We start from the raw sequence: 72,089 nt of genomic DNA on the forward strand, positions 1-72,089 counted from the left end.
TTCAACCTTTGATAGAATATAGTAGAGTCATTTCCTCCCCAAAAGAAAATAAAATCCAAGAGACTATCCTCTTCCAAAATAGAAAACAAAATAAAGCAGGGAGAAATTGGCTGCACTTTTATATGTACATATGAACCTATGTATTTGTATATCCATAATGTAGTCCTAAATGCTCTGTCTGCTCATTAGGTCACTGGTTTCGTGTAGCTACCATAACAGCTGCAATTCTTCAGGACACATTTAATTTTGAAGAGGCCTCTGGCTTTGCTGATCAGCTAACAAGGGCGTTTCATGCTAAAAGGTGGACTGGACAAAAGCATAGTTAGGATTATAGAAGAACAACATCAGCATATTAAGGCTGGCAATTATGTGGAAAAGGCACAAAAAAGACATGCTTATTTAATAGAGCACTTACCATATTGCTCATGTAGCTAATTGTGTTGTTTTGAAATTAAGCATTTTTGAACTTGCATGTTTGAAGAGTGAAGGATTTTTAGAATTTCTGAGGGGAAAAAAGGCTTTTGCTCTATTGCTGGACAACACACTGCATTCAAGTGAAATGGGATTTTAAATATCTAAGGTGTCTTTATATGCAAACATCTCCTATTGATTTAAAAATCCAGCCTGGCAAAATACGGAGTAGATATTTAAAATGTGCATAGTGCATGAAATTACCTCACATTACGGGTAATGCATGCCTTGTAGCAATTATGTCACTTATGCTTACACTAATTAAGTGTTGATGTATGAGCACTAAGTTGCAATGATGTTGTTAACTAATGTATGTAAATATTCCCTTTAAACTGTAATTGCACTTTGCCATAACTTAAAAGGAGATATGCTCATTTGGAAGTATACAGTTCTGTTACCTTAAGGAAGAGATTACAAACTTCAGACTGTCAATAAATACAATGCTTGAGTTCTGTATTTTAAGTTAAAGGGGAAAAAAAAATCCTTTTGTCAGAGATTATAATATGCAATCCTCTCAAGAACATTTACATATTACCCTTTTTAAAAGGACTGCAGTGATGTGCAGGGTAAAACAGTTCAGCCCACAGGGGCTGAATATCCCAAACCTGAAGGATGCAATGTGACTTAATCCACAATTTATCCCCAGTAGACATTAACTGCAACTGTAGTAGACTACACTGCATTTCTGTCAAAAGAACAGAGCTGATCCGGGGAAAATTTGTAGTGTTCTACCCATTTGCTGAACATGAGATTTATGATGGCCTAAAGTTAATGTGATTTTATTTTTAACACTAGAAGTCCAGTCTTTGTTTGTTCTCCTAAAACTCTGGCAAAGAAAGATTCAGAAGAGTATATGTTGCCCAGAATTCTCTTTTTAACAGGTGCAGTTGCAGTGCTATGAAACCACTGAGCAATGCTGTCCTAGGAGACGCATCTTAGTTCATTTTAAGCCTGATAATAACCGGTTTTGGAAAATGATTAAGTAATTTGTTAAAAATACACCTTTGTGAGCTAAGAACAAAAGGAGTACCAGTGTTCTTTATGGTGTCTACAACAACATATATTGACTCACACTAAGAGGAAAACGAGCAGAGAAAATAATACTCTTATAAGCAATGCTATCTGGGGTAACAACTGCTATCCAATAAACCTCAATTATACTGAGAAAACCAATCCTGCTTGGGAGAAAAAAAAAGATATTTGTATGTTAAGTGCTGAGAACTGTATGAAATTCAACCTCTGTCTTCAGTAAAAGATTGAGTTAGTCTGAATTCAGTTCAGGAAAGCATCTCTAGTTATGAAATGAGGTTTCCTAAGGCTAAGAATAAGTGTTTTCCTGCAATTGTGGTTTGTAGCCAACACCAAAATTCTGGTGAAACGTCACAGATTTTGGCTGAAGTTACAACAATAAATAAATTCAAGATGGACTTTCTGGAGAGAAAGATAGAAAGAGTGAGCACAGAACTTCTTCAATCTAAAAATGGCTATTTAACACAATGTGTTAAATATTCATGTCAACCTTCAAAAGATTTTTTTTATTCCAGTGCAGAAAAGGAGAAAAAAAAATGGAAACCTTGAAAGTTGTCATGAAATAGTATTGTTGTCCTCCAGCCAGCTCTAATAGAACATAAAAATAACATCAGCACTATTGCCTACCCTCCAAAACCAGAGAATATGAAATAAAATGACTCAGTCTAAAAAGACTCAAAAGCGGCTAACTGACATCATTGGTGCAGTTTAGAATGCAGTTTATACATAAAAATGTTGAATAGTTATATGATCAAATGTGTTAGTACAGATAGGTGTATCTGTAAGACAGATATGTTGATAGACTACAATATACGGACTCCATGAGCCTGCAAAGTTGTTATGTACACAGCAGATAAAAATAAAACATTGACGTCAAGATACAAGCCAGTGCAAATCTTAAATCCATCAGGGATATCATGTCCCTGGTGGCTTGTGGGAATATGTTTCAAAGCTCATAGTAGATGCATAACAACTAAAAGCCTGTTCTCCCAGGAATTTAAACCTACTGTAAGAGATGTTTGGAGGACCATAAAGAACAAAAAAATCTATTTTACCAGGAGAAGCAATGCTACCACATATACAGTAAGTAAATTACTTCAATGTATTATCATAATTTACAATAAGAAAATCTCAAAGGATTTGAAGATTCAGATAAGCAGACAGAACTTAAGATACTACTTCCGTTGCAAACTAAATTAACCAGGACTCTGTTTTAGTCTAGAAAATGAGCTTTAAACCTTGCTGAGTTTTTCAGGCTGGAATAACTTAGGTATGGTCTCCTTTATAGAATCTTCTTCATAATTTACCTCTAATATTTTTGTCAAAATTTAACATTGGACATATTTTAAAAACAAATGACAAACCTAAAAAGTTCACCTAACCTTTTCAACAAAGACTTTCTGCAGTCTAACTTCTGATGTATCATCACATTCGTTCCTGATTTATCTAAGTCGTTTCACCCATCTCTAACAGCAAATGTTTCTGTGATGAAAAAACTCAACTATGTCAATAGACTGCAAATATTTCTATTGACCTGAAAATGGATTAAGGCAAAATCTCCTTTTCTGATGGGGAGAGAGCTGCCAACATGGGACAGAGCGAATCTGGGAGTCCATGTGGAAGGAGCTTCATGGTGCATTGTCCTGCTGCTCCAAACAAGCAGCCTGAGCTTTGCATGACCTGCAGCTGACTGCAGCATTGACTGCAGAGGATATGAACACAGTAGGCTTCGCTGCCTGATGGTTGTATAATCCCTGTCACATGTTATTTGGGTCTGGTCTACTAATAATGGTGTTTTATTGCCGGGATGGAATTTGTCTTGGCTCTCGCTCCTGGGTATGCTCAGAAGATGGGGGAGAAGGCAGAAGGACCCTCGTCAAGCCTTTCTTGCAGAACATCCATGCATTGCCTGTCAGGATTTAGGCCTAGGTGTGAGCTGTGGAATAAGCAGAGTAAAAAAGGCTAGAATGAAAATGTTCAATGAGGAGAGGTTGCATCACCTCAGGAGCAGTCCAGAGAATGAATGATGATTTTAAGAGGCATAACTGCTCTACGGAGGAGAAGTAGGTTATAGGATTACTATTTGTGGGGTAATCTATTCATATCGTATTCACAGAACAACTTATTCTACCTCTTCTCTGATTGGAAAACAGCAGGGATGGAGCAATGGCTAAACCTGCCCTTTCCTCCCTCTCTGCTACTTTGTCCCACACTGAGCCACATCCAATCTGGGAAAAAGGCCTGTATGGGAAGAAGTGGTCAAATAAGGGCTATAACGATTTAGCCCTAATTTAGTCACCTCTCTGTAAAAGAAAATTCTTTTCAAAATAATCGTGCAAACACTTACTTCATTTTAAATAGACAGCCACTGAGCTGAATAAGATTATGGGTCAATTCATGCAATAGCAGAAGCTGCTCTAACTTAGCAGTCTAAGTTTGAAGCAATGCTTTCCAAGGCTTGTCTAGACATGACTATTTTACGTGTTTCTGTAGTATCATGCACCTGGTTTCCACTGTAATCCAATGTGAGTGCTAGAATTTCTGTTGTTGTTGCTGGTGTATCCAGTATCACAGCAAGTGTCACAAAAAAGATGACTCAAACAGCTGATGAAAGTATCCTTGCTGCTAACAAATGTATGATGTACAAATGGCAAAATGCCCAGCATTCTCTCTGCCCCTGCCAAATAATCTTGGCACAACAACATTTCTGTTCAGATTTTGTAATATCATGTCACCTGGACTGGCTGAATTGGGAGTATCCCTTTGAACTGTGTGTGCACTTGTCATGGACATTTGTGTCCTAAGGGACTTGCAGCCATTTATTAGGCTGCTTCACAAATCTTTTGGGGTCATCCTTCAGCTCTAGAGTCAGTGTAGCCCTAGAGCAAGGTAAGCCTTTTTGGCTTTTGGACTTGTCAGCTGGATCTGGAAGTCACAGCACCCACTCATGGCCTGTGGACACGTCTATGGCTGCAGGCAAGGACTTTCTCTTCACTGGATTCCAGCTCTAAAAGAAATGGGCACTCCTTGAAGAGTGAATGAGACTTCTTGAAGAAGTAGGTTGGTTTTACTGGACCCTGGGTATACAAGGTCTAATCCCTGGGCACTGTGAGCCTCAGCACATCCTCTGCAGAGCTCAATTTTCTCTCCGTCAGTCCGCAGATATCCTTCCAGTGTCCTGGCTCTCTCCTCCAGTTGTCTGTCCCAAATCATCCCCTCTGGGCTCTCCATGGGGCAGGAGGGCATCTTATGGCAGAGTCCCCGTTATCACCTATTCCTACTGAGCCTGGCTGGCTTTCCTAAACCTTTCTTCTGTTGCAAGACAATTCACGCTAAGGAAGGGAGTGCATAAGTATGCACCAAATATATTTGTAAAGTAAAGGGCTGTCATGTTGGGACAAGGTATTAAATAAGCCTCTGCAAACTCAGCAAGATCCAAGGTCACAAGGCATTTCCTCCAGAGAGGCATTTGTCATCATTAAAGAATTTAGTGGCAGCTGGTAAAAAACATCTGAGATGGTATGAGATGATTTTGAATGTCTAAGAGTTGTTGTCTTTGAAATTTTATAACTATCAGAAGTTTCAAAAATTAGAGAACAGTAAACAATTAAAGTGTCATAAAGCAGATCCTTGGCTGATTCCAGAAAAGCAACTGGCAAGGATCTTCATGATTACAGGAAAAGATGGCTTTTCTGATATGGCTACATGTGGGCCATTTGGGTATATATTGATTAAATATCTTTTTCTCTCTTTCAGAGGGAATTCACTTGCTCCTGAAAGCAAGTATCAAAAACTGCAGCCCAGAATATTTGAGGGGGGGGTTAAGAAAGAAAAATTATAGGTATACTTAGATCTGAAGGTTCTTCTTAGTCATATTGGCAGTGCTCGCAATTCTGTAACCTGCATTTTTTTCTGTTTCCTAGACAGACTTTATTATATAGGGAAATGGTTTGGTGGTTCCATTTTAGAGAATGTATATTTGTCATTTTTTTCTCTCTTCTTGTTCCCAAGGTGAGATACAGTAAACTAATCAGCACCATTGCAGCCTCTCAGTGTTGTTATTGGGCTCCTTCAGCAAAGGACTGAATGTTCTGGCCAGATCATACTGTGATTTCTGTTTTCTATTCTGTATGTGACACCTCTACTTTTTCTTCTGAGTGAGTGTATAATAACACTCTCTTTTCAGCTTGTCATGTTAGATTACAACAGGATGACAATGACAATACTCCTTTATGCAAATATTAAAACCGCTCAATCTACTGCATAACACTAACTTTGTTTTCTCTTAGTCTTCTCCTCACTTCTTTTCTTTCTTTGCTCAGAAAGGGAGTGGTTGAGTTTTGATGGGTCATAAAGGCAGATTCATGGAAGTCAATGAATTCATGAAGAGCCAACCCATACTTCTTAGCTCTTACCACGAACAAAAACATGACATCTGGAAAGGCTCACCATAGAGTACCAGAGGCTTGGTACTCCAGAAGTCTGAAAAATTACTATTTTGGGCAGAAAATCAAGTTAGCCACTTTCTGAAATGAAAATAAAATTTTACTTGGCCATTAAAAGCAACTTCAGACCACTTCCTAGCAAATGAGCAGAATTTTAAACACTTGACACTCAAAATCTGAGAAATCAATAGATATTTGAAGGGATAAAATACAAAGGACTCATCTCTCAAAGGTACAACAGGAGGATTTGAGCTGAACCTTCTGCTTGCTGGTTGTGGCAATAGGATTCAGTTTCTAAGGTCACTGAAGCCCTTGATTTACAAGGAATCAGAAATCCACTCCACTTCCTTGCAGGGATGAAGAACTACTTGTGAAATGCCAGCTTGCCTCTTCAGCTAGTCAATCACTTGGGCACTTTGGTGCTGCTCAATATTCTGTGGAAAAAGAGTCTGGGCCAAAGAAAAGATATGGCACTGGAGCTGGGTACAGTGTTTCATCTGTTTGTCATCTCCTTCCTTAAGGGACTGAGGTCTGTGAAAGCACAATAGCTACTGATTGGTGTTACCAACAATTCTGCTGCTGTGTTTCTCTTATTAAGAAATACAAAGTAAAGAAGTGATGAATTCTTTGCTGTACTTTTAGAAGAGACTATCTATGCCGTCTTTTTCTTTTGTTGTAGTCTTTGCTATCTTTTTCCCCTGAAGGTATTTATTTTAATATTCTGCTTTGTGGCTTTTATCATTCATTCTTTTTCACATAAAACTATGCTCAGCTGACACCAATGAGCTTATAAACTTTGTTCATGCTGTCACATTTTTCTGCTCCCATCAGAGAAAAGTGAGTAATCTCTTGTTAAATTTAGCCTCTTTTTCCTCTCAAACTACATGATTTCCTCAAATGCATCTATCATTAGACAGTGTGCCACAAACACCCTGTTTTTTATTTCATTTATTCAATATGAAGATTCAAAATCTGAGCTATTTAGTTTAGTTGTAAGAGGTTAGGAAAAGGACAACACAGTATTTTTCTTATTATTTTTCAAAAGCATCTGAGTGAGTTAAGAGCACCATTTGTTGCTGTGGTTGTTATGGGGAAGGGTGAAATTCAATTTCTTTTCTAGTGATCATTATTTATCTGCTCTTAATGTTCCTAAAGAAATTACTTTGATGACTTTTTTTCCATGATTGTCTTGAACTTAGTTGTTGCTGTGGCTTGCACATTTGAGCAAAGTCCATTCAAACCTCTTTGAGTTTCATACTTGTCCCTTTTTAGAAGACTAGTTTCTGTGATGTGATGTGTTCAGATTCAGGACATTTTCATATCAAGACTTAAATCAAAGCACCATAATCATGATTCTTTTATTGCAGTGTTGCAAGACTTCATCAAAAGCAAACACTAACTGAGAAAGCAACTCAGTACAGTGTGAGGAATCACATTTTTTAAAAATGTTATTTGACTGCTATTTTCTATCTCTGACAAACCATCCAATGATTTCATTTATTCAAAAATAAATGACCTGTTGGCAGGTCAGGTTTCAGGTTTTGTTTATTTCTTTATCTGTCTCAAGCAGTGACTACATGGAAAGACAAGACTTGAAGGAACTTTTTTCCCCAGCTGCTCAACTTGTTGGATTTGAAGGAACTGAGATCTAGGGTTTACAGTACCTGTTTGAAGAAATACAATAGTTCTCTCAGTCACTATACTTACTGAGTAAAATGAATGCTATGTTGGCAGAACTACTTGATCTATTCTGCACCAAACAATTGGAAACCATGTTCCTGCACTTTTCTCGCCTTTAATTACTGTAAGATTTACTGAAAGTAACAACATCAATAATTCTTCTTGACTTTCTCCCACTCGGGTGTAAGAACACTCCCCAGTTCATAGACAGTTGTTATTGTGAAGAAGGTCAAATATCTTCACTTTTGCTTTTCAACTTGTTTAACTTGTCAGGGAGGCAAAAAATTTTTTTTTTTTTGATAATATCACCTGAAGTTCCAAACCATCTCCAAAAGAACAGCAGAACAAATTATTCAGATGAAGTCTGATTTGAAATTTTGAGGTTAAGTGAAATATTTTAAAGTAATTTAATCAATTAAACTCAATACCTGGGACATGTCCCTGTTAAGCAAAGTCTGAGGTTGTAAGTCAATGCAAAACCAAATGCTATGAACTTCAGTTAGTTCTTTATTCATTGGTAAATGCCAACTCCCTGGAAATATATCAAGCATTTGAAATGTAATTTTAACAAATAAATCACTTGAAATGTGCTCTAGAGCTGAGGTCCGAAGTCTGTGAGGTAGGCTGCCTTTGGTACCCAAGGTGGTTTAGAGCTATGTTTGATGTCCCCAGATGAAATTACATCATCTTTTAGAATTTCTTTTTCAAGCACAAGCAACCAGAACTGAAACACAGTGAGTGCTCACCAGTATTTTGTACAATGATGCCAGTACTTTCTGTCTCTACTGGAAATATATTGACTAATACAGGTAGGAGCACATTTGCCTTTTTTCATGGCCACACAGTATTGACAGCATGGTGTCAGTTTGTGGTAAGTTCATAAATCCAGATATTTCTACTCTTTCCTATTGGAGTATTCCCATCTTATGGCAAAAATTATTGCTACAAATCACCTTGCACTTTTCACTGTTAATCTTTTTTCCTGTTTCTAGAACTTGCATGCAATGCTCTGCTGGGATATGCCTAGAGGACCACCAAGAAAGTATGCCCCAGGCTGGAGTGCCCTGTCTGCATGGGGGGACGCCCTGGTGTCCAAGATGGCGAGGCCAGCTCGGCGAAGGAGAGCTCAGCCGCCCTGCCTGTGCTGGGGAGCTAGTGGGGAGCTCCGATGGTTTTGTGGGTACCAGCCTCTAGTGAGGGGTGTCCCTGACTGCCCAAAGCTGGGAACGGGATTGGGGTCTCCAGTTGGGCAGCTCTCTTGGCGCCACTGCTGGAGGGGTTGGAGGTAAATAGCAAATGAGAACTTTTATTGTCAGTGAACAGAAGGAGGGAAGAGGAATTGCACCACCTCTGCCTCCGCTCGGACAACCAGGTAATTTCCAGCGTGTCCAGAAGGTAGCTCCATGCAGGAGAAAAAGTCATGGGCCCCTTGTCATCTCCTGTGAAAGGGCCTGCAAGAAATCTTTAATGCTATATCTTATGGAAATCTCAACACCACTCCTCTTTGGCAGCACAGATTGCTGTGACCTAATCCCTTTCCACCTGAAGAACTGACATTAATTTCAAATCTAGTCTGCTTAGAAGATGAGTTAAAAACAGTTTCTGCCACTACATTTTTTCTCAAATCCTCCAGGTACTTTACTTTTATTCTTTTATTTAATGTTTTAAACTATACTTTTCTCTTTTCTGCAGGTGCTTATCTATACAAAAAACATGAAGTTAGCTAAAATAAGGAAAAGCATGAAACTAACTGCAGAAGAAAGTACTTTCAAGTGTACAAAGTAAAGAAAATGGAAGCATAATTTTCTCTAATCTTGTTTGCTTCTAGCTACCTTTGGTGTTATTTGTAACAGTAGGAGTTGACAACTAGGTAGAAAAAGTGTGATCTTTAAGTTGATGGTGTCCCTTTAAGGGGTCTTGGATCTGACCAGGTATAAGATACAGGCAAAGAATATAGAAAGACAGTAGAAAACTTAAACAAAATTTAGAAAATAGGATGAGTCTCTGGAGGGCAGAGAAATAACTTATGCAACACCCCAATTATTTTTGAAAAGGATCTTAAAAGAATAGCAAGAAATCAGATCAGTCAGTTTGACATCAATTGTGTAAGTCTCAGAAGTGTTTTTAAAGGATCAAATGTGGATATATTTAAAAAGCACAGTTTGAGAACAGACAATTAGTGTGGCATAAGGATGGAGTTATGAGGTTTAAGTAATTTATGTATGTGAATGTATGTGTATATTTTAAAGATATTACTATGGGGATCAGTGGGAGTGCAATAAACAGTATAAACCAGGATGCAACTGCATGGCAAAAATCTCTCTTTGATTTAAGAGCTAAGGCATGAAGTCCTCAGGATAGAGGAAAATGTGGCAAGCACAACTGATGGTTGACTAAATTAGGCAAAAGATTAAATGTCCTATCTTTGGCCCTTGTCAGATTAGCTCAATTTCACAGGTCTGAGTCATCAGGAAGGACCGGAAAGCTTTGGCAAACACTCCATATAGCTTTAGAAGATCCTTATGATCGTGTGCAACAGATTTGCTCCTGTGTGTCAAAGGTGTTAAATGCAGAGTATCAGAAAAATGATGCTTTTTGTTTCAAAGGAGTGAGAAAAATATCCTACTACAGGAAAAACCCATTCATCTGAAACATTTTCCTGACATTAAAACCATTCAGATTAATGTGTGGGCTATGTGTATGGTTGGTGGGGTATGGCAAAGAGAACTGACAACTAGAAGCACTAGAGAAGTGAGTGCATAGGGAAAAAAGTGGATCTGGATGTGTGAATGATGCAATTATTTGGTATTTGCATGAAAAGAACATGTCGCCCTACAGAATTTTTGGAAGCCATATGCCCAGGTCTTAATAGGCATGGCTGAGAGCAGGGAAGAAGGGTGTGATCAGAGGAATCATTTCAGTGAAGTGTAAGACCCCCGTAGCAATTACAATGAGACACGTCTGATATAAAACTCATTCGCATATGCTGATAGCAATGAAGAAAAGGTTTGTCTGTTTTTCAGACGCTACTCAGTTAAAAGTCATAGGACCCTGTAGGAACATGAGAGAATAATTCTGTCACATATATAGATGGTAAGCTCTTCGGGTAAGGTACAAGCCACAAAACTGGGATGAGGATCTACATTTTAAACATCCCAAAGCTTCACTATGTAAGTAGAGACCACTTGTAAAAATTCATATTTCAGTTCAGATTTTGAAACTCAAGCAAGATGTTAGCTGTCTCTAATACCTGGGAAGCAACCTGAACCATAGTGATGAAAGATGCCATATACCAGTAAACATAAGTTGTTGTTGATGTTATTCCTTTGCAGCATTTGTCATCAGAACTACTAAATCAAGCTGCTTTGTCATGCTGCACATTGAATGTTAAAATAATCCCAGATATATTTGCAGATACTACCTTAAATTATTTAATAACCTGGCCTTGACATATGCATAAAAAAGAGCAGAGGGTAAATGCAGCCAAAATGTGACATTCTCTATGATACGATAGAGGTACGTACAAATTCCAACCAAGTGCTTGATGCAGTGTGACAGCTTTACATAACTCTCTTTTTTCTTTTTTTTTCTTTTTTTCTGAATACACCACTGAAAAGAATATTTCTCTCTGTTGGCTTCAACTGGTGGAGATGCTATTTGGCTCCCTCTGTCAATGAAAATGGCATTAGAACATGCCATTTTTTGTGTATTTGCAGGTGGCTCCAGTCCAAAACACCTGGAATCTTCTGTAATTGTTTTAGCTGCTCTGTGTTGGTGTTTGCCACTTATATAAGATGTGAAGAACTACACATTTAAGAGGCATCTGGCAAGAGCATCAGACTGACTGTTATGTTATGCAGAGAGAGGTTCATGTAATCTAGTGCTGCGCAGATACTGAAGGGAGCAGATGCTGCCACATATTTGAGTGATTTCTGAACAATTCCTGTGATGTTAGCAATTTATGCTAGACTTCTGCTAGTTGGAAGTAAGTGCCTCAGACAGTAGGTTCTATTGACCCCACCACTTGGACATGTTACTACTATGAAATTTGTGTCTAACATGGGTGGCAAAATAGAAGAAGGTGCAAATAGCCAAGTGCCATGTTTTAAACAGTTATAACTTAAAATCAGATAGTAGTCAGGCCTACCTGTGCCATGTTTTTCTTTATGGCTCTCCTAGTGGATTAAGGTGTGAATTGCCCCAATGAGTTGGGTTGTCCGTTAGTGACAAATTGGAATTTGTAGCTTTCCAGACTGAGGGTGGTTAGTGCTGTGTTTCTCCCTGAGCCCTTCCTACCAGTCTCTCTTTGCCTGCTGGCAGCTCTGGATTGACTCGAGCCCAAAGGCGAGGTCCACAGCTCTCCTGCCTCCAGCTTCCCCGTTGCTCCTGGCTTGCCTGGCCACTGCCACTGCCACTTCCTCAAGTGCCAGGTTACCTCCTGGGGCAGCATCTGCTCCCTCTTGGCCAGGGGCAGGGGAGGCTGCTGTACCACGGCAATGGATGACACACAAGTGGGAAGGGAGTTGATGGGAATGGTAATTCCCTGCATGGTGGATCTGTCACAGCCTATTGCTTTCATAACACCATGTCCAAAACAGAAGTGGAATCAAGGCCTCACAGATTTTGCAAATACTAGAGTAACAGACTGAATTAAGTCCACCAGTCTACTTAATTTTCTTGCCCAGTTGCCACTATTAGTTCTTTTGTTAGCATTTCTTCCTCAGCAGTGCATATTGTGACAGTCTGGCTGTTCCTTTACACACTATGTGGGGTCTGACATCTTCTTCATTTTTTCAGGTAACAACAGAAAGCCATTAAGTATATTACTATTTCTTAAGTTTGAATTATTTATTATTCTATCCTGCTGATCAGATCAACAAAAAAAAAATCTGACTATGGGTGAACAGCTGTTTGCCTTCCTGTGCATGAAGAAAAAAGAAGAGTGAATAGAAAGCAATCCATGAATTTTCTTTTATGTGCATATACTCATTTTGGGGGAAGGGTGAGAAGGAAGGTTTTAAAATTCATACGCTGCATCCATCATTTCCAAGACTGCTTCTTTACCACCTGGTCCCCTGCACTGTGATTTACCATTATATAAACTGAATTCTTAGCAATATTGGTTGCACCTCCCAGGCATGGGGACATGGGAGCCAGCAGGAGCCAGTCCTGGTGCAACAGGGTACAGCGTGCGTTGCGCTGAACCTGTGCCTGATATTGCTGACTGTAGCTGTTGCCCAAGAAGTGGCTGGCAGATGCGGTGTCAAGCACCATGGCACTGCATTCCTAAATTAGTTACAGAGGTCCTTGCTGAATTTCAGCCTGACCTCAAAGCTTGAGAGCGACCATATGGCTGACCTCCACAGCCGAGGTTACCACCTTTGCATCCAGTTGACTCTTCAGATTTGAGTAGTCTAATTAAATCTGCTGCTTATCCGCATAGATAATTATCAGTCTTTCTATTACTTATGTTACTGCACAACATCCCCTCTCAATGACTTTATTCATTTCGGGCAGGGACAGCAGATGCCAGATGGTGCTTAGAGGTTCACCTTGCTCCTGTGTGTTAGCCTGATGGGGATGATTGCTTCGGTCTGCTCTAATAAGCTTTGGAGCATGGGAAGTGATAGTGTGTCACTGCTTTGGAGGAGCAGTTTAAAGGCAATGAACACTGTTACTATCTATATAAAAATGGACTGGTTATAGCCTCTTAGACTTGTAAGGAAAAGAACAGATTTTATGTCTGCTCTTTTATGTATCAGCTTTCAAATTGAACAAGTATATTAAGTGCTCTTTAGGTTAGGCTACAATTTACTTAAAGAACTCTGACTCAGGGTTTAATTATATAGGCCACATTTTTTCCTTATAAGGAAATTCAACACAAATAGGCAGCATTCACTAGTTACTGATGATAGTAGCATCTGTATAGAAAGCTGCAGTGGCCACTAGAAGGTGCATTTTGCATTTACCTTCAGTACACTTTGCAGCTAAAGAGAATGGGTGGGGGTAAGTTTGTTTTCTTTCTGAAATTGTAAATTACATGAATAAATAAATAAATAAATAAATTGAAACATGAATATACAAAGACTTTGTTTATTTATTGCCAGGAGATACTCATTAGGATTCAGTGCTGTGTTTCCATGGCATCCCAGAGACATAAACAGAAAGCACAGGCTAATGCATTCAGTTAGACAGAAATTTTAAAGTCTAATGTGCAATCTAAATATATATCACATATGCCCACTATTTATTTATCTATTCTATACACTGCAGTGAGAAGGAGAACCAGCTAACTATTTCAGGGCTCTAATCCATTTACAAATGTGTCTCCTGCAAATGTTCAGTACTTGTGGGGAATATACGTAGGCAATATTATTTGGTTGCCTCTCAGTCTCCTCTCATTTCTCTCCCTTCCATGCTCTGTTTTGTTACTATCCTCATATCCATAAGTATTTTTGTAGCATTTCTGATTAGGACGCTCAAACCAAATTAAAAAAATCCAGCCCTCTGGGCCTGGATTCTGCTTAATCCTTTTTTTTAGTGGGTGATATACCCCTGCCTGTTTGTTGAGCCCTTCAGTTTATGGCTACAAATATTAAGGCTTGTGCCATTTCTCCCTCTTTGCTTTAAAAACATCCTTTCCAAAAAGGAACAAAAAGCTTTAAGCAGGTTTGTCCTCCCCTCCCTGCAGCCCATAGTTTACTTTCACTGCATAGCAATTATAGAAGTGCCTCTCACACCCAAAATGTTATAAATGCTGCCGAACTGACAGCACCTCCCTTGCTGTCAGATTTTCACCTGCTTATGGGAGGTGTGAGCGGAGCAGCATTTGGTAACACTGCAAGGAGGGCATGCCAGAGTGAAAGACTACCTTGGAGGGAGCATTTTAGGCTGTATTTCAAGAAACAGTTTCCAAGCGTGAGGTCTTTTTGATTGTGGAATGGCCTCCCAAGGGATGTGGCGTGGGCCCGATGTTTGAGTCATTTAAAACTGTAGTAGACAGAGCACTGGAGAATGATAAGGTACAGTCTGAGACTGGTCAAATAAATAAAAAGATCCTGTTGCACAGAAATGTTAGTGAATGGGACTTCTCACTCTGATAATTGCAGTGATTTATATTATTTGCAAGTGCACGCTGCGAATTGGTAAGTATATTTCAATGAAAAGGTGTTTACTAATCCCACAAGTTTAGAAAAAAAAAATATCTCTTTATGCCATTGTTCTGCTCCTTTGTAAAGTCTTGCAACTTCAACTTGGAGAGTCATGACTTGGGTAACCTGCAGACTGCATGGAAGGTCACAGAATCACAGAATGGTTGAGGTTGGAAGGGACCTCTGGAGATCATCTAGTCCAACCTCCCTGCTCAAGCAGGGTCCTCCAGAGCATATTGCCCAGGATTGCGTCCAGACGGGTTTTGAATATCTCCAGGGAAGGAGACTCCACTACCTCTCTGGGCAACCTGTGCCAAGGCTCAGTCACCCTCACAGTAAAGAAGTTTTCCTCATGTTCAGATGGACCTTCCTGTGCTTCAGTTTGTGCCCGTTGCCTCTTGTCAAAGCACAGCTTGTGAACAAGCCGTTGTCTAAACATCATTTCTCCAAACTAATAACTCCCCCTGCATCCTGGGGTCACAGTGATCTGCTATAGGTCTCTTATGGCATTTTGGGCTATCAGACTTGAGATTACCTGGGGAATTCAAGCATGTCGTGAGTTCCTGTTCTGGTCAAGGCTTTTCTCGGTCTTTGAGTTTGAAAGCTCTGGGGTCCCCAGCTCTGAGGCAACCTCATCTCCTGGAGCACAGGGTGATCCATAGGTGTCAGGTTAACTGGCAGGAGAACGGAGAGATTACTGATGGAAATCTGCCTGCGTTTGGGCGAGAGTTTGCCAAACATTAAGTTTTTGACCAAGCAGCAGCTTCTAATGAAAAGTCATTTTGTTGGAAATATCTTGACTACCATTAAGTCTTTTTTTTAATGATACCCTCCTTAAGCACTGAGTTGCTGTGCTGTGGAAAAGTTACCAAAAAGGAACTGGAGCTATTTTGCATGTAGATATTTTACTTTTCTGTTGGAATGGAAAATTTCAGTTCTCTGTGAAAAATGAAGTTTGGCTAGGAGAGGAAATAAGGCGTTTTCTCAGTTGGACTCTTTCTCATGAGATCAATACATTTGAGAAAGGTAGAGGAACAGATACTGGAGAAAGGTTACACTAAGGAGGGCAAAAAGAAAAAAAGAAAAGAGAGCTGGACACTCACAATGAAATATTAGTATAGTCCAGAGCATTTCTGTTTAAAATCTTGTCAGCAAAATGTCGAAGTAGATTTGTAGTTTTTAGGATTCTTTTACTTATATCAGAGAGAGAATTCAAAGGAAGAGCAAAGGGAAGATAAGAATGCAAGAATGTGTATGGGGGGAGGTGGGGGGGTAAGGAAAAAGAAAGAGCTATGTACAAGAAGTTTTGTGGAAAAGGTAAAGAGGAGCTGAAAGGAGTAAGCAGTATCCATACTCTTGAATAGACTTTGCAAATCTTCATCATCAGCTTTATTGTTTACATATAATAGTTTCAGAGTAGAAGCTGTTCTGACTGGAGGTGATCTGACCTGACAATCTTTATTTTAAAAACATTTATTATAAATAAATTAAGAATTGGTGTAAAATAAATTATGAATTGGTGTAAATAATTCAATATAATTAAATAAATATTCCATTATAAATATTATTTATGTATTTATAAAAGAAAAAGTATTTCTTTAGAGTTAGCAATATACTTTTTATATGTGCACAAGGACTTTTTTGTCCATCTGCGGGGTAGAACCCCCGGGAAAAGCACTGTGCAACCTAAAATACAGCTTACACATGAAAAAAACAATTGCTACTTCTGCAGTTTTTTTCTAGCTGTTCCAGAAAAAAAGTATGCTTGAGAAGTATTAGAATCCAGTTGCTAATCCAGGCTGACCTGTATCATAAGATACAAGCTGTCTCCTCCTTGGGCTAACAGGACTTTGCTTTGTTGGGCTCTTGCATAATCTACTGCTGGATCAAGTGTGCTCTCATAAACATCCAAGACAATCCTGCTGAAATCAATTCCACCTGTGCAACTTGTGTTGCAAGGTTAAAGTTGCACAGTAAAAATATCACAAAAGATGATCTTGTACAATGACTTCCAATGAGATTTATAACTGCACCGGAGAGCTGAGTTTAGTATCCTGTTTCCAGATAAGAGTTGTCAAAGGCAGCTCTGAGGAGAGGACAGGAACTTAAAACTAAGCCTACCGAGTTTTCTTGCAAAAGAAATGGAAGAGCTTCACAAACAATATTCAGAGGAGCAGCAAAGTTGCATGAGCATTTCTCTTCAGGCTGTCTGAAATCTAGTAAGGCCATGTACAGCACTGCTGAAAGCAGGAGCACCCTCACGGGCTGACCGGGATGTTTCCTGTTCCAGTATTTACTGCCAAGGCTCTGGAGTTGGAAGGCACTAACTAACCTGAGCTATGAAATACTGCTAACACAGCTACTGTCACTGCTACTAATGCTATTGATAATGAAAATACTTCTTTAATTTTTTAGATTTATAAAACATACCCTTTTCAGGTGAGCATTGGAGATCAGGTACTGCACTGAGGAAGGAAGGAAAAAAAAAAGCCCATGCTCACCCAGTATGCCATGAATTCCATTCTTTGAGAATGAAATAAGTCCTAGAAAAGTTTCTGTATAACAGCCAGGGAGGAATATCTAGGTCTGGAGAAAAATTTGGGCTGGACTAGGCTCAAGCAAAGAGGGCAGGTGGCTTGGGTAGGAGGCTGCTGGGGCTGCCAAAATATCTCTGTTGCTGCTTGGGTTTGAGGTGGCTGGTGCTAGTGACCATGAATCTCCTTGCTGTGCCCCTCATTTCACCTGTGGCACAGGGAAAATGGTTCTCCCAGGGTTCCCCTGTGTGTTTGGGTGCTGATTGTCTTTGCCCACCCCTTTGCCTGCCCATCCCTGCCTGACCAGAGAGACCCTGGCTCATTGTCCTCAAGGCAGGAAAGATTCAGTTCTTGTGCACGGTTGTGGGAACGTAAGCTGTACATTTGTGGGAGTTACGTGGGGTAACCCCCTTGTGGGAGTCCTTGAGCTGGTCTGGCTGCAAGGCTTGAATTTATTCTGATTCTAAAATATTTGAGAGACTGAGAAAGTCAATTTAATTCTGATTCACAAAATTGGAAAAGATATTCTCAAAAATGTTTACTTAAAGTTAGACTTCTAGATCCATACTTTGGCTCTATGGCCTGATTTCCAGCTTCAAATGTTTTGGTTCAGATCTCATCAAAAATGACCTGGACATTTTACACTTAAGGTATTTTAAAAATTTTTTTCAAAATGGAAGTCAAGATTTAAACCACTCTGAAATAAAATCAAGATACGAACATATCACACATTTGCACTACAAATCACAGTTGAGTATTTTTACTCAGTTAGAATGAAAAAACGTCAAAGTTTTTTGCCGCACATTTTATCAATATGTTTTTTATTACGCTGACAAACATTTCTGATTAATTTCCATGTATTCCTGCAGACAGCACCACTATAGTCCAAAGATACAGTTGGGGTAATGTTTCTGTAACTGCTTGACTTTGACTGTGCTATTGAAATACTTGGTTTATTCATTTATTATAGTACTAAGTCATTTTGAAAGATGCCCTGTAATATTCATTCCTCTGTCCTATAGCATAGATGTTTAAATGACCATACTGCAACTACTTAGTATTTAATATATTTGCCCCTCATAACAGCTCTATGAGGTAGGAAAATACAGTCCTTCTCATTTCACTGGATGAGGCAATGTGCATTGGGAGTTTGCTGAAATCTTGCAAAACGTAGGTTTTGTGTATAAAATTCTGAAGTGAGACAAGGCGAAATGCAGTTCCCACACATTTCTGCTGAGTCATTCAAGTCCAGGTGCAGAGAGAATTATGGAAAAGATGCAGATTAGAGTCTGCTGAATCTCAAACAAAATAAAACCTCCATGTTTAATACTCTGGTAAGTAAAGGGGTGTCAAACTGTTCTGGTTATCTTACTGGAGTGCCACTAGTTGGTATTTCCTGCAGAATGAAGTTAATCTTCAGCTGCTGTGAACTGGTGTAGCTTCATTGATGGCACTGGAACTACACTGATTCACATTTATAGAAAATTCAATACTCTGTGTATGACTCAGTGTAATACAGAGTTTGGCTTACTGAACATTTGCAGTGTTTTGGTTCCACTCAGTTTGGAGCGGAAACCTCCATTCAGAGGTCAGAAGGAAGGAAAAGAAGAGAGAGAACCAAATCAAAGTTTTAATGGGTGAAATAATCCATTTTTGTGCCTAATGTCACTTGCAAACTGTGGAATATTTCACCGATTCAATACTTGTTTGTTTACATAACATTGTTTTTTTTTTGGAATTGCACATTTATGCATTACATTAACATTTCATGTGCTGCATACTGCATTTCATGGTGACACTAAAATTAAATCCTACTAAATCCTACTACACTACGCTCTGTATCAGACAAAGAAAAGCATTAGAGAAGCATTCTTAAAACATTCCATCTTTAGGCAGCAACATGAAGAGCTCTTTTTCTTTGAAATCTGTTTATAAAATATTTCTCTCTTTCACTGTTTGCCACATGAATTTTGTATTCTAGATGAAAAATTTAAACCCAAACAAATATTTTAAAAAAATGACATTTGCTGAGTGCTTGAAAGGTGCCAGCTGACAGCATGCTGCTCATTTGTTGGATATGTAATAACACTGGCAGCAGCATTAGCTTATCAATCCTTTGGAATATGGAATTGGAGGAAGGTTGAGGCTGGAGGTGGGACTGCAGAAGAGGAAGTTGTTTCTTCAGGAAATGGCCATGATTGATGATGGTCTCTGTTCAGGTGGCTCATGTCCCACTCGTTACTCCAGACGTGATCTGCTACATCATCAACATGGGCTATGAGGAATGAAGGAGGAGTGAAGCAGCCCAGATTCAGCCCCAATGACCTCATTTGCACAGCGTGACATGGCAGGGATGGACCATGCTGTGCTGAGGCTTTGGGCACACTCCTCCTCATGCCTGGCCAACTCCACCTGGGGATGCCCACGACCTGGGCACTGTGAAGTCCCTCTGCCTCTTCCCGAGAGCCTGTTGTGCCATTTGTGTAGTGCAATGCGCCCTGCTGGTGTGAGGATGAGGAAGGCTGAGAAGATGCCGAGGAGGAGGCAGGAGGGACAAGGAGAGCCCCATGCTGCTGAGAGCTCGCTGCTGCTGCCCCACAGGCTCCTATGACGGTCAGTGGTGCAGCAGAAAGGGCTGCCAAGCCCCAGTGTGGCACCAGACAATAGGGGCAAAAGGTGTTTCCTGGCCAGGTACAACCCAGCCCTGAAACTTCCCAATGAAAGAAACGATCTGAACCTGAAACTCTGTGAGTTGGGTTCTCTCAGGTCCCTCCTGTCAGGATTGTGAAGAGCAGGCCCATTTGTTTGGCACCTGTGATTTGTGGCCTCATTTCTATCATCTCAGGTGAGTTAAAGCTCAGGGTTTCTAGTTTTAAAACTCAGTGATCTTTTCTAGGGGAATGATCCCACATGATCCCACGCCTATTTAATAACAGCATTTTTTGATACCTCAGTGAGATGGAATATGCTGAAGTGAAGGGTCCTTGCTACGGCTGTTATTTGTATGACAATTTTTTTTTAACCTAATAAAATGCATTACACTACTCTTCCCTTTAAAGAAGCACACTTTAAAAATAAATTTCAATGAGATTTTAAAACCTTACAATAATGGACAGGTATGAAGTAAGTTGCAAAAGGGTAAATAAGACTTTAATGCACTTCTGCATGGTGCTACACAGTGCTGGGAGGAGGTAATGAAGGAGCTCTGGAACCCAAAGTAGTCTAGCAGTATTTGCACTGGGTTAATTAGTTCTGCTGCTACTTATCTTTCTAATTAGCAATGCCGTCCTGCTTCTGGGTCTCTGGCAAATGCCTCTGAACAGCCCTTCACAGCGCTTTGTAGAAAGATGAGCTTGTTCAGAGGCAGTTTAGTATCTTTACACCACTTTACTGTGCCATTTGTAGAAGCCCCTGAACAGGCTTGGAGTTTGTTAACTAGAAGTCAAGGGGAGTTACATGCCTCATAAAATGGACAAGCGCGCTTCTAGATGGAGTTGTGGATGTACGCTGTTGTCGGGTTCCTGTAGCCTCGTCATCCAGATCACAAGTGACCCAGACTCACAAATTTGGAAATGCTTCAGAGTCCACCAATTAGGGCTTATTGGCATATCTAGCATCGTGATACTGTTGCAAATCTTGACCCAATGTGTCCAAATATTTTTTTGTAAAAAAAAAAAAATCTTTAAGATGCTTTGGTTGATTTTACCCTTGTGTTTGGAAAAAATCCCAAACCCAAATGTGTTCTTTGGCACCTATTCTTTTTCTACATAATTTTTCTGATCAAAAGTATGCCAAAATGGTTGATTAGGTGACTATTAGATACTTTTTATATGACTGGTAATAGTCATGTAAGTGCTGGGATTTTCCCTAGTGGTGAACTGCATGCTGCCAATATGCCTTAATTTGTTGTGTCTCTGTGTCCTACTTAAGTTATCGGTTTTACTTTTTATGTCTTAAAGGCTTTCTTTCTAGACATGCCATATAATAAATATTACATCACTTTAATTCACTGTTTTATCCATTAGATTTGCATTTGCCATTTTCTAATCTGCTCTCTATCTTGATGCAGAAATAATTTTTGGACATTCAGCAAATTAACAAAACATTGGATCGGCTCTATTTTTTTAAATTCTCATATATTATATATTTTTTAAATTTCTGTATGTACTTTGCTTGTTGAAATGGCAAAGTTCCCCTCTGCCTCCAGCACTGATTTAGGTTAATCATCTAGATTTATGCTTGTAAACAGGGCAATTTTACACAATGTATCCTTGACTTAACTTACTGTAGATAAGTAAAGGTTGACAAACCTACAGACTGCCATTTTATATCATTCTATCAGTAGAAAGTCTCCCCCCCCCAGTACTTATTCATGCATTTTATTAAAGGATTCACTTAAATGATACAGATGGGACTCCTCTGTGGCAATCATAAATTCTCTAATCTCATGTCAGAGAGATGAGGGAACATGGAAAATGAGATACTTTGCAAGTATGTGCACTGTGACTTGAATCTAGAATTGGAAAACTGACCCATTTGGATGTTTTCACTTTCCAATAAATGCCATTTTGTTTCCAAACACTGCAACATATCAGTGTCTCTGATTCTTACTGATACTTATTAAATTAAGGAAATCAAATTTAACAGTGGCAGTTTCTGAGGTTAGCAGACAGGTGCTGCTACGTTCCTGCTGCTTTGCAATCAGCTACATGCTACAATGTTAAATTCACATCTCTTAACACACAAGGCCTAATTCTGATCTCATTTGTCTTCGCTTCTCCTCTCCACTTTCCTGTTTTCTCATTTTCCTACACCTTTTACACAGCTTTTCTGCCACATTTTTCTCTTTGGCATGTGCATCCTGAACTGGTCTGCGAAGCTGCTCAATAAAATCTCCCCCGAATAACCATTTCTTCATTGCTGAGGAGAAGCTAGATGGCTACATGATCTATTTACATATTTATTTTTAGTATCCTGCTGTTCTGTTCATTTATAAGAGGAGAAGGAAGTTAAGTAGAAGGAGAGTGAGTTCAAGAGTTCAAACTGATAGCAAAATACAAGACAGCAAGCATGGGAACAGTACATGAGGTGTTGAATGGTTATAGGGAGGATGGAGAAGCGTAAGTAAGGGGTTTTAACTTATAAAATTATGAACAAAGACATTTGTATCAGCTGGCAGGTTAATCTTTCTGTATGGTGCTTGTAGCCCTTCCACCTTTTATATATCTTCATCTATTTTTTTAAAGCAGGGCTTTAGGAGATAGACTATCACCCTGATCGCATTTGACCATGAAGCCATCACAGCCCCTCCACCCATGAGCATAATCTGCTAAGAGAGCTTTTATGCTCTCTGTTTCCCAAAACAGAGCAATTTACCCCAATGCAATTCCACCTATTTTCCTTCTTGCCTCATCCAATGCCACCTCTCAGGTGAACACTACTGTTTGCACCCTGCTCTCTCCCATCTGTGAAGGTAATGTGCCTATGTTGCTAATGCAATCAAATACTCTTTGTGCCCACTCTAAGCATCTCTAAAACCTGGAAACGTTAGTTTTGTGCAGATCTACTTAGTTCTTGCATCTCAAGTAACTAGATTTGTACAAGTGCAAAGAAATGCCAGAAGGTGTGATGCAAAGCAAGTATAAGCTATGGTATACTTCTTGTGAGTTATCACCTGGCACACTTGGATAGTGCTGGGCATATGGTACATCTGTTTCTAGTGTGAGTTACGCATAACTCTACTACATAATATGTGCTTGAATTCAACCCAAATATTTGCCACTGAGTATTTCTTGATGTTTTATTTTTTATTAAATATGGGATTGAAACATTAACACCAACAAGAACAAAACTAATTCTTCTCAGCTTCCAATCAATCTTGATTTTAGAGATGCTTTTTTTTTTAAACAGAAAACCTTGAAAAGCCAGACATGAAAATGAGTATCTTCTTCACCAAACTAACAAATGTGTGAAATGTCATAAAAATCCATTCTCATACTTTCATTATGCAGAGGATTAATGTTTAATGCTGGCAGGCTGCAAGTCCACACCAATAAGAAAAGCTACAAAAGGCTATTTGTACAGGGGAAGAAAAATTCATCAAACATTCCAAGAACATCTAAAAGGTTTACAGAGTAAAAAGTTAGCTAGAAGATGTTCTATTTGTGTTCAAGCAATTTCCTTGATGTAAGATGAGATTTTAATCCTACTGTAGTTTCACAGTGCCCATATTGCTACTTTCTGTTGTCTTTCATCATCTCTGACCTTGATCACAAAGCTGTAAGAATTTGAATTTTCTTTGACCTGTTGTGTTACTGTATAACTCAAAAAGGCTTGGGTTTGTTTTCTACCTTTTTAGATTGAAATTAATTTCCAGTTTGCATTTATCAATGCTATCATATTGACTGAAACAGCAGGCAGTCAACAAAATATCACTGATGACTATAGCACTTGTTCTTTTTAAAATGAGAAAATATTCAGATTTCTATTACAGATCTGTTGCAGACATCTGCAAATATTCTTGTCTGGAAGTTTGCCACAATACTTGCAACAAACAAAACAAAACTAGAAGTCAGAAATTGAGTGGAAGCAGATTCTTTTAAAAACTTGAGCAAATATTTCTAGAAAATTGTTGCCGGTAATTTTTTTGTTAGAATGATTTTTGTGCCCTTAATTTTCTGCACAGCAGTATAAGCAACTGAGATGAGAAGCCTTGCGTATGGGGGGCGGTCATGTTGAGTTCAGTGTGTCCTGAATTTCACTTAAGTTGAACAGCTTCTTACTTAATGCTAACAAAATACTATATTCTTAGTTTAAACAAACAAAAAAAATCCCCTTCAAGGTATTGTATGGACAAAATTTGAACAATATAGCGTATATAAATATGAAAGAAAGCAATCTACTTTGTGTTTACAAGAAAAAATGCTCCAAAATGCAGTAACTTGAACAACAAAAAAAGCCCTTTTCAGAACTATTACTAAGAAGTTTTGCCAAAAGTCTATGCATCAACAAGCCCTGATGAAATCATCTAGATGTTTTTTCAGGTCTTTTTCAGTATTCTTAAAAGTTCCTCTATATATTTTTCAGGATATCTCAGAAAAGAAAAGCTTAACTGAGCGTTTCACCTCTGTAAAACTACAGGAATAGTTTTGTCAGGACAATCTCAGAAATGAGGTTTGCAATTTGCTGGCTACCTGCTCAGTGGCACCATCTTAGCTGGTTTTAGTACTAGTTTATAGACTGTAGTACGTACTTCCGGCACCTATTTTTTCTGTTGCACAGACACTCTCAGACAGAATGTTTGTAAAAAACTAGTTTATTGGGATCTTTTGCAAAGGGTCATGCTCACTAGGGAACTGAATCTCTCAAACAGGAAGGTCAGTCGCTGTCTGGATGGTGACAGGACTTTGCTGCACAGGTCCTTGCAACGGCATCTTCTGCTGGATCAGATGGGACTCCCCGAATGGCTGTGACGGGGTGAATTCTTGTGATCCACCTCACCACCAGCCCCTGGGAGCACTCCAGCCCATGCACGATCTGTAACTATTGATTATCTCAAACTAGTACAAAACATATCCTAACTATCTCAACTATGCAGAAAAGACTGTCCTACATGACCATTCCTGCATCTGCAAAAATGGTTTCTGCTGTTTACAAGTGTCTCACCTATATAAAATTTGGTCCATTTTGCAGCTGTCTGGGGACATTTCTGGGACGGCCAGGTTCTCCACCTGGGATGTCCTGTAACAATTAGTCAAATGCTTTGTGGCGAAGGTGGCTAGAAGTGGCGTTGGTCATCTTGTCTCAAGTCAGTGAGACTATGTGACTGAAATTGGCTGGGGGGGGTCCTGGGCCACCTGGGGAACTGCTGACTTGGTACGCTGGGTCTGCGCACAAGCCCAGACCTGATACCCAGCTATATCCCAACCGTGACTTGAATTTTCTCCTTACCTCACAACTATAACTTAAATTTCCTAGATTTTGCCACAGTACTTGCCAAAGGAAAATTTCAAGTTAATTTTAACAACCTTATTTCTTTGCTTACACGTAGTGACAAGTGAGGTATCAGAAGCTGTATTATTTGACTCCTATAAATTAAAGTTTTGGGAGTGTTGCACATGCACAACAAACTGTTCCCAAGATCTTCATATGTTTATGTACTGGGAGACAGTAAGAATGTAATTATACCTCTATTTAAGGTAAATCTGATAAAATGCCCAAACTCTTTGAGAAATGAAAGCAGCTTATACCACAAAGACTGCCACATGGCACCATCTTCAGCAAATATAGTTCCACAAAATCATTTGAATTGTATGTATGAATGGTTTCATTGTTCATCATGATTATTTTTAATTTGTAGTCAAGGTATGTTTATAAGAAAGAATAGGAAGAGAGAGAAGGAGAGCAAAGGAAATGTCACAGAAAAACAGAGGTAAGGAACAGAAAATCAAAACAAGTAGTAGCCTGAACTACTTCTGAGAGAGTGTCTAAGAAAAGCGTAATAGATGTTTTTGGACTCCATGCTGTCTGAAAGAGTTTGGACAGAGGAAAAAAAAATGCTCCAGCTTGCTGGATTTTTTGATTTTCCAAGAAACAGAACTTTGCTTTTTACTCCCAGTAATTAATTATCTGAATATGTACAGGCAGGCATTTTCCCAGATTTAGGACTTATTGATCTTGGTATTAGATATGACACAATAACCTGGATAGAACCAAATAGGGCCACAGTTGACAAAACAATGCAACATGCATCTGTGATAATTACTACTGTTACTTTAGGAATAACTGGAGTTACAAATGAACTTTAGGAAAAAAATTTGCCCTTTTAGATTTAATAAAAGGGCAACATCTCGCTCAGTAGCCATTTTGTTCTCACAGGACAGCAAAGATGGTCACCATCCAGCATTGCACCTTATGATTGATGGAGAAAATAAATGTTTCTATAGTGATGATGATCTGCTGTAAAAAAAATCCAGTGCCAGAGGCTAATAAAGAGACCTTCAGATTTTTCCATTTGTGGCTTTTTGAAATAAGTGCTAAAAAGCCCTTTACTTTGATTTCCCTCCTTTTCTTTAACTTGTGTATCTGGTGCACTGATTCAAAATCACTCTGTTTTCCTTGAATAGGTCCCTTCATAAAGGATGAAGCCTTTTTCAATTCAGGAAAATGCTTGAAAAAATGTTAAAAAAAAAGAAAAAGAGAGAGAGAGAGAGAGAGAGAGAACCCGGCTAGAATGCTTTAAAGCCATTCTTGACACTTTGACTATTTTCATACAAATACATTTCATTTTCTAAACAGCAGTTATCGTGCTTTTGTGAGCATAATGTGTGCACTGAAATCTCCATTAAAATACAATAAGGCTCTGATGCACACTACAGCAAAGACCACTTCAGAAACCATAGTAATGGGAAGTTAAAGTAAGCCAGGAAAGAGTTAACAGGATGATGATGTTAGCAGAGGGAGACAGGATGAGAAAACTGTTGTAGAAAAAATGTCACCAGCTAAAGTAGTTCCCATGTAGAAGAAGCCATCTGTGTGCCATTCAAGACCCAGCCAGTGTGCTATCTTTATTTCCTCATCCTGGGGCACCTTGGTGTTTACTACTCTGAGCATCTTTTGTGGTATTTTGTTGTATTTCTTCCCTTCCCCCAAACCCCAGTTCCTGTCCATTTGCAACTATAACAGGTTCAAAAGTGGTTGAAGGGAAAGGACAGACAAAAAGAATTTCCCTTAGGCTAAAAATTTGCGATAGTTTTAGAAAGTTGCATTGAGCTTGATAGTAATTTTAGTGCCTAACAACCTAGAAAAATCCTGCTTTCCTGCAGATGAATGTTTCCACTGTATCTGAAGAATGTGCAGACCTGGAAAGCTTAGAGGCAGTGGTAAGTTTGCTACAATTATCACGGATGCTGACATGCAAATATATGGATCACATCCCCCCAATAGGAATTTAAAGCTCTTATATTATCTTGACAATAGTTCTCCCCTGTAGGGCTTTTGGAGCTATTAAGTGTACACTATGAGAAATATTTATAATATACTGTAAAGTTTGACTACAGCTGAAAGTAGGGATGGGATAGCTGAAGATGCGAGACATAACATTCAATTATAAAGCATTATATAAAAAGAAAAGGCTGATAACCTTTCATTTGAAAACAAAAACTCTAGTGCTAAGTGCAATGTACTTTATGGATAAAATTTGTCACTATAGTTACAATACAAAGAAATGAAATTTACTACAGGTGAGAAGTGTTATCTTGCAAATTCTGAACTGGACGTAGAGCTCAGCTTGTTCAGTGCCTTGGAATAATTCACTAATGAATGCTCTTCACCTGCAGAAATCCCAGCCTGAATTTTCATGCCAAACCTAAATAGGTTCTATTTACCTCCTTGCGCTCTTTAAAAGTAGATAACAAAAATAATAAGAAGGGTAAAATGAACTGACAGAATCCTTCATAGGAAATGAAATCTCTCATCTGTAAAGCTATAAGATTATATTCTGTGCCTTGGGGCCAGGCGGGGGTGGTGGTGGTTAAAAACCTCTTTTTAACTGTTATATTTTATTTTAGAATCAATTGTGTGAGTTGTGTGTCAGAGTCTCAGGTGATGTGTGCTGCTGATCTGCGTTTCCAAATAAATATATATGATACCAACAGCACTACAGCAGTATTACAAAAAGGTCCTCATGAAAGAAATAGGAGCTGTTACACTCTAATGTACAAATTTATGTAGAACAACGTGTGCCAATTTATTCCAGCTGAAGTAGATTTAGCAACCATGAGCTATCAGAGACTGACATTGTGTGCTATATTTTATTCAGAGAATAGGTACGGGACAGACAATAAAAATTATCTCTAGAAATATAACCTGACCTTTAGCCTGGAATAATTACTTCTGACAGACAAAAGTATAACTAATTTTAAATAAAATTTGTATGCTTACCTTGTTGAGATTTACAGATTTGATGAAAAGGCTTTCATTTTTATTTTCAATATGGGCACTTGTCCATAGGACTCAACAATTCATTTCATAGCTCAGCAAATGTCTGTTCCACATAATGTTACTCAGTCATATACTGGATCAAGATATGATGCTCTCAGTTTTGAATAACTGGAATTTTCTTTGTTAAATTCATATTTACACAATTTTCCATTATTTCTTCTTTATAAAAGGCCTGATAATTCCTTGCAGTTCAGCCAATTTCATCTTGTATTTTTTTTAATGTGATTTGTTTCCCTTTCGGTTTATCCTTATGAAGTGTGAGCATCAGAAAATTTTTAGGAAATTAAAAAAAAAAATGTGTTTTTTGCTATCTTATTGAGGATTCACTTTACTGTTCTTTTCACTAAAATTTCTGGTATGGACAGAGCCCTAGGTACCCTCTGTAATGCTGAAATGAAAACATTACTCCAGACTACGTGAAGGGAAAAAAACAGCCCCAAAAAACCCACAATAGTGAGATTTTTTCTACTTTATTGGTATCTATGCATTTTTAGTTCTCATATAGCCCCAGGGTAGGAATGTTGATTGTAGGCAAAGGCCAGTGGAGTTTCTAGTGGGAATCTCTGAAGGTTGAGTTTTAGAATCGCTTAAGACAGGGATGAAAGTGGGACCTTCTAAATACACCAAGTACTCACAATAGCTTTATTACCACATTGCTACTTCACTCTGTAGGCCTGGAGACTAATTTCAGCAACAGCCACAATTTACTAGCTATAGTAGCCCTCAGATGAATAGTTTCTTGTAAAATCAGTGACAGCTTTATCCTACCAGAGCACAAATAAATCAGCTCTTATTATTCCACATTCATTTAATCCTGGGACATTAGTTAGCGAGACCTTTCTGCAGCCTAATAAACAGCAGCAGCAGCAGTTTTTCTTTATGAGAGTAGTTGTTCATCCTAATTTAGAGCCAGCATTAGGGGAAGGCAGAAACTTTCGCAGCATGATTTAAAGTGATATAATATGAGACTATGATAATGTATGAAAACTGCATCCGTGTATATAAATATAGCAGGATAATAATTTTGCTATATGTGGGTTACTTTAGAACATGTGGCTTATTTTAATCTATATAACTTGAAAGTGTGTATTTTGTTGTGGTGAGTAATATTCATGTTATCCTATTATTTCCCTGGATTTGGCTTCTAATGTTGCACCTTTTCTTCCTTAGGTACCTTGTACAAGGGCAATATGGGAAATGAAGACATCATTGATTCAAAAAGATTATTCAGTTGTACATTATCATTTCCATTTTACAACCCATAACCAAGAGAGCACATCTGAGTTCATATTTACAAACAATACTTCACTTTAAAATGGTGTTGTGTATGAAATGGACAATATCTGGGCTTTGGGACTGTGAGGTTTCCTCCTATTTACTGCAATATATTTTAAAAAAAAGACTGTTGTTCTTTTTAAACAACACCTTTATTTTCAGTTGTTTTGACAAATTCTCTTTTTGATGGATGTCAGTGTAGGTCTATCCTATAATTTCCAATATAGATAAAAAGAGGATAATGTTTAGAATGACACATGAAACTTCAGGAATTCAGTTTTCAGAAAAAGAGACCATTCGATTGAAAGCTTTACAAGGGCTCCCAACCTCTTGAAAGTTTGTGCCAGCACTTTTAAGGCTTTTCCTGGTTGAAAACTGCAGTTTCAGTTAAACTCTTTTGGGATTATGAATCTGCTTGAACGGTGATTTCAGACTGAAATTCTAGAGGGTGTGGAAATGAAATTCTGGTGGTGTGGCTCGGGTTCACACAGCTTGTGCTGAGTTGCTTTGAATTAAATCTTTTAACAAGTAGCTTTATCTAGTGTCTAATTTTTTTCTGGTGAGTATGCTGTATCCATACTGCTGCCACAGTATGTAAATGACTGTTATTGTTATTTATTGGATCAGACTAATAGTCCATTACTAAGAATCTCCCAGCTGAAAAATTAAGTTTCTTAAAGTACTTACTTTATGTTAGTTTGGATCCTTAAGTAGGAGAAATGGAGGATGAGTCTCTGATGGTTTGGTAGTGATTTATACATATCATAATTTCATTTGCTTTTACTTGATGCTTTTAAATTTCAGTATGGTATGAAGGTACTCTTATGCCTACATAAACATATATACACACATAGATGTGTGCACACATGAAAGTAGATGCATATACATGTATTAATTCCTATCATTTTATCATCAGCCATATCTAATATAGTCAGAAATATTTCAATATTGGAATTGATTTACTATTTCTTCATCGTCTCCATGTAATCCAGATATTTTCTTCTGTTTGTAAATGAATTTTGTCTGTAGCGCTTAACTTTTTTCATTTTGTTACATTATTGTAATCAAAAATAGAGACTGAACTGCTAAACTCTGTAGCCTATCTTGCCTTGTAGCCTTGTGCTGTTTGCTTTTTATTGTAAACATCTCTGCAGCATCTTCTCTCTGTGTGTACCACTGATATAGAATAAAAATTAAAATAAATATAACATGAGCACTGATTTATGGGTTAATTGTCTGTTTGTGACTGAGCGGCTCTAGGAATCATATAATCTCTGCCAAATATCTGGATGAGTCTTTTAATGAAAATTATAGCTTTCATGCTTGCCCACAGTGCCAGGAACACAGAGCAATTGAAGGAAAACCATAATTTAGTACTGTACTTCCACTCACTTCTACCAAATAGGGAGCACATATAATGCCTCTGTTTCTGTGCAGCTGACATACAGTATGGGAAGATGGTGATGCAAAATACCTGCTGCCCCAAATACTAGCAACTATCAGGCTATCACTGTAGTGCAGTTAATCTTCCTCAAGATCTTTTGTTTTCATTCCTTCTCATACTCCGTCAGCCTTGCAACAGTCCAGGAAAATAGATGATATTTTTCCTCATGAATAATCCTGATCCAGAGTGGGTCAAGGAAGAAATATTCACAAAAAAATTCTGAGTAAAAAGCATCTGCACCCCTTTTTTTGGTGCTTACATTCAGGATTCACTGTTCTTGCCTCTAAAATCTTTCGCTTCTTTTCTGACAGATGTCCCTTATAATGTCCTGCCTGCAGAATACATGTTTGGCTGGAAGTGCAGAAAGCACAAGAGAAAAGTGAGGGTTTCACCCCAAGAGCGCTGCTGCTACGTTCAGCAGAGGGGCTGCAGGCAGGACGCAGTGGCTTGTTGCTCTGTGGTACAGCCTGGAGTCAGGATTTTGGGCACTGGCCTGGCTGAATGTCGCCCACCATTCACCCGGCTGTGCCAGTAGCAAGGTGGCCCCCTCCATGGATCACACCTTGGACAACAGTGTACAGAAAGCAGGAGTGCTCACCTGGCCTTTTTGCAAACTGCAGCAACCTTTCAGCATCATTGAGGCTACCGCGGTCTGCAGCGAAGGCTGCATCTGGCCACATTTGACTCACAGACATGGGCTGTTTGTATGAACAGTACCCCTGAAATTGGAGGATTCAGTTTGAAATTAATGTGGCTAGGCACATGCACTCTCGTGTCCATACCTTCAATCTCCTCAATTGAATCATAAGCCTAAAGCATTTTGACTGCATCTCCTGGTAGATCACAACTCAGGCTGCTTAGTCACAAGTGAGCTGCGTGCCTGGAGGAGCTGCAGGAGAATAGCTGGTGCCTGTGTCCTGCCTGCTGTGGTAGGGAGGACCAAGAAACAGGTTAATAATCTAATGGAGAAGTCCTTAATATCTTGGTTTGCAATGCATGGTTGGATCGCAGAGACTGAGGCGTCTCCCTGCTTTCCTGGGAGAAGGTGCCATGAGGAATGTCTGAAAGAGCTGGTCCTGGTTTCTCTAACTTCAAAGCTATTAAGGCTCCAAAGCTGTTTTCTCTGCTGAGCTGCAAGACTGAGATTACAATCTGACATGGGTGAAGATTGCCCTTGACAGATCATTGGCACCTTGTCAAGCAGCAGGCAGTGCCCTCCCTTAGAGAAGGAAAAACGGGGCTGGGCAGACAGGCTGGCCTGAGCTGGGAGAAGGAGTTCAAGGTGCCAGGGCAAAGAGGGGAAAAGGAGGATGCTCTTATTTTTCTTTTTCTCCCCATCTCATTTTGATTCTATCTGTGGAGAAGAACTGTCTCTTATGACATCCGGGGTTAAATTTCCAGCATGATATGAGGATTTAGTTGTGTTCTCCTCCCCATATCAGTAATGAGTTGTTCAGCTCAGTGCCTGCATACTGTGCTGAACATTTACCCTCAGTGTCTCAAGTATCAGCGAGGAGGGAGGGCAAGAGCTTCTTCAGCTTGAGAGATCCCAGGACAGGAGAATGGAAAATGGCAATTATTGCATGTGGTAGAGAGAAAAACTCAGGACTGAAATAGCAGGGGAGTTGCAGTTCAGGGTTAAGTCACATTGCCGGAGTGATATGGAGGAAGCATAACATAATGCTTCCTCTCACAATGCTTGTCTCTAACCACTCTAAGTCGTGAGCCTCTGATCCTGTATGCTGTACGAGGGGAAAAATACAGATGTCAAGGTAGATTTAAAAAAAAAAATTAGGGAAGCTTAGTTATCAACACTTATTTGCATATGCATTGCACACTAGGAAACCCTACATGGGCAGAGGCAAGTATTTGATTTGCACACTCAGATTTCTCCTTTGTGTTCGGCATAGGCTGATCACATGCAAATGTATGCATTCTGTGGCATGCACCTAGGTTTGGAAATCATTCCTTGGGTTTCAAGGAAGAAAAAGAAAGAATAATAATCACCCCTCCCGCACCCCCCCCCAAGCCAAACAAATTTCAATTCATCACTGTTGATTTTGCTGAAACCTACTTTGGACTGTTACAGCTCAGAGTGATGTTATCCAATGCAATTTTTATCAGGGTTTCACTGTGCAATACTGAGTATGCAGGGGAGTCACTGCAGGCTGCTGGTACCCATGATTGCCTCTGACATGTGCAGCTGAAAGGACTCTTATTCCAAGAATGATCTTCTTTTTTTAGACTGTATTGAGTTGGGACTGATTTTGATAGCCAGTTTCAGTCAAGAATCATAAAGTTATTGCACATTTAAGACTGTCACTATGAGAATCATTCTCTGTCTCTCCCTCTCCCTCCCTCTCTCGCCATTCTTTCCCCTCCCACCATTCTCTCCCCTCCCTTTCTCTGTCTCATCATTTCACAGGACTGCAAGGTTATAGAAAGGTCTAATCAATTCTCAAACTCTCCTTTCTCTCTGAGAAGGTGGTAAAAAAAATCTAACTGCCCTGCTGTAGGGGGTTCTTCTGACTACACAGCACCCTTTTTCACATACAATGCTACCATGATTAATGTCCTCCCACCTCAGACCTTGTTAAAACCTGTTCTTTAAGGCAGGCTGGTGCACCACAGTGAGAGCAAGAGCAAGGTTGCATAAATCAACATGTTCTCACAGCCCCCAGGATATCCATTATAGATGCCAGCTGGATGACTGGAAGATAGAGAAAAATGAATATTGTATCCTGTGGCCTTTTGCCTCTAATGACCACTTTTCAACATTTTTGAAGGCATGATTAAATTTTGATAACTGGGGAAGTCACTCTGAGCAGGCTGAAATAGAGATAAATTGACTGAGGGTCTGACATCTCAGTGGAGAGCAGGCAACTAATTAGTGTGTGAATCGCACTCTGAGAGAGATGTAAAAGGGAGGCTGGTTTAATCAGAGGAGCTGCTGAGGTACAGGAATAGTCAGGGATAATTGTGGCCTAGGTAGAAATCACAGACTCAACGAGCAGCTTTTTCTGTCCACTTGATTGGCAGCTGCTGACCTAGTGTCCAAAACCTTTGAACTCTTACAACAGTAACAGCCTTGTCAAAGCAATTTTCTTGCAGATTTCTATGACCAGTTATTTCAGCTGTGGTGCTGGGACACCCAATTTGAAAGGGCACTTTGCTCCTTTGCAGCGGTGGAAGCTGGGCAGAACAGCCTCATTATTTTTGATGACTTTACTTTTGAACCCGTTTCCCCCCCCCCTTCCCCAACGTGCTCCACATCCCACGTACATACCCTCTCCCCAGGGGCCCTTTGGCACAGATGAAGTGTCAGATCAATTTAGCTATTGATTGCATCAAGGGAAGAAGGGGAGAAGGAAAAAAAAACTGTAAAACTCTACAGTTTTGTTGAAAGGATGGAACTTCCTTGATGACTGAATTGGTAATACCATAGGGCACGTGAAACATAAATGTGTTTGTTGGATTTAGAGGAGTCAAAGACAGCATATTTAATCGCTGTAATGAGTGGCTGGGACAGCCCCTCTCATCGTTAGACAAGAAGGATAGCACACCTGTGACAGAGAGGACTAACATGCCATCGCTCCCATAATGCATTCCTATTTACTCAGCATACGCATGTAGCATTTTGTTTGTGCTAGTAAGAATTTTCCGACTTACTTAAACTGGTGTTTAGGGGAATAATAATAATCTCCTGACCTTGCATTAGCTGGTGAGGCAGATTTTTTTTTTCTCGCTCTTTTAGGGAGGGAGAGTAGCTGAAAAGAGAACAAGAAGATAGAGTGGGAAGCTTGCTGTCTTATTCCATTTGATAGTGTGAATTAGTGTTGCTCTGCATTATTTTTTTGCCTGGGGCAGACTAGTTTCTCTTTTTAAACTGATCAGTCCCCCTGGGTCTAGTGTTATACCAAAGACCAGGATACCTGATGTGACTGGGTTGTGATGTGACAGCATACTATTTCTGCAAAGCCTTCAGCTAGGATTTTTAAAAACACAATTTTTCACATGAAAATGAGGGCCAGTTGCTACTAGATCTACATAATTAGGCACCTGCTGTATATTAATACTTTTTTACTAGGTGGTTTAGTCTAGCAGTACCTCAGGGCATGGCTCCATGAACAAGGTAGGCTCAGCTGCGGATTGATAACACGCCAGCTGCTCCACAGTCCTTGCCCATGTCCACGCTCTCTCCTGTAATATGTGACTGGGGCCCACTTACCGGCCACTGGTGTGAGTCCCCAGAAAAGACACCTATCGGCTCCACCACCATTCCTTCTGTTTTCCAAATATTCATTTAATCTAGAGCAGCAACTTGGAGGTCCCTATCAGAAATATGTGATTATAATAACTATACTGAGGTGTCACAAAGTTCCCAGAGAGACTGGTAAAAACTTGATCTAAGTTTAATTTTAAATTGCCGGAAAAGTCCTGTGGAAGTCATTGTGTGTAGGTGTTTTGTTGGATCAGGGTCAAAGTGCTCAGCGCTCTGACTTCCCTGCTCAGCATACCACTGCTGTTTAAAACAGATAGAAAAACCAAGGTACAGAGAAGTTAAGCACTTTGTCTAAGGCCATGCATAAAGTTGGGCATAAAGCAAATCATTATGGCCTAATTGCTAGCTCCCTTTCCTGATCAACATTAGGAATATTGAAAAGAAATAATGAAAGCTTCAAATTGCTAACTAGAATTGGGGGAAAGAATTTCAATTTGTGCATATTAAATATGAGGTTTGTGCTAAAAGCCACCTCTGGACTCTTTGCTGACCTCCTGTAAAGCAGCAGCAAGCACTTTGCTTTGGACTGGGGAGTCACAGCAGCAGCAATAGACTTAAAAGAGAAAAACACCTACTAGGATAATAACAATTTATTTATGTATTGGGACAATGGCAGCTATGAAAAAAAAAAGAGATGTGGCATGTCAGAAAGATGGGAATCTTGTACAAATAAATCTTGTATAAATATTGCTCATAGACAAGTCAAGAATGAAAATGGGGCTGTTCAGCTGAGGCACCTTAAATGTAGGTGACCGGTGATGTGTCCCTGTGCATATTCCTGGTTCAGAATGAGAAACATGTTTGAATGGACATATACCTACAGCAATGATAATTACATGGGGAAACTTAATGTTTGAGATGCAAAACCACTTACAACTGGGTTAATATCAGTGGAACATAATAAAAAATAAGAGATTCAAATAATGACCTTTCTTTTTCTACCAGTTTTCCCTGCATGATTTCTGACTCTGGTGTCAGGTTGCATGGCAAAATGGTTCTGAAGGTATGAGCAATAAAAACAGACACAATAAATTTGTGTAGGCCAGGCAACTGTGATGACTTAATTGCTACTTTAGTGAAAAGGCTGCAGCCATTATGCTAAATTATTAAAAATAACACCCACTGTAATTCATCAGAATTTTAGCCATTACTGTATTTTTTAAAGTATCAGCAATTTTAACATTACAATGTTTGGAATAATAAAAGTCAGCAGGGGTGTTTTGAAGTACAGTACAACGATGAGAGAGATAGGAGTATATATCAGCCTTACCAGTTCTTACAATTTTAACCTTTGTAGCTGAAGATGTACAAAAAAAACACATCCTTTGTGCCTGCCATTTGAGGGGAAATGGAAAGGGAGGGATTGCCATGGCTAGGGACAAGCCCGAGATTTGGAGGCTAGCAATTGAGGTCCCACTTTCACACACCTTTGTTAATAGTTCTGCTTTTTTTCCCCTCATTCACAACATTTATATGAAGGTTAAGGCCTTGTGATGGCAGTGCAGGTCACTCTTTTTCCAGGTAAGAAAACTGAGTATTTAACCTTTGTCAGGGCGTGGGAGATCTCTGCCTGCTTGTTTATGTCTCCAAGACCTCGTCTATCCAAACTCCAGTAACAGTAGGCCTTTACTGATAAAGTGGTCTTTCAAAAAGGAAACTCAAAGACTCAAGTTTTGTCATTTATGGGGATTTAGATACCTCAAATACTGTAAATGCATTTTCTAAGATGCACCCCAGAGATGCATGAGTCTTGGGATGTGGTGTTCACTAGAGGAGGAATAATGTATATAATCGTGATTTGCATTCCCATGAACACCCTGATTTGACTAACTTCAAGGGTTTCATGGGTGAAATGAAAGCAATTAGAGCTGCTAGCCCCCCTCAGGGCTCCCGCAGTCCACACAACCCGTGTTTACTCCTTTTGCTTTTAGACAGAACCAGAGATTCTCAAATGAACTATACCAGCCCAGGAACTGAGGCTTGGATAAAATTGCCAAAGACTGAAAGACTAAGGAAAAAAAAAAGACACAGTAATGTTAAATGTAGCTGTACAAAGAGTCTTAACCATTGCTTTCAATGTGAGTGCTATCTATGATAAGACTATCTTCACAGAATCACAGAACAACAGAATGGTTGAGGTTGGAAGGGACCTCTGGAGATCATCTAGTCCAACCCCCCTGCTCAAGCAGGGTCACCTAGAGCACATTGCCCAAGATTGTGTCCAGGAGGGTTTTGAATATCTCCAGGGAAGGAGACTCCACTACCTCTCTGGGCAACCTGTGCCAGGGCTCTGTCACCCTCACAGGAAAGAAGATTTTTCCTCATGTTCAGAGGGACCTTCCTGTGTTTCAGTTTGTGCCCATTGCCTCTCGTCCTATTGCTGGGCACCACGGAGAAGAGCCTGGCCTCATCCTCTGGACACCCTCCCTTCAGATACTTGTACCCATTGATCAGATCCCCCCTCAGTCTTCTCTTCTCCAGGCTGAACAGGCCCAGCTCCCTCAGCCTTTCTTCATAGGAGAGATGCTCCAGTCCCCTCATCATCTTTGTAGCCCTCTGCTGGACTCTCTCCAGGAGCTCTATGTCTCTCTTGTACTGGGGAGCCCAGAACTGGACACAGGACTCCAGGTGAGGCCTCCCCAGGGCTGAGTAGAGGGGCAGGATCACCTCCCTCCACCTGCTGGCAACACTCTGCCTAATGCACCCCAGGAGACCATTGGCCTTCTTGGCCCCCAAGGGCACGCTGCTGGCTCATGGTCAACTTGTTGTCCACCAGCACTCCCAGGTCCTTCTCTGCAGAGCTACTTTCCAGCAGGTCAGCCCCCAGCCTGTTCTGGTGCATGGGGTTATTCCTCCCCAGGTGCAGGACCCTGCACTTGCCTTGGTTGGACTTCAGGAGGTTCCTCTCCGCCCAGCTCTCCAGCCTGTCCAGGTCCCTCTGAAAGGCAGCACAGCCCTCTGGTGCGTCAGCCACTCCCCCCAGTTTAGTATCATCAGCAAACTTGCTGAGGGGGCACTCTGTCCCTTCATCCAGGTCATTGATGAATACGTTGAACAAGACTGGACCCAGGACTGACCCCTGGGGGACACCACTAGCCACAGGCCTCCAACTAGACTCTGCGCCACTGACCACAACCCTCTGAGCTCTGCCATCCAGCCAGGTCTCAATCCACCTCACTGTCCACTCATCCAGCCCACACTTCCTGAGCTTGCCTAGGAGGATGTGATGGGAGACAGTGTCAAAAGCCTTGCTGAAGTCCAGGGAGACAACATCCACTGCTCTGCCCTCATCTACCCAGCCAGTCATTCCATCATAGAAGGCTATCAGATTGGTCAAGCATGATTTCCCCTTGGTGAATCCATGCTGACTACTCCTGATCACCTTCTTGTCCTCCACATGCTTAGAGATGGCCTCCAGGAGGAGCTGCTCCATCACCTTTCCAGGGATGGAGGTGAGGCTGACAGGCCTGTAGTTCCCTGGCTCCTCCTTCTTGCCCTTTTTGAAGGCTGGAGTGACATTGGCTTTCTTCCAGTCCTCAGGCACCTCTCCTGTTCTCCAGGACCTTTCCAAGATGATGGAGAGTGGCCTAGCGATAACATCCGCCAGCTCCCTCAGCACTTGTGGGTGCATCCCATCGGGGCCCATGGATTTATGGATGTCAAGTTTGGACAAAAGATCTCTAACCTGATCCTCCTCAACCAAGGGAGAGTCTTCCTTTCTCCAGACTTCCTCTCTTGTCCCCAGGGTCTGGAATTCCTGAGGACTGGCCTCAGCAGTGAAGACTGAAGCAAAGGCAGCATTCAATAACTCTGCCTTCTCTGTATCCTTCGTCACCAGGGCACCTGCCCCATTCAGCAGCAGGCCCACATTTTCCCTAGTCTTCCTTTTGCTATTGATGTATTTGAGGAACCCCTTCTTGTTGTCCTTGACATCCCTTGCCAGATTTAATTCCAAATAGGCCTTGGCCTTCCTCGTCGCATCCCTGCATACTCTGACAATGTCCCTATATTCCTCCCAAGGGGCCTGTCCCCTTTTCCACGTTCTGTACACGTCCTTCTTCTGCTGGAGTTTTGCCAGGAGTTCCTTGCTCTTCCATGCAGGTCTCCTGCTCACTTTGCTGGACTTCTTACTCAGAGGGATGCACTGCTCTTGAGCCGGGAGGAGGTGATGGTTGAATATTAACCAGCTCTCCTGGACCCCTCTTCCTTCTAGGGCCCTACCCCATGAGATTCCTCCAAGTAGGTCCCTGAAGAGGCCAAAGTCTGCTCTCCTAAGTCCAGGGTTGCGATCCTACTCATTGCCCTGCTCCCTCCTCCCAGGATCCTGAACTCTACCATCTCATGGTCACTGCAGCCAAGGCTGCCCCCAACCTGCACATCTCCAACCAGACCTTCTTTGTTTGTTAGTACAAGGTCTAGCAGCACACCTCTCCTCGTTGGCGTCTCCACCACCTGGGTCAAGAAATTATCATCAATGCTCTGCAAGAACCTCCTGGACTCTTTGTGTCTAGCTGTGTTGTCTTCCCAGCAGATGTCAGGGTGGTTCAAGTCCCCCATGAGAACCAGGGCCTGTGATTGTGAGGCTACTTCCAGCTGTCTGTAGAAGGCCTCATCAATGACTCCTTCCCATGTTAGCCTACCCTTTAATCCTTACCCATAGGCTCTCAACTTGCTCTTCATCCACCCCTAGGCAGACCTCCACACATTCTAGTTGCTCCCTCACATAAAGAGCAACTCCACCACCTCGCCTTCCTGGCCTGTCTTTCCTAAAAAGCACATAGCCATCCATGACAGCATCCCAGTCATGTGAGCTATCCCACCATGTCTCTGTAACCGCAATGAGATCATGGCCCTGCGACCGCACACAGATCTCTAACTCTTCCTGCTTATTCCCCATGCTGTGTGCATTGGTGTACAGGCATTTCAGAGAGCCAGTCAAGCATGCAAGCTTCCCAGGAGAGGTGCAAGAGGATCCTCCATAGCCATGTCCCATGCTGTCTCCCCTGGCTGTATGCCCCCGCTGGAGGCATCCTGACTTGAGCGGTGTTTTACTGACTCTCCTGCCACTATACCACTCCCCTTCCCCCATCTTGCCTAGTTTAAAGCCCTCCTTACCAGGCTGGCCAGCCTGTTGGCAAAGACACGCATGCCCCACTTGGTGAGGTGGATCCCATCGCTCCCCATCAGCTGTCGATCTTCAAACAGGGTCCCATGGTCATAGAAACCAAAGCCCTGTTGCCAACACCAGCGGCGCAGCCAGTTGTTAACTTGGAAAACTCGTCTACTCCTCCTCCCCCCGTCCTTTCCCCTCACAGGCAAGATTGAGGAGAAAACAACCTGGGCTCCCAGACCCTTAACCACCATTCCCAGAGCTCTGAAGTCCCGTTTGATGATTTCCAATTTGCCTTTCATGTCATTAGTGCCCACATGGAAGAGCAGCAGAGGGTAGTAGTCCGATGCATGGACAAGCCTTGGCAGTCTTTCCATGACATCTCTTATTCGAGCCCCTGGCAGGCAGCAGACCTCTCTAGACAAGAGGTCAGGTCAGCAGATAGGTGCCTCTGTCCCCTGCAGCACACTTCATGAGGTCCATACCTATTCATCAGAGATAAAACTTGTAGACAGCTTTTAAATGTGAAATAGTTGAAATGACTATCCAGGTTCTCTTATCTAGTAACCTTTAACAGAATACTATTAAGGAGCATTATACTATATGTGAAATGATAATGATTGTCTCCAAAAGATAGAAGCTTTATGTGATTTTGAATGATCTGAAAGGAAGGAGACAGCACCAGATTTTCACAATATTTCAAAAAGATAAATATAGTGAAACTATGCTTACTGTTCCTGTTGAAAAGTGGAGTTCTAGCTCCATCTTTAATATGACATTTAGTGTGATATTTAAAAAAAATACTTTAATGTGTGGTTTCTTCTGAAAAGATACTGAGCTAAAAAATACTATGTGATTACAAGAAAATATAAAAATACAAATTACAAACATAGTTTGTCCATTTTTTGAGAGAGAAAGATCATTCCAGTTATAAGCAACTGGGGAACTCAGTGGAGTTATTTTATATTTATACTGGGAAATATAGAGACTGAATTTGGAATCACTGGCAGAAGAAAGAAAAAGGTGTATTTATATATTAAATATAACCTCTTCTGAAGGTCTTCTGCAAGAAATGATATCTACTTTTAGATGTCAAATTCATTGCTGGAAAAGAAATGGTTGGAACGCTGTTTAAAAAAGTGGTAACTCTGGCCATAGCAGTTTTGAGGTGAGAAATTGTCACAATTTTGCTGCAATGTGTACCTAGCAAAGAGGAAAGCCTCACTTTTTTATGTCCTACTGCAATGATATTATGTAATATTACCTACTTTATCGCCTATTATGCACTAGATGTTTTGGATGGGCCTTTTCTCGATGAGCTGATGATAAAAGAAAGAAACGTGAAGGAAAAAAGTGTCCTATTTTTTTTCTTATTACCTTCTCATGGTATTACATATTTTATAGCTTTTGCTAGTGCAGTAAAAAATGAAAATTTGAGAGAGGATTCAATCAATCCATATAAATAAGTTTTTCATCTTTACTCCCAATGAATATGTCAGTCGCTGATCTCCCACAACCCACAAGTGAAGAATTATCTCAGCTATCACCTGAGAACCATACGCACAGGAAAACAAAGTCAGCTGCCCTTGGGGGAGATGAAATTTATATATGTTTTTTAGCATATATAATGTATTTAACTGAGCTCAAATAGTTATTTTTTCTTGTCAGTAAGGCATGTATGTGAGGAAATCCCACTTAGTGTAATTTGTACACAGTGATATGTTGATCTGATCAAGTAAAATGGAACAAGCCCATTATTATTATAAGAGGATGAACTGCTGTTCACTTACCTGGTATTAAAAGCCAGGACACCTACATAAATCAGTGTTCATCTTAATTTTGACATCGTTAATCAGTGGCAGATTCTACATTGGCCAATGCTGAGGTCCTCCCTGGAATTTTGTATTTTTGCTTTCCATAGTCGATTATTCTTTAACTCTTTGTGCTTAAGTGCTATGCATTGACATTTCACTAAGTCACTTCACACTGCTGTTAGTCTATTCAGATATAGATAGCTATTTGGGTACTGTGCAGTAGGTAATATCAGAATTGGACTCAAAATATATCTCATAAATCAAGAAAAATGTCAGCTCAATAAAGGTTATTTTGAAATATTTTCATAAATGCAGAGTCTCAAGTAGTCTTAGCCAGTATTGTGTCCTGTTGATTTTGGTCACCTCCAAAATGAATATGTCTATATTCATTTATTTGTGTGTGTGTGTGTGTGTCTGTCTGTCTATCTATCTATCTATCTTTTATACTAGTAAATAAAGCAGGGCCTCCTCTGTTTTTTCATCCTCAAGAGCATGGCAAGGCTTCCATCAATAAGGCTAAATTTTCCTTTTTCATCTGAGGATACGTTGGTCTTATCTACACTGCTACTGGAAACAGTCCCTAGCCTATGCTGTGCCCCAGCCATGCTTGTGCGTTATTTGGAGAGTGAATGCTAGTGAGGCTACAGGCAGATGCCAACCATTAAATAGTATGGATAAGTTTGCTTGTGTAGAAATAGCCCAGGGATACACTACCATTCCAGGAGGACCATTGGCACTGCCACGGTGCTGCCTCTCCAGTCATCATGGGAAGTTAAGACTCCAGCACATTTCCTATATAAGAAAACCACAGACCTGATTTGCAACTTCCCTGCGCCATGCATAGCGGTTCACATCGATGTTTTGCATCTACTTTACAATGTTGCACATATAGAGACTAGCTGACATGTAATGCATTTATAAGAGGTATATTTATCCTCTTCCACACTTGGATTTGCATTTGGGTTATATTTCTTTGTTCTTTTGCTATCTTTTTATGCTTATTAATTATATTTTGAGAAACAAAATTTGGTGAAAACTGAGTATAACTGCTTAGAAAGAAAAAAAGCGAATCAATATACTTTCAGCCATGCTTATAGCAGCTGGAGGTGTGCATAGCAATGTTCTAATTAAGCATTAATTTCAAAGGAGATATAGGCCAAGAAACACCATAAAAGTTGAGGAAGTATTTCAAGTACATTAATCTATAATGACAACTTCTTTTAATACTAGAGCTTTGCAAATTAATCAGTGAGTTAAAATTCAGGAATTTTAGTAGAGGCATGATAAAACGGCTATCAATCACCAGAAGAATATAATAAAAGACACATTAACTATAGTCCATACTGACTCTCTATTCAAGAAAAACTCTGAAATGATTACAAGGAGCTTTGACTGAAAACTGCCAGATTTGATCTACAGACAGCAGTAACTTTTAGTGAACAACACTGACTTCAACATGTAGCTTGAAAATGTATTTACACATATTTTGACTAGTTTGTAGGTATGTGTATATGTACAGCAAAGGATCTTGGAAACAGTAGGCAAACAGATACAGATTAGAAGTAGGAACATTTTTCATGAAGTAACAGAGACTGTATTCTCATTTTCTATCACTAATGGGTATCCCACTTTCTTCACCAACTGTACTGGATATGTCATTGACAGCTAAACATCCTCAATTCAGACCACATATATTTTGCAAAGGAAATTCAAGGGAAAGAAGATATATGAAAAATCATTTCTTCTCCTTTCTTATTGATGGGAACTTTTCATGCAATTTGCAAGGTCAACAGTATATTTTCCTAACACAGGTCATTCTTGAACTTACTTACTTTCTTAGAAATAAAGAATTAGATCTGGTTTTTATTGAGATAAACACATGCACACACACACGAGTCTGATGCTGAGTGGATGAGATATCCCTACACACAAAGAAATAAAAGTGACACTCAGACCAAGGGCACTCATCAAGAATAGGCAGCATTCATTATGTATTAAGCAAAATACAAAGATTCCAAACATATATTAGCAATTTTGTTTGAGGAAGGAAGGGTTTGTTTTTTTGGTTGAAGGAATGAAAAATCAGATACCTACTTGCAGAGGGAAAGGAAGGGGACCAGGGAGTTCCACTGATGACAATCCTCAGATCATCTTGTCCAACTATCCATACAAAGTAGGGCTGACATCAAAGTTAGCTGAGTTGCTCAGATGGGGTTGGATCTGCTTCTCCTCATAGGTAGGTGCATGCTGGGGTCTTGCTGGAGGTGAGCATGAGGCTGAATTTTACCCTCCATCTCATAGCTTCAATGTTGGTTTGTATCTAAACAGCGTCAATGCCAGGTGGGTTTGGGCTCAAGCAAGTGTTTGGACCCATGTTTGGAGGACAATGTAGATTTCATTACAACTTTGGAGTTATTACGATCATTATTTAGATGGAAAAACAGACATTAGGAAAATACTAATCTATTTTCAGGAGAGTATTTTAAAGATGCCAGTGGAAGTTAGCTGGCCAACTCCTATTCATCTTCACAAGTTCATTTATGCCTTTTGAAAAATTTTCCCCAAATTTATATTTTATAAAACCTCAGAGTTAAAAATAAGGAGAAGAGTGAGTATCCTGCAGTGAGCCAATTCTCTGCAGGATGAATGTCCATGGACAACAGGCTGCAGTTGCTGATTTATTTCATTACTAGAAGGAAAAAATGGCATAATCTAATCAATTAAAAAATATTCCTCTAGTACAGAGCCATGTGTTACACCAAACACCTGATCTCAATTACTGATGGAGGATATTCATCTCTGGGAATAAATGGTTTAAGGATGAAGAACTAAATGGCTATTTTATGAAGGAAATAAAACATTTTCTATGATTAATAATAAACACACTAAGAGGGATGTAAGAGGAGCAGGATCAATATTTAATTGGTCCCTGGAATGAAGAATTCTGATACTAGCATGGTTAAAGTCACTTGACAAACTACTGTAAGAATTAATATTTCTCTGCTTGCACGACCAGCTGTTTATGGGGTCAACAGCATGAGCCATGCTTTTTGTGCCGTTATTCTTCGATATACTGAATCTTGAATGTAATGCTTCTAGAAATAGAATTTCAGCACAAAAAACCCTTGATTGACTAGAACCAGAATGTCATTTTCATAAGTACTCTGCTGTTGTGAATACACAAAGAGTGCATATTTCTACTTGCAAATTGCTTCAGCAGTGTACCCAAGTTGTATATGTATGAGCATACCCTGTCATGTTTTGTTGCTCATTCTGTTATATTCTTAACAATGGAAAAGATCGCAAATTGCCAATCCTCTAGTTGATTTGAGGGAAATCAACTCTGAGTACAACTTAGAATACAAGTTAGAGGAACCACACCTAAAATTTATAATAGAAATCTTCAAGTACAGTTCTGAGAAAGAGTATTCTCAATAAATTTCACAGACCAAATGAAGTATGCAGTGCACACCTGCCTCTCAGGATTAATTCTCAGGTTATAGTGAGCTTAGAAAATTGCTATTTCTTGACCTAAAAGGAGGTTAAAACAATTTCACTGGAAATTGATTCACTTTAAAGTATTTAGCACTGTTCATATTTTGTAGAAGTATATATGGCAGGGCTGGTTTTAATTGGCACTCTATGTAGCAGTTGTGGGAAGCCCATCATACAGAGAAAGAGATCTGAATGAGTGTTTAACAAGACGGGCCATTTTGTTCATTTTTCTTCTAAAATATAAACTACAAGAGGAGCTGAAAAATTCAGATGTGCTGTATGTCTTATGTTGGTGTACATGAATGCTCCACATGTAGCAGAAAAGTGATTGTTAGTAAACCCCTTTGCTATGAACCTTGCTCTTTAAAGAAACATGACATTCAATATCATCAAATACTGTTGCATACTGCAAAACTTAGGATGCATCATTATTCTTCATGTTTTAGCTACGGTGAAACCACTGTTGGATCAGGACGATACTGAGTTGGAGCGCGATACCAGACTCACGCAATAAAATTTGGAGGAAACCCATAAAAAACATCTAGACCACCACTTCCTCTAAGTCAGAAGTGCTAAACATATAGCATTCTTGACAATTGTTTGCCTAAACCTAACCTCCATTGACAGAACAGACCATTTGTGTAGTGGCATTATCAGTGGAATTATTCGAAGGTGTGCAGAGAAAATTGACTGTCGGAACTGGAAGCAGAATTGGCCTATATAAATCCTCTGGAATGAGGCATCCTGCTTAAGGAAGGTGAAACACAACCTTAATTACACCCACACATCCCTTGACTTGCAAAAAACAGTCCATTTCTTATTTTACAGGAAGGGCTGACAGTAATGGGAAAAGACCCTGCAATACAATACTTTTCATATCATGAATAATTATAATGCCTATCTGTTCCCTTGGCTATGTTCACATGAGCAAGTAATTTGGTGCTGTAGCAAAAGATCAGAATTGGAACAGGTTGCCTAGAGAGGCTGTGAAGTCTCTGTCTTTGGAGGTTTTCAAGATCTGGCTAGACAAAGCCCTAAAAACTCTGGTCTGAATTCAGTGTTGACCCTGGTCTGGGCAGGAGGCTGGATTTAGAGCCCTCCTGAGGTTCTTTCCCACCGGAGTAATTCTCTGATCAGAAGACTGGAGCAGCTTGTGCCAAGACCCTGGCATCTATAATGTATACAGGATTAAGGCCTTGTTTTGGACTGGATTTAGTCTGGACTGCTGGACCAAACATTGCTATCATGCATATGGTTCAAGGATGTGGAAAGGGCCAGTCATTGTTCTGGACCCCTATGGGAGGTTGGGGTAGATTTAGTGGATACCTGGAGCAGATGTTTGGGGCAGGTGTCCTCCAAAAGGAAGCTCTTCTGTGCACACCGAAATGGCTCTGGGAATGAACCAATGTGCAGTATCTAGTTGCCTAAGGGGGATCACTTCAGAACTGCATTTTTTACCCTGAAACAAAGCACTAATATAGACACAACCATATATATCAAACTAAAATGGAAAATCTGGTCCTTAGTACCCTGATGGTACCTGGTGTTGTCCGTCTTCCTCTCTCTAATCAGAAGTGAACTTGTGGAAGGTCCTTCCTCTCAGCCTAAGAAGTATCATGTAATCTGAGGTAGACTCTTCTTGATAGAGCAACAAGATTTGATTGGAAAGATATGTGTTAGTTATAATTCATTTTTAGCTGTGAATTTATTGAGGTGTTTGTATTATTATTTATTATCAAGAAGAAAGAGAAGAAGCTTAAAATTATTTCATAGTATTCTGTTTTATTAGAGCATTTACCTGTTCTTCCATTTGGACCTGTAATTTTCCTGTCATTCTTCCCCAGCCCCTGAGCACTGACTGACAGGGAGACTTTTGTTACTCTAGTATCACTTAAATAATTTTCTGAACACTTAGAAATGAAGTAGCATCTCTCCTATGAAGAAAGGCTGAGGGAGCTGGGCCTGTTCAGCCTGGAGAAGAGAAGACTGAGGGGGGATCTCATCAATGTGTACAAGTATCTGAAGGGAGGGTGTCCAGAGGATGGGGCCAGACTCTTCTCAGTGGTGCCCAGCAATAGGACGAGAGGCAACAGGCACAAACTGAAACACAGGAAGGTCCCTCTGAACATGAGGAAAAATCTTCTTTCCTGTGAGGGTGACAGAGCCCTGGCACAGGTTGCCCAGAGAGGTAGTGGAGTCTCCTTCCCTGGAGATATTCAAAACCCATCTGGACACAATCCTGGGCAATGTGCTCTAGGTGACCCTGCTTGAGCAGGGAGGTTGGACTAGATGATCTCCAGAGGTCCCTTCCAACCTCAACCGTTCTGTGATTCTGTGTTCTGTGATTCTGTGAAGTGATAATCATCCATCCCTCTTGTGCTCCTGAGATATCTGAGACATAATTAAAGTATAAAAGAGAAAAAGACTTCCCTACACTAGAAACAGAGAAGCAGGAACCTCTTTCCCACAAACAGGGACCTTTTCAAACCAATCCTGCTTTGAAATGTGAAGGAAGACAGACAGATACAGCTGTTCGAACCACTTCTTGGTAGAAGAGCTATTGGCTGCAGCAGCAGACATTTGACGAGCTAACTTGCAGTAGACTGGGCTTGCAACAAGTTGCCCTGCATCTATTCTCTATTTCGGACCCAGCTTTTCTTCTCTTTCCCTTGTGCTCCCTTTCAAATTTTTTGGCATGATTCACAGTTTCTAACATCAGGTGGGAACATTGCAATCATTTCAGCTGGCCTCTTGCCTTGAGTAAACTATCAGAACTCACCTGCAGCAGATCCAAAGACCCAGGAAAGCTCCATGTCTGCTCTACTGAAGTTATTCATTACAGCAAGGATGAGAAACAAAAGAATACAAGGAACAGTGGGAGTGAGATGGAGAATGGACTAAGGTGACAGAAAAATTACAGCTATACCCACTCCCTGCTGGTTCTAAACCAAATGCATTACTCCAATGAGAAAGCAAGCTTTGAAAATCTAAAAAATGTAGTCAATACTTTGCAGGTCTGCATTTTGTCCCATGGGCCTAAATACTTATAAATTCATGACAGCCTATGCAGGGAACCAATGGAGATGGAAGATCATTAGTGATACTCCTATGTAGTACGTGCCCTGTATTCAAAGACAAAGGAGAATGATGTCAGAATATGAAGAGTGGGCGAAGTTCCTTGTGTCACTTGTGAAAAAGTGTATTTCTCCAAACCAACAAATGTCAGATTGTTTCTACACATAATTTAAAACAATCAATACATTTCTCTGCCTGCTGCAATTCCTCAAAAACTGCAGGTGCTGTGCAAGGTTCTCCTTCCTTCTCCTGAAGGCTGATTTTTTTCTTCTCCTTACTTGTTTATCAGCTTAGGAAACATTCTATTGTAATGTATTGTCAGTGCTGTAGAGGCATCTCCAAAGCCACATATATCCCTTTTTATTGTACTAAAAAGCAGGTAATGCTTTAGATAGATATATTTTTTTAAATGGCAAATTGCTGCTTTCCAGGAAATCTGCTATGTCACTGGAATTAATGAAACATAGAAAGTGGCAGCATTCTCATATGACATATGATAAATTAGGGTTCTTTTTTAAGTGCTCTGATGTCTTATTCACTTTTATCCTTGCAAACAGTGGCTGCATATTTTGATTTTCATCTCATAAACAAGCCTCCTCAAACATGTGTGAAATACTTTTCCTTCAAAAGATATTTCCTAAAATGTTCCTCTCAATACCTCAGCTACCGCACAATTAATTTCTCTTGCAAATACAGGAGACTACTATAGTATCTCACTCAGAGCTTCTTGCAGCTCTTAGCAAATGTTGACTTTTTAAGGGCAGTCATTGTATGAACATTGTAGCAAAATATTTAAAATGTACATAAGGGATTTAGGAGCTTTGCTCCAAGTTTTAAAATATCAGGCAATTTAACAAGTGTTTCTCATTGACTTTCAACTACACTTAACTTCTAAATGTCTATTTTGAAGAATATTCTATTTTGAAAGAATTTATGTCTCTTTGGAAGGGGAAAAAAGATCATGAATCAGTCAGTAACCTCAAAGGAAAGCAATCTAAAAATAAAGTTGCCAATTACAGTTATATTTTTGTTTCCCATCTCACTATTGTTAGGTATGTGTAACTCCATTTACTACAGTAGCACACTTGATTTATAGCAACAAACCTAATCCTAACCTAATTTAGGCCTAATCAGGCCTAAATTATTTTATTCTTAGAAACAGGACAGTAGCATCTAATGTGCATGTGAGGACACAAGCACGTACACACACACGCACAAATGTTGCCTGAACTAAACTCAGGTTTCATTCCTGAAAATGAGCTGAGACTTTCATTGAACAATATCCATTAATCTTTGATGTGAGAAAATCTTTACGGATTGATCTATCATTTTATAGTAAAAAGTACCAGAAATGTACAAGAAAATGGTCTCTTCTTGAAGATACTAGAGTGTCTCTCCTTTCTAATTGGCATTTTCTTCCTAAAGATCCAGGGAATGAATGAGTTGCTCGACTATGTGAGGTGTTCACATCCCGTTATGTGTTCCTGAAAGGATTTAATATTCCTTACTTTTATTTGAAAAATATGAAGATTCACAATTAATGGTGCTGTATGAGTATGGAGACTTCCCTATAAAAAACAGGACCATAAAATTGAGACAAAGGATCTTGTTCCCCAGAACATTCTGTGAGAAAGATCAGAGAGAGACTGAACAACATAAAATAAGTTATTTTATATATTTAGCACTGGGCAACTCAATAAAACCACAGAACCAATAGAACAAAATACTGAGGCATGAAGTACTGAAACTGAATTCAGCTCATAGATCAGAAGATACCAGGGCAGATAAAGAGCTTAAGGTTACTTCCAGGATATGCTATAGATATGCTATACCCAACTGAAAAAAAAACCCTAACCCTAAAAACAAAACAAAAAAACAGTAAAAGATTTGCAACCATAAATTACTGTAAGATGCAATACATCAACAAACTCAAAAGCTTTAAATCTGATTTTAGGTAGTTTCACTGGCCATTCAGTAATTCTATGGTGTGATTAGCCTTTGTCTTCTGAGGAGGCATAAGACTTCAGTATGAATTTCTTCTTAGTTCAGAAAAAAACAAATAATAAAAATATGAGCATATCCAAAGGAGGAATATGGTTTAATTTATGCTTCCCATACACTTTGGCTCCTTTCAAATGAAATCTTATGTCCTGCTTATATATTAAGCTACCATAAAGTAAAGTTTAAAATAGCTTTTGGCAATTTTTGAGTTCATCATTTTGTGTCTTCTTACTAGTTGTTTATGTTGTTCTATTCCATTGTACAATTGGCATGTGAATTAAAACTTTGATGTTGTAATCAAGCTAAGAACATCAAAATTAGGCATTATAACTGCATTACTGATTTTCTGAAGACACACTTACTTTTGCAGCTAATAACAAATTAGGAACCCAACAAAAAAAAAACAAGCTTCCCTTTTTAATTTATCAAGTTTCTCTTGAAACATAGAAATAAATGCCAATAGAAAAAGAGCTTTTACTTAACATTGGAAATCTTAGTTTAAATTTGCATAAGGAAATAGATCACAAAAGTGTAAAGGAATGAAATATGAGCCTACCAAAAGTATTTCACAGAATCTCACCAGAACAAGATTGAGGGCTATTTTAGAAGAGGAATGTTCAAAAATAGACAGAAAAGGGATATACAGATGATTTTTAATTAAACATATCTATTTTCAGATTGATTTATCTTGTTCTCTGCAGCCTATGAAATGATACATTGTTCAATGGGTGCTATTCCCTACATTTCCGAATCTGTCCAAAGACTTGTCATTTTATTCTATTTTGTAATTTTCTTATCCTGCCCTGAGTTAGGACAGACTGGGGGCTTAGATTTTAGACTTGGACCATTAAAAACAAAATCGTTCATCTATTCCTGTGTGAATGGTTCATAGGAGACATTGTAAAATATGTGGTTGTACTGTGTTAGAAAGCAACACACTTTGAAAAAAGTATATTTTAAATAAAACATCAGCAGCTACAGTATGTTGCTCAAACTACTTACATAATTATAAACTGAAAGTAGTATTATGGTTCCTATTTATATGACTGATTTATAGTTACATTTTAGTATAAATGTTCCTGGTGATACGTTAATCCTTAAGTGGATTTTTTCAATTAGAGAGGCACCAAATTTACTAGTAACTGACATATATTTGGATGTGGTAGGTACTTAAGATCCTTCAGCAATCTAACCCTGCCTGTATTTAAACATATGTAGAAACTACATCGAAGTCTTGCTTTAGCTATACATCACCTATGTGTGGACATCGTGATATACCAGGTTCTGATCATAAGCCATGTGAAGGTGCTCTTCAGTGTATCATACAGTGTTCAATTATTATTTTTAGTAAGGCGGCATGATCACAATTGGTGGTCTTCAAATCAGTTTTAAAAGAAAGCTTAACTCAGCTGTTGGCAGAAATAACTTTCTAAAGAGCCCCCACTGACTGAATTTTTGTGATTTTTCTCCAACCTTGGGCAAATTTGCACTTTACAGCCTACTATGAATAAGATGCAATAAATGAGGGCAGAAAATGCATCCCAAGGTCAGCCTGTTTCCTGTCAGCCTTTCAAGAGTTTTTGATCAAAATGTGAGAAATGTAACTGCATTTTCAAAATGAGGAAGATGTGTAATACAGGCTGAGCACTAAATAAAGGTGCTGACACTAGGAATCAGCAGCTGGGGAAGAGATGAGAGGTAGCAGTGGGCACTTGGTGTTTTTATTCCTCTGTTCAGGCTCCAAAGACCCCTGGTGATTATGGGATGGATGAAATGGATATCTGACTGTCAGTCTGAGGAGTGAGCCACTGTTTAATTTACAGGGCCAGATGAATATAAATAGTGGGGAAGAACAGCAGCAGCTGAGCTGCGTAGTTTGGGGTGTGACATGATCAGTCCCATTCACGAGGTCTGCAGTGTTTGGAGCAAGGGAGGGTGCCGATATCAGTAAGTGCAATTTGTGACCAAACACTTCTGGAACATGGACCGTCTACTGAGATGCTGAAATGTGGAAGTATCTGCCCCAGCTTACATTTGCTTTATTATATTATGTGTATCTTTCAGATGGGTGATGGATAAAAAGCTGCTGATGCTACTGGCTGTCTTGGCATGAGGAAGGGCATTTGATAAAGGTGATGCAGTGATGTAGCAGGCAGAGAAACCTAAAGCTGGCGTTTTTCTTCCCTTTGGGCAAGAGAAAGGAACTTGTACCATCTCTACCAGCCACAGATGGAATAACCTTCCCTCAGAAGTGCCAGAAGCACAGGAGGCTCCCACTGCAAATATCAAAGTTTACCCCTCCAAAGTATGAAGCATTTTGGAGCCTTCCCAACCATAACAGCTCCTTTGATTGAGAAAGAAGCATGGAAAGGTGCAGCATGTCCTAGTCTCTAAATGCAGCTCTTGTCTATCTGCCAGTCTGATCATGAGTCAGCTAACACAAACTGCTGCCCTGATCTAGAGCAGCTGTCTAATTACAATTTTGTTATTATTAATTATAGAGTAGAAAATCATTTGTAATTAGCTCAGCCTAAATCATAGTTTAAACAGCCAAAAATTACATTACAAACTAAAGTGTAATTAAAGCACTACACTAAAGTGTTTATTTAAACCCAGTTTAGTTACTGCAGATTTTTCAATCAGGTTCTCAGGCTCATACATAGATGCAATTAGTCTCCAGTACTGACAGCATACTGCATTTATTCATGAAGCATCAATATTGCTGAACAAATGTAAATAAAATTTAGACAGGTTTTCTTTAAAGGGACAGTCATAGAAACATCTGGGTGAGATAATGAGGCTGGGTATGATGTGAATGTTAATGAGCTTTTGGTGCTGCTCTGGTATCCATAGCTTTTTGAAGCTATGGGTTGGGAGACACCAAACTCCCAATATTTGCTCTGGGGTCTGACAACATGAGTGATCCTGTTTGCACTGGTATGAAGTCATTTATCTAGACTGCTTGTGTGGATCTACGCACTCAGCATCCTGACAGATTCCTGCCAAGCACACAGGATAGCATTTCAGGGGCTTCATATTTGAACACTGGGAAGGTAAACAGCATCCAGCAATGCCATTGACTTTTCTTAATTTAATGTAATCCACTTAATTTAATGTAAACCAAAGGATCTTAAAACTTTAAAATATACAGTAAGATTCTTGTAAGCAAAATTTGTTTCTTCCAGTTGTTATGTGAAATGAAACCAACATAGGTGTTATGGCATGTATCATAACCATTTCAGAATTTGACTTCATAAATTCATGGCTGGGAAAGTGACTTTTACCTTTGGACTGCTGGGAAGAAAAGCAACGCAACTCGGGAGGTGAACATACACTGATACCAGGTGTTGGCTTCTGAACATCCCCAAATCCTGGGGCACTCACAGGCAGGGTTTGGTGGTGGGCAATGACAAGGAGTGAGATGTAGCACATTCCCTATGGACAGAACGAGTGTAATTTCCCACACAGGTATATGATGTGACTCCCCTGGAATAAATATTAATATTGATGCAAAAAAAAAATGTTATACTAGCCTGGGGAGTTGTCTATTACAATGATGATAGTGTTCTCCATGTTGCTTCAGATCAACTACTGACACCATAATACTAGTCTCTGAACAGCCAGAATTTGATTAAAGAGCAAGTGTGCTAACTGTGATATTACAGAGCAAGGGAAACTCCTGCTATCAGACTGTTTAATTCAGCAGGCCAACATGCATCAACTCTTTTTTCCAGTCCTATTCAATCCCTGTATGCAAGTGTCAAGGGAACTGGTCAGATGACATGGACTCAGGTGAATGACAGCTCTAAGAGCTCACACGTACCTACTCATGCTGTCAAGATGGATCTCTTCTTGGAGGAGTTCGTTGCTTGTGGCAGGAGGGCCCCACGCTCGAGAACCATGAGGAACAGCTTGCTGGCAGCTCTGGGATGGGGCTGGTGGTCCTTGCCTCTGCTCCCCGAACACAGCAGAGCTCTCCATCTCCATCAGCTCATTGCAGCCGGAGCGACCTGGAGGGCTGGTCTGAGCCTTGGGCCTCCATAGGAGTTCAGGACCTTTGTGACCCTCCTTATCTTCTGTTTCCAATGCAAAGTATACCTCTTCCTCCTCATTTTTACTAGCATAAATGTACAGCAATGTAAACATATTTTAAAAAATTGAGTAGTATCACATCAAAATCAAACAGGATGAGAAGCACATAACAAGTATTAATTATGCCTGGAAGGTGCTCAGATACAGCATGAAGACAGTCATGCAGTAACACACACAGATAGCATGGTAATGTGTACATGCCATATACACCACTTGAGGAAAACACTTAGGTAACGTAAGCAGTCAGAAAATGATCGTTTTCATTGCATCATCCCCAGACATATCTTCCCATTAGCAAAATGGCATGTTGCAATTTTTAATTAAACAATAAAATCATCAGATTTTTGTGGTGAAATGGAGGCTTAAACCAAGCTGAGGGATGCTTTGAACATTAACTGTATTTATTACTCAAATGTTGCCAGTACTCTTTTGTGGGGTGTTTTTTGTTTTATTTCTTTTCAAAAGAATTTAGATCTATTATTAAAACCTGCAGCAGTTTTCAGCGAATCAGATGCTTCATGACCAGTGCTATGCATCCTGCCAGCAGACTGTTTGAAGCTGCCTTAGCTTGGGGGGAAGTTTAAAAAAGAATTCAGAAGTTTAAAAAGCCTGTTCTGTTTTATTTTAATATTGGAGCATTCAAAACTTGGCTCACCTAAAAATAGGCCTAAAAATAGCACTCCAAATAATATCCAAGTCTAGCAGAGGCTGTTCCCTTCACTGGCGACCCCATCCTGGGTTTGTAGGTGGCCTGAAGACATCAGTTTATAAAGCAGTTCTGTTGAGCTTGCATCTGTGAGTGCCCTGCACATGTCTGCTTGGTAATATAAGGAAGTGTTAGCAAATGAATTGCCATCTGAGGTTAGTGTTCATTTGCTGTTTTGCTAAGATATTGTTTATGTCAACATTGCAGTCAGTTAAGTGTGTTTATAATTTGTTAAACATGACAGTGCTCTTTTTCTGTGGTTCTCATACATATCCTCAGCTCCATCCTGTAAACAACCTCTGACAGGACTTTGAGCATCTTTGTACATTTTTGACACTTAACACCTCCACCCCCAAACCCTTTGACCTGATGTAAAATGTTTTTCTTCCTTGCCCCATTTATTGAAACTGGCTCTGTGACAATCTTGAGTTTCACATTAATGAATTCAGTGGCTATCTGCTAATAAGAATTAGTGAAAAAAGCTTTTTCCCCCATATTTCCATGTAAACTGCAGAAGCTGGCTTCCTTGATGAAACATTGAGCACTGTAAGCAGAAGGCCAGTAAGGAAAGCTTTGTATCTAGAAGTGTTACTATTTCCCAGATGTGAGAAAGGCTCAGCAAAAATGCTATTAATTCAACTCAAATTAGTAGTTATGTTATTTCAAGAGTGCAAGAGGCACCAAGTTAGGTGTTTAATAATTCTAAATCCCTGGGGAAAGTGAGCTGTCTGGCTCTGCCTATCAGCCAGTTGAGATATTCTAGCTGAAATATTAATGGTGCAGAGCCAAGGCTCCTCAAGGCAGTAATGGGCTTCTTTTCCCTCAACGTGTGCACAAAGCCAGGTTCTTGCTAGGAAGCTTAAAAAGAAACCTATGAAAGGTTTAGAAGATAGCCCAGAATGTAAAGCTATTGTTTTAAACACAGGTCCATTTTATTCATTTGAGATCCAATAATCTCAATTTTGCTTCCACATCTGTATCTCATATTTTCTATCTCTCCACCCAAAATAGATAATGGACAATGTCTTCTGTGATCACTGTAAATTAAACTAGAAGCTTGGTCCAAGGGTTGAGTATCTATATCAACCATGTATTTTTATGCCCTCCTATATGAATCATAATGCACAATAGATTCCTCAGTTCTGGGTGAATGCATGCCAGCTGTGATCCTTATGTGAAGGACATGTTCTTATTTTTGGTAGACCAGTTGATTGGAAATTGGTATCTGTCTTTTGAAGTGAAATCCATTACGTGCTTATTTCAAGCTCTTGTTGCAATAAAGTACTTAGAATGGATGCTTAATTCCATCTCTGTTCAACAGTATATGTACTTTTAACTTTAAGCATGCTGAATATATCTCCTTAAGAAGAAATCATATTTTCCTCAAGAAAACTAGCAACCAGATATGATACTAAGTCATTTTTTTCAAGGACGGGAACGTTTACTTGCTTTCAGATGGTATCCTGCTTATCAGGGAAGGGTTCTTGCCAAAAATGGTTTAGGTTGCCACAGAGGAGGGCATCTAAAAATTACAAATAGTACATAGGGGAGCCAATAAAGGAAAGAAAATTTTATGTCTAAAAATTTTGAGCTTCTGATAGAGTAAGTCAAATTGGAAAAAATATTTGGACCATCAACTGTTTAAGAGTTAAATAAAAGCCTTGTTATTGAATTATAAAGACTTACTTGATTATAAAAATCTATACAACTTTAGACCTTTAACCTGTGAAATGCAAACAGTAGTGCTTCTCTCAGTATTCATCTTATGATGTGTCTGTTTGCTGATGCTAAAGTGAATTTGACAAAATGGTAAGTAGTTCAAACAATCTATATTGCTGGAAGCTTTCCCTCACAAACTATTGTTTTTCCTACTCCATCTGCAGCATGCTCAGAAACACTTCCCATTTTGTTTACTAGTCTGTACAGCTAGAATGCATGGTTTCACACTGTCTAAGGGAATTAAGCAGACCTTGGAAGGCATTTTGCTCAAAAACTTGATGTATTTATTTGTAGTTCAGCATAACGGAGAAACACCTTGCTAATTTTAGCACAAAACCACAAGAAATATTTATTTTGGTAATCTCCCATTTTGTCTTGGTGTTACTAAGGCATTGGTGTTACCAAGCAAGGATCACATCCTGAAAGAAGATAGACAAGCTCTGACTACCTTCACTGCAGACACCTAAAGCTGGCAGAGATCATCCCCAATTTGTGGTGAACAGTCAGGGTACGTGGTAAGCCTCAGCAGGGCAGAGTGTGATTTGGCTCTGTGCAGGGGAACATATGGAACAGATGTCCTACTCGTGATAGCTAAATTCCTATGGGGTAAGGAAAGAATCATCCTGGGACATTTGAGAAATTCCATGGAGAGGGCAAGCTCTGCCAAGGGAGAGGGAAACCCCTTAATTCATTTGAGGAACACGTTAGGAACCATCCACCGTGCCAATGATATAGGGATTCAAAGATAAGTGCCACAATGACTTTTGATGTCTTCACTGTTATTGTAAAATGCTAGAAGCTGTCCCAGTCCATAGCAGAGGAGCACCTGTACCAATTAAAGGGCATTTTGGAAAAAACTGATTATTCTCCTCAGGACTTACCAAATATAAAAGAATTTGGTTCATTTAGGCAGTATAGGGTTACAATACTCAGATCAATGGATTTACAAATGATATAACTTTACTAATTTCAGTTAAACAATCAATACAAACATACAGTAACTATATACAATGGTATTTAGTGGAAGCTTCCAGGAAAAGTAACAACAAGGCAAATAAGGTTCCACAGTAAATAAAGTTATTAATGATATCAACACATCTATAAAAAAAAGAAGGTGTGCGGGGGGGCACAATTCACCCTGATCAGGCCACGCTGGGCAGGCATGCCAATCCCCAGGAACAAAGTCCATAGATGTGATCTAGCCACATCGGGGGGGGGGGGGTTGATCCTCAGTATAAAATCATGTTCAGGAACAAAACCCATATTTGCAATCCAGCCACACCAATGGGGTATGTCAATCCCTGGGAACAAAGCCCACAGTGGTTAACTTACAGCACCTCATGCAGCTGCTCAGGAGTGACAGACTCCAGTGGGCTTGTCCTGGTCCAGCATCCCGTACCAGGAGGGAGTGGGGAAGCACTGAAGGAGCGTTGGTCTTCCTATCTGGTGCTTTCGGTCCCGATGACAGCTGTCCTACAGCCATGCTCCTTCTCAGTTCTCTTCTTTCTTCAGTTACCACTGCCAACTCCAGCAGCCCCCAGAAGCCCCTGCAGTGCCAGCGGCCGCCTTTTATAGCCAAGGCCCAATTGTGGGCATAGTCATGCCGAGCCTAGTTTCCGCCTCCCTTCTGGAAAGTTCCCGGTGATGGACAGCCAGGGACCCTAGCAACATGTGACCTCTCCTCACCAATGAGTTTAAATGGACACTGGCGGGAATCCTGATCAGGGCTGGGCAGTCTGATGGGGGTCAGATAAAGGTTAACTGCAAACCCTAACAGAAGCATACATGTAAGAGGAGTGTAAAATGTGAGAGTGAGTGTAAAGAAGAACTGCCATTTCCACTAAATATGGTTGTGTCATGGATGAGTTGCAAGTGAGATCTGGCCCAAAGAGCTATCATCTCTGTTACTTTACTGGTGGACCTTTTTAGAGAGTGGGCAGAGTTGTTTTGGAAGCCAAGCCTTTTCCACACCTGCCTGGGTAGAATGGGTATTCATAAAGTATTCCACTAAATGTACATTGCCACCTTACTGCTTGGTTATGAGCAGATTGTCATCTCACTCAGATGAAGCATTTTTTGTTGCAGGTCTGCTTTTTTTCATACCTCATTGAGAGTCACAGTTGACCAATGGGCAAAATTAATGTTACTGATGAATGCAGCTGCATTGAGATTTTGTGCATCAACTAATAAGAATCTCACTTTCTCTGAGCATCTCTCTCTACCCCATGCAACGGTGTGTGATTTATCCTGTTTGGGAGATTTCCAGGAAATGAAAGAAATAGGAGTTTCTTGATCCTACACATGAGATCTGTTAAAACTCCCCAGATCTTACAACAGAAAGAGGCTTTGATCCTGGTGAAAAAGCAGGCCAAGGGGCAGGGCTTTTAGAGCCAGATGCCCCAGTCACGCCTGAAACGGTACCCATATGACCAGTTCTGCTTTGTTCAATAAATGAGAAAACAGGCTGATGAGAGGGAATGCGAGTTCTGTAAAATAAAGCTCAGGAAGACAGATGCTAAAGCACTTTAAAAAATTAAAGAAGGCTTTCAAAAAGATCTCCTGTCAACTTTTCCAGATGCTTCTGGATGACAAAATCATTTTGTAATGTTGCTGGTATACTGCAACTTTTTACAAGGACAAGGGAAAAGTGTCTGGACAAACAACTGTCATGGAGTGGTTTTGCATTTTCCTTGTGTTTTGGGCATGAAGAGAAGAGCATGTTACACAGTGCTTTTCTTCTTTTAGGAAAGATATCTGTGGCAATACTGTACATTTTTGTTATTTATATCAATTTATTTATATTTTTTCTATAGCTGTATGATTTGTTGTACTGCTACAAATTAATTCTGATCTATAGACAATAATATATATGTACATATATACTATTCTTGAGGTTTACAGTGGAAAATAAATAATTGCTTTCTGGGTTGAGAAAGGGACCATTAACTAGTATTATTGCCCACTGGAGATCACTATTTTAACCAAATAGAGCAATAGTTTTACCTATGAACCAAAAACTCTAGTCTATATATGTTTTATTATACCATTTAAAAATGTGTTTTCCTGTAGCTTCAGTTACCTTCGACTTAGTCTTCTTCCTTTTAGCTTGCTCTCATCCCTTCAGTCCTTATAGGCTGGCAAATGTTTTTCACCCTTTACACATTAATGGAGCTGATTGATTGATAGATAATAGTAGCCATTTCTCTTATTTTTTTAATATTTATTTAAGTCATTCCTTCAGATTAAGTATTTTGGAGATGAAAAAGAAAATAGTGATAAAGTGCAATACTAAAATCACTGGATAGATTTCTTCGTGATACCATTTCCCTGGAATCATAGAAACGCTGGTTGGAAAGGAGCTCTGGGGGTCACAGTCCAACCTCCTGCAGGACTGCCACCAACACTAGATCAGGACAGTCATGGTGTTGTCTGCCAAACATTGAAAAGCCTCCAAGGGTGGAGACTCCCCAGCCTCTCTGGGTGACCTGTTCCTGTGCTGTGCTACCCTCCTAGTGAAACATTTTTCCTAATGCCCAACCTGAACTTCCCAGGTCACAATTTGTGGCCATTTCCCCATGCCATGTTGCCTGATACTACCATTTCCTGCATAAATAAATAAATGTTTTATGAATAAATCAGAAGCTGTGTAGAACAGCAACTAAAAAGATCAGCAGTCATCCATGTAGGTATATAGAATCAACAGCATATTTTCAGGAAACCAAGAAGCTGTGGTTGAAATTCAGTAGGATACTGAGAATTTTAGAAATGGACAACTGACTTAGCATAACTTTTGCTATAGTGCTTAGAAAATTATGGACTCCTTGATTTTGGTACTTTCATGATGTCCTTTTGCACAGATATTATGTCTTTTATTTCTCAGCTGTTTTATGTATGTCCAGAAATGATGTTGCTGGCAATTACAATCCTACCTCCCCACTGTCATGAATTGTTGGCAAACTGGAAAATGTCAATGTTGTCTTCTACCACCTGAATGCCAGATAAGCCAACAGTAGGAAAAAAGTCCTTGGTATTAACAATAGGAAGACGATTAGTAGTTTATTTAGTGGACACTTTCTGGGCTTTTAAGATAACTCTGATACTATAAACCCTTATGAATGTAAATAATGGGGCTAGCATTTAAGAAAGATATGCATCTTTTCTGTTTTTAAGACCAGGGCCATGTGTGGAGTGATATAACGTGGGTGAACTTTCAGCTGGGAGTCTTTGGAGCCATATTTCCAAATAATTAAACTAATGATCTTGATGAACATATTTAGACTGAATATCACTTCTTGGCATGTTCTGATCTATTTTGGCATATATATATATATAAAATGTCCCACAAATAAAATAGTTATCAAATTTCCACAATTGCTATTTTTAGCAACCAGTATCAGTAGCAAGCCATAAAGTTCATTTCGCTTAATGTGATTTGTCATACTCCTGAGAATTAGTTCTAATTATATTCATTATCTACATTGGATGGTGTCTTATTCAGAAAAGAACATTTCATCATTCAGACTAGGAGCAAGTTATTTCCCTGCGCTGAGCAGCAATAAAGCAAATTCTTGATGTGGCCAAATTTTTTCCTCTAAATTAAAAAAGCTAATGTTTAAGGAGAAATGGAAATACAGATCAGTCATTTCAATAAAAAATAAATTTTACGAAAAATTGATTTTTTAATATAAAATGTATTCTTCATTAGAGAAATCTTTATGAAAACCATTGTTGTGAAGCCAAACATTAACAATCTCCTAAATATTGAGTAGCAAATAGTGAAACCAAGAAGAATCAAAAATGAAAACAAGTTAGTTTTGTCACTTAACCCGAAGGCACTATTAAAAACAACAAAGGAGTAGAAAAGGATATTAAAAAATGGTTTGTTATAGCAGCCTTCAGCAGAACAAGTAACAAATGTCTGTTGTGTGCCACAGCTCACATTTTTTTCATCTGCAATTGAATTTACCATTATATGCCTGTTCTCAGAGTAAGTTCAGAACAGATGGACCTTTTCATGTTTGGAACCCACTGGTACAGAACTATGTGGATTGGGGTGAATTTACTAAAAAATGCTCAGTGCTGTAGGGCAAGTGTGTGAAATGAATAAATTAGCGAGGGAAAACACACTAACAACAGACAGGCCAGGCACAGCAAGTAAATAGAGGCAATATACAGTTTTGTTGCGTTTACAGTTCTGCTTTGAAACCCTGTGCTAGATTTGCTTGCACAACCACTTCTGTGGAGGAGCTGTTCCTCAGCTCAAGTTTAAAAGCCTGAAGTAGGAACACTTTAGACCAGCTGATTTGCATTTTAAGAAACCCCTAGATGTTTGGAGAAGTGATAAAAGATGGAGTATGAGGGAATATCCTGCTTATCCAAATACAACCTCATGCTTCCAACTAGGTGTTTAAACATCAAAAAAAATTACAAACATCGGTCTCTTGCATAGTCATACACAAGTGAAAAAAATACATTTTTGTTGTGATTACTGCTTGATCAGATGTTCAATTCAATTACTTTTCATCTTTCATTCTTTCTGTCTCTCAAGGTATAATTAAGGTCTGATGTCAGATCTCAGCTCAGTGCTCATCAATTATCTCCACTTAACCACTTTTAGGAAGACAGCCTCCTGGCTACAATGATAAACAAACAATTCATGGACTTATTAACAGTATCTTAACGCCTAATAGCTGATAAACTGCTGGTACAAATGAGATCCAGATTTACTTTGAGGTGATGCTAGCAGTCTATACATATAGACTTCTCTACATAAACAGTAAAACTGTAAATAGCCACAAGGTGAGCTTTACTGGTTACAACATTAAAAATCAGACTTAATAAAGTATGTCTATTTTGCAGAATAAGCATTTCTGCTGTTAAGTTCAACAAGTCAGTGTGGAACATGACAGAAACAGATTTAATTAGATGTCAGGAGATGCCAGGATTTATCTGAAGTAGTTACCCTGCTATTCAAAAGGAATAAGTCATTACTATAGCAACTCCATATGACCTGACCCTCATACACAGACTGGGCCAGATTCTGATCTCATTCTCATCAATGTAAATCTGAAATAACCCCCCTATGAACTATGAATGAGTGTGTATTACATGGAGAGTTGTAGCTGGAGACAGCCTAGGTCATCACATATAATAAGTATGCTCCCCTCTAGAACAAATTCACATGATATATTTCACATAATTAATGTGTAAGGCCTATTCTTTTCCAGGAAAGCATGAGAGAGAATAGCAGTTAAAGTTGGTTATAAGAGTTTTATTATTTTAAGAGATCTCAAAATGTGCTGAATGCTTCCTCAGATAAATAAAATACATGATCTCGACAACAGGGGATTTGCAAATGAACATTCTGATCCTGCACAGATATTTGTACATGTTTAAAACAATGTGCTTGCCTACTTCCATGGACAAGCTGCTTATAAGCTTTATAGAAAGTGTGTCTACAAATCTTTGGAGACCAAGTCCTAATTTAAGATTTGATGTAACAAATGAGAGTACAAAGACTGCAGGAAGGAGTAAAGAAAGGAGAAACACTTCAGCACATATTTCTTGTCTGATGTGATCTGATTTATAGGAAGAGAGGCTAGCAGTTTGGTCATCGTTCAGTTTGGTCAATGATGAGGTACAGCTATACTACAAACCAACTGGGAGCTGCTGCCTGTACTCACTGCTGGCCTGTACTAGGTGTACCTGAGCCTCAGGGCATGCCAGAAAAGGGAGTGACAGAAAGAAGCTTGGACGTGAGCTTCATCCTGTCCCCACATCCACTGACTTTCCAACACTGGCAACCTGCCACCACCACCGTGTGCTGCGAGACTGCATAGCAGGTGGTCCTCCCGAGAAAGGCCTGACCATGCACGCCAGCCACAAAAGCTGCTGGGTTTTGAGAGGAGCCTGAGCATGGGCTGCCCTTTAACATTTTGGTACCATTTTCCGAGTCCCAGAAATCCCTCAGATAAGTCTATAAGATGAACAAGACTGAACCATGGAGTATGTTGAAGATTAGTGTGCTCCCTTTCTTGGGCTCTTAAAGAGAGTGCAGTCACAGCAAATATCACTTAGATACTAAATACCTCCATATATTTTGTAGGCTGTAGCTTTTAGAGTGTAGAGTAAATTGCTAGAAGACAGAAACAGCCACCTAGCAATAATGATATTGGGTGACAGAACAGGATTGAATGCCAGAGAGATGAAGGAGAGGTTATGAGGCATCAGACTCCAAATACAGCCAGGTCTGGCAGCACTCCTATGAATAGTCCCATTAACTCCCTCTAAAACTGCATCCAGGAGTTAGAGAGCCAGAGATCAATATGGATATCCAGTTCCAAGCCCATGTATCTGTAAGGAATAGAGATCTCTGCAGCACTGAAGGTCTTTACCAGGAAGGCCTTGTACTTGACTCCCTTGGTGACTGGGACACAAAAGTTGCAGAGAAGGTCCCCCTTCTTTCTGACAACTGTCTTGAGATGTTCATGCATGTATGTACAAATATGGTACAGAAAGAGGGAATACCCAGGCAGATTGATCCTTATGTTCAATTCACTCAAAAGTTTTTAGACCTTGCCTTGGTTCTTCATGTGTGTGTATGTGCGGGTAACCTTAAAAGCACATCTGGAGCAGCAGGTGCAGAGTCGCAACTTCTAGTTTGCCCATGAACCTGTGCACACTTACAGTGCATGTGAATGAATCACTGCAGATGACTCCTCTGAAGCCAACGGTGCTTTCCACGTAGCATTTTTCTCCTGAGCACGTGCTGTTATTGAGGTTGACTCTGGTCAGCATTACACAGGTGACAGGACAAACAAACGTTCCCTGATTATCAAAGATATGATAATTTACCTTTGCTGCAAATGTGCAGTCAGCATACAGTCAGCAGCTCCCTTTAATTTGCAGCATGTTCTGAAAATAGGATTGATAAACAATCAGTGTGTGGCTTAACTGCTGCTTTTCACCACTTTGTATTTTTAATATTGGGGTGGAGTACAATCCTCAGTCTTTTATTTTATTTGCTTCCTTTTCAATCCTACCACACACAAAAGTACACCAGGCTAATACTTTAATGATTAACTCTTCTGACTTTCATTTGAGGCAGATAAAAAGTGCTAGTGAGTGTGCCATTGAGAGCCATGAGAGGAGCAAATCTTTAAAGAGCCTTTATTTTCATCCCATCATCTCAAATTATTTTGTTTACCCCCTGAATTCTCATCAGGTACCATTACTGCACTCAGTTGTCCACATCACTCTTTTGAAGGGAAAATTCATTCTGAATTACTGACCCTGTAACTGCCTACTTCTTCACATCATCTGTCAGCAAAATAAGCAGACAAAAGCTGGCTAAGTGTATTTCTGTTAGCTGCCATTCAAAAGGAAAGGGGCAAGTGTTGAATGAAGCTTCTTTTTCCAACTGGTAGTTAACAATACATATAGGAGAAGTTTAATTGCTTGCATCCACCTGCGCCCTTGCCATTTCTTGGCTTTATTGATTTTAATGAAAATATTAAATGCACTTTAGGAGCAGCAGCAAATGACATGTTGATTTAAATATACAGGGAAATGTATAATAGAAGCAGGCTATTACAGTTTTAATAGAATCTGAAAGTAACATCTAGAACAGCATTTTCCCCTGCTATTCTTATGCATATAGCAAGTTCTGAGATGAGTAATTGGAAGATAAATGTTTGGTTGTTGTTAAAGAAGCCTTTCACCTTGATGATCTGTTTTTTGTTGAATGAAGTGGCCCAGGCTTTTTGGCATATTTTATTCTGTTAGGTATCTTTCAGGGTGCCACATACACGCAACCAAATATGTGTACGAACACTATACAAATCATGATAGCTTTGCATTATAAACAATGACAGCTTTGCAGCAGAGACATCTGTAGCAGTCTCTCTGTTCCAGTAAAAGTCTGTGTGAGTGGTTGGAGTTTGCCTGAAGCTACATTCTCAACTTTTATTTTAGAGGACTTCTGACTTAAGGGACGATGTCAGGAAGCAATGTAGAAACAATCATATAAACCTTGGCTCAGGTATAACATTAAAAGCAAATTATATTTTTAGTTCTTTGTACTTCAGGTTTCTTCCTGGTTATACTTGGTGTAGCTAAAGCTGACAAAGAGTTAAGATGCAGTGATAGAAAAATGATTTGGTGCCTAACTCTCTTAAGGAACTTGTATTATGTTAATGTGTGTTTATCATGAAGGAAGTTACTCAGCTTCTTCTCACCTCCAGTTCAATGAATCTTACATGTTTTGAAACTGCAAATCCCACACAGTTGCAAATCTCAAACTAAACAATTTTACACATTTAAAAATCAATTTCTGATATTCTTAGTCACATTAATTGCCATAATTTTCATATCCCTAGAATCCCTAGTCATAAACTGGTATCCCATTTAGTCTGGCGCTGTACAAGCACACATGAGAAAGAGCCACTACTCGAAACAGCTCACAATCTAAGCATAAGACAGGATAGATAAATTAATAGAAGACAAAGAGACAGGTCATCACAGTTGGCAAAGGTCAGCATATAAACTGCCTACTTGTCTGTCAAGTTCTTTTGTAGGGCTCATGGAAAAGCACAGGTTCAGGGAAAGATGCTGGGATGGCTTTACCAATGGGCAAGTCCTCCCAAGGGTAAGGAATGGGATGGTGGGGAAATTATTTTTGTGAACATTTAATAACACAGGAATGACCATAGTGAGCCCAGTATCTTGTCTCTGACTGTAGCTAGTAGAGATGCCTACAAGAACAGAGTAAATGTGTGGTAATAGCTTCCCACGAGTACTCCCCCAGACTCTGGGAAGGAAATTCCCAAGCCAGAGATGGTGTCTTATCAAGGTAGCCCTTGATGAATTTTTCTTCCTTGAATTTGCTTAATGAATGTGTGAATCCCCACACTTTTTGAACACTCAGTTTCTGCAGTTTAGCTACTTAAGAAGCACCTCTCTGAGCTAGCTCTGAATATGCTGATATCATTTGGCATGCCTCATTCTCATCGTGGAAGAGAGATTCCCTATCAGGCCTCTCCAGATTTTGTAGTCCTCTTCCACAGCTGAAGGGTCCTTGTACAGAAACCACTCCATGCATACCTTCAATCATCTTTGTTACTTTTCTGTACAGCTTTTCCAGTGCTACTATGCCTCTTTTAATATGGGGAAACTAGAACTACAGTGTGCTAGTACTCAAAGTTACTAGCCTAGCACAACACAGATTTAGAGAGAGGCATAATGATGGTTTTCATATGTTCTCTATGTGTTTTCTTAATGACTCCTAGCATTTTAGTTGCCCCTTTAATGGCTACTAAGTATTGAGTCAACATTTCCACAAAACAATCTATTACAACTTCAAGAATTTTCTTCTGGGTGGTAATAATCTAATTCCAAACCTGTTGCCTATGATTTGGACTTTTTCTCCCATATACATTGCCTTACATTTATCTGCACTGAATTTCATTTGCCATTTTACCCCATTACTCAGGCTTCCACCCAGCTCTTAGTAGCCCTTGTCCTTACTATTCTGAATAGCTTAGTATCATTGCTGTCTTTTCTAGATCACTTATAAATATGTTGAACAGCACAAACTCTTGTGGGATTCCATTGGTGACCCACCTTCAACTTTTCCTTTTCTATCTTTTATTTAGTTTTTTATGTATGGGAGGGCATTTACTTTTATCCCAGGTTACCTTAGTTTCTTTAGCAGCCACCAATGAGGGATTTTATCAAATGTCTCTTAGATGCCAACTATTCTCTCTTGTCCCCATGCTCACTGTCTCTTTTAAGAAACTGTAATAGATTAGTGAGGCATGATTTCCCTTTGCAGAAACCATGTTGATGCTTCCTCAGTACCTCATTTTTAGTCATGTATCTTCTAATTCTTTTCTTTAGAACAATTGCTATTGGTCTGCCTGGTATGTGCATCAGACTTACTGGGTATAATTCCCTAGATCTTCCCTGTGACTTTTCTAAAAAAATTGGTGTCATATTGACCACCATATATTCCTGTGGTACCAATAGAGTTTTAAATGAGAGATTACATGTTGCAGTTAGTAGTTTGGATATTTCATTCTTGAGTTCCTTTAAAGCTCTTGGGTGGCTACCATCTGGTCCTGGTGATTTGTTACTGTTTGTTTCAAACAAGTGGGAAGTGCAGGTAGGAATGAACATCTCAATAGTGAAGATGATAGAAGAGGAATAGGTTGGGAGTATGGGAAATATCTGAAATGTAAAGATAAGCAGTTTATGGTTGACATAAAAGGGAACAGAGGGATTCAAAGAGAGGGAAATGGTCAAAGAGGTTGTTTCAGAGAATGATTTTGCAGGAGAATTTTGAATAGATCTGGCTGGGTGAAATTTGCCAAGGGTACAGAAAAGGGCACAGAAAAATAAAGATGAAAGGAGAGTCTGGACAATGAACTGCAAGGATGTACTGAAAAAGCTGTATTTATAAAAGCTGCGGAGAAAGAATCTGCATATGAGGACTTGATCGCCCACACTAATTGGGGAATTTGTGTGTCAGAAACCACTTAGGGAGAACTGAATGGCCAAAAGGAGACTGCCTTGGCACTGGCGTCTGCCAGATGTCTGCTGAGATTGACAGAAAGAGAGAAAGTTGTAAAAGGATAGGGGCTGAGGCACAATACTGCAAACTGAAGGAGGGCTGTCTGTGCACAGAATCAGACAGGGTAAAGAAAATTCTTGACTGAAGGCAGGTGGGGTCTCCAGGGAATCCTAAAGGAAAGTTAATTGCAAGTAATGGACATTGCCTTTAGTAGTGCTGATGTTGTGCTTTATTTGTCAAGTGAAGTACTGTTATATTTAGAAATGCTTTGCAAAGCCCATTTGCTCGTGTCGGTCATAAGTCTCCTGAAAAGTGGGATTGCAAAACAGGAGCTTCACCCACTTAGTGTGAGTAAGTGTGTATTTAAGCTATGTTAGGAAACTGGGGAATCAGGCCCAGGACATTTGGACATATATTCCAGCTGTCAGAAGGGCCAACGGGTAAAGGATCTGCAACTCAGAGTAAGCACTGAGACTATAAGAGAAAGCATGTGACTCTGCCTTAAAGCACCAGTGACTCAAAGGCTAGATCACCTGAAGGCTGTTTGGTGAGTGGCCAGCAAAAGCTACTTGGACAGATTCTGACCAAAAATGTCATCTTCAGTTTCTGTTCTTAAGACAGGGTTAATAAGGAAATGCTGCATCTCATTTCACAAGTAACTGTATTTCAGTGGCATGTGAAGAAAAAATTTCTCATACAAACTCGATAGGCTTGACAGACAGACTTGATGCTCAGTTGCTGCTTACTCATGCTAATAATCCAGTCATGTGGACATGGGAAAGGAGAGGACTCCAAAAGCCATACCAAGTAAATGAGGCTATCATGAAATGCAATGTGAGCACACTGGAAGAGTTGCCCTGATCATTCCATGCAAGACCCAAACTTGAATAAGTAACTGTGAGAAAAGTAGAAAGGAAATACAGGTATAAAGAAGATAATTCTGGAAAAATGACAAGAACAAAATATTCTTCCTCTCCTATGTATCAATTTGTGGATGCAGTCAAACACATACATCTATCTTTTTCACATAGTCATTAGAGGGAGAATGAAGAATTTGTTTGCATGCAATTATAGCTCTTTGGAATACTACTTTCTCTTAATTTACCCCTCACAGCCAGATTCTTCTCCTTATGAAGGCAAGTCTCATGTAAATAAATTCTTTACAAATGTCTAATGCCATAAACTTTTCCATCATATAATTTCTTAAATATCACTTTAATTTATTGCATCGTCATCATATTAGGGGTGTTCACCTCATCAGATTCCAGCTGGGTCTCCTGATGACCTTAAATAGAAAGGGAAGATAATCTGAAAGACTGCAAAATGTTTTTTACTACTACTTCTTCTCTTTACTGACTATACTTCTTTAGTGTGTGGAGGCTATTCTATTTGGAAAGAGGGCATCTTATTTGGAAAAATAGTAACTGAATTTGTAGTAAGCATAAGGGCTTTGGAGATAGATTACTAATTTTGGAAAGAATATTCATTTGGTAAATCCAGAAACAAAATCCAATCTATTTTGTATACTGAAGACATCCAAGTTTGGATGTGATTCTGAATAAAATTTTGTCAGTATTCAGACTTTTGGATGGATTTTGCTTCAGTGTTATTGGTGGATTCAGCTTTTACTTTTTCAAGTTGCTGTTTGCAAATGTTACTTTTTCAAGTGACATTAACTCAGATGGTCAAAAAGTTTCTTGCATGCCTATTGCCAAATGAAGTCATAATGCACTTCACAAAAAGACAAGAGACAGCTATTAAAAGAAAAAATTACAATAATAGTTTTTAGATAGAAAAAGAAGAAATATTTTTGGCATTCTAATTTTTGTGGATGGCAGCAACTGTGTCTTGTTTTTAATAGTGAGCATAGCATACTGGGTTGTATTGTTTTTGCATTTTTGTCATTCTATTAGAACCCACGGACTGTGGTATTTAGGTGAGATACACAGAAAAAACAGCTAAGATGTTGAAAATTCTGAACTTTTGTTGTTGTTTTTATTAAAAAAACTAGTTGACGAGACTGATCTCTGACTCTTAACATCCCTATCACCAAAGACTGTTATAAGGGGAGCAGACTCTCAACTCCAGATCTTGTGTGTTTGTGCATGGGGCACAAACCTTAGAAGCATAGAAATGTTTCTTTGAAAGTTCAGATCATTTTCTTATTGTGTTACATGGGACATTTCTTATACACTGAAGTCAAAGTCCACGCAAATATTAAAAATCTGGTCAGGATTTGGAAGACCTATTTTCATATATATTTTCTTTTGCTCTAGCTGTTATTGGTACTTCCATTTCCTTTGTTTTTAATCTGGGATTAATTTTACCTTTTAGAAAAGTCCAAGGTAGTAATTTTGACTTAAACATTCTCATATTAACCTCAGAATGTGTTTAGCTCCCTCAATGTTATTCTTTGGTTAAATTTAGGACACCCAGTGGACTGGCCAGAAAAAGTGGTATAGGGTATCTGCTGCCCCTTTGAACTGATGACTGGGATTTAGGAAACAGTGTGGAAGAAGAAATAGAGTTGTTATTTCCAGTTTCTTGTGCAAGTGTGTCCAGCAATGTGTGGGTCATCCATGGTGTCACGGGAGGCCGGGGAGGGGCGGCTGAGCCGACCACAGAGCACCCTCATGCTCTGGTCCCCACAGCGCCCCACGCTGCAAGAAAGGCTCGGGTGGCGGTATAGGTGTCCCTGTCACTTATGACTGGGTTCTCAATTAACGGCCAGAAGCAGATAACAAAGTTTAACGTGTATCACTGGTAACAATGACAATTAAAAGCTAGCGATAACAACAACAGCAGTAGCCACACATTGAACTCCCCGCGCAGCACAGGACAGGAACAACTACGGTCATTACAAGTACAGACGTGGGCTCAAACCGGTGAGGGGAAGGTACCTGGTGGTTACGCCGGAAGGCGGGGGGGAGGGGAGGGGAGGGGAGGGACAAGCAGGCCACGCCCCGGGGGGAGGTGCCGCTTCAAGCCCGAGGGCTCCTCAGCAGGCTGCACCGGGCGCAGTGTGCCGCCGCCGCCGCCGCGCGCGCTCTGAAGGCGAGCAGGCCGCAGCCGAGCCGGCGTGCCGCTTCGGTTACTGCTCCCCGGGGCGGGGCGGACTCACGTGTCCGCCGGTGTTAGTAGCGGTGGGGGGATCCCCAGCTGCCTGACCCGGCGTCCCGGATCAGGGGGCACGGCG

Source organism: Struthio camelus, chromosome W, assembly GCF_040807025.1.
Source record: "Struthio camelus isolate bStrCam1 chromosome W, bStrCam1.hap1, whole genome shotgun sequence".
Classification (NCBI taxonomy): Eukaryota; Metazoa; Chordata; class Aves; order Struthioniformes; family Struthionidae; genus Struthio; species Struthio camelus.